Source organism: Alosa pseudoharengus, unplaced genomic scaffold (genome assembly GCF_046254945.1).
Source record: "Alosa pseudoharengus isolate Yale_2024_CS ecotype anadromous, Long Island Sound unplaced genomic scaffold, YU_APseudo_1.1 YU_APseudo_1.1_scf_3, whole genome shotgun sequence".
Lineage (NCBI taxonomy): Eukaryota > Metazoa > Chordata > Actinopteri > Clupeiformes > Clupeidae > Alosa > Alosa pseudoharengus.
In genome coordinates, this window is record NW_027468718.1 from 2,363,060 (window position 1) to 2,435,148 (window position 72,089).

At 39.7% G+C, this 72,089-nt stretch overlaps 3 long non-coding RNA genes across 3 annotated transcripts; 2 read left to right on the forward strand and 1 right to left on the reverse strand.

Annotated features, from left to right (window-relative positions):
* Positions 1 to 31,494: 31,494 nt before the first annotated feature.
* LOC143100028 (uncharacterized) lies at positions 31,495 to 32,189 on the reverse strand. Its single transcript, XR_012981802.1, has 3 exons — positions 32,120 to 32,189; positions 31,586 to 31,716; positions 31,495 to 31,528 (listed from the first exon to the last, which is right to left on the reverse strand). It is a non-coding gene; the product is annotated as an uncharacterized LOC143100028 (long non-coding RNA).
* A 1,690-nt stretch (positions 32,190 to 33,879) lies between these two features.
* Positions 33,880 to 38,057, forward strand: LOC143100024 (uncharacterized). The gene is made up of 4 exons (XR_012981797.1): positions 33,880 to 34,102; positions 36,551 to 37,460; positions 37,714 to 37,810; positions 37,913 to 38,057. It is a non-coding gene; the product is annotated as an uncharacterized LOC143100024 (long non-coding RNA).
* A 16,886-nt stretch (positions 38,058 to 54,943) lies between these two features.
* On the forward strand, positions 54,944 to 55,683 carry LOC143100025 (uncharacterized). Its single transcript, XR_012981798.1, has 3 exons — positions 54,944 to 55,011; positions 55,169 to 55,337; positions 55,421 to 55,683. It is a non-coding gene; the product is annotated as an uncharacterized LOC143100025 (long non-coding RNA).
* The last annotated feature ends 16,406 nt before the right edge of the window (positions 55,684 to 72,089 follow it).

A 72,089-nucleotide genomic window follows, 5' to 3' on the forward strand; every position in this document is an offset into this window, starting at 1 on the left:
ACCTCACTTCCTGTGGGCGTGGCTAATGGCATGTTAATACAAAAGTTGTTTGTTTTTGGAAGTTACATACACCCACCAAATTTGGTGTGTGTATCTAAAACTATATGCCAACCACAAGTCACAGTGACATAAGGGGGCGCTATGGAGTTCCTGGGCAACGCCCGGTGCCAAGCTTTTATCCCTGTCTATTCACTGTATCACTTGATGTGTGTGCCAAATTTCATGCGTTTTCACCCATGGGAAGCACCTCCTTTGGCATCATGATTCATCACATATTTCATCACATATTAGTCTGCACAAAATCCCAAATACCTCACTTCCTGTTGGGCGTGGCTAATGCATTGTACATTCGAAAGTTGTTCATCTTGGGGAGATACAAACACCTACCAAATTTGGTGTGTGTAGCTGAAAGTATATGCCCACCACGGGATCAGTCATCTAAGGGGGCGTAAGGGGGCGCTAGCGAGTCTCTGGGCCATGCGCGGGGCCAAGCTTTTTTACCTAGCTGCTTTGTGTGACACCTGATGTGTGTGCCAAATTTCAAGACTTTTCGATTACGTTAACCACCTGAAAATATTTGCCAAACACGGGATCAGTCACCTAAGGGGGCGCTAGCGAGTCCCTGGGCCACGCCCGGGGTCAAGCTCTTGTACCTAACTGCGTTGCGTGACACCTGACGTGTGTGCCAAATTTCAAGAATTTTCGACCATGTTAACTCCCTCAAAAACAGGAAAGCAAAAAAGTAGAATAACAATAATAAATAATAAATATAGCCGCAAGCGGCAATGGCGGGCCCGAGCACCTGCGGAATCCAACAAAGCACCGACGTGGTGCGTTTGTGAAATGTACATATTTGATGCGTGTGATACTTGTTTTTGTATTTTATTTTCTGCCACATGTACTTGCTTGGCCAGGTGGGGGCGCAATGCAAGGCAGGCCCATTGGGTGTCATCATAATCATAATATATATTAACCTGAGAAATTTCAGACCATTCATTTTAAGCAAAGAACATTTCTGATACACTTTTTGGTTGGCCAGATGGTGGCGCTATGTTAGGCATTGAAATTACACATGTGAATATCATCACAATAATGATATCCAAAATGTTTGTACACTTTCAGATCAATCACTTAAGGCATTGTCCATTTCTGGCACATTTCCTGCTTGACCAGGTGGTGGCGCTATGCCAGGCAGGCCCATTGGGTGTCTGGATATCATCATAATCATAATATCTATTAACCTGAGAAGTTTCAGACCATTTATTCAAAGCATAGAGCATTTCTGGCACATTTCCTGCTTGGCCAGAAGGTGGCGCTATGCTAGGCCTGTGAATTACGCATGTGAATATCATCACAATAATGATATCCAATATTTTATAAAGTTTCAGATCAATCACTTAAGGCATTTTCCATTTCTGGCACATATCCTGCTTGGCCAGGTGGTGGCGCTATGCCAGGCAGGCCCATTGGGTGTCTGGATATCATCATAATCATAATATCTATTAACATGAGAAGTTTCAGACCATTTATTCAAAGCATAGAGCATTTCTGGCACATTTCCTGCTTGGCCAGGTGGTGGCGCTATGCCAGGCAGGCCCATTGGGTGTCTGGATATCATCATAATCATGATATCTATTAACCTGAGAAGTTTCAGACCATTCATTCAATGCACTGTGATTTATGACACATTTCCTGTTTATGTGGTGAGATATTAAAATCATATCAAATATATTACAACATTCAAAAATCCATTCACAATTTAACATCAGCGACATCTTGGCATAATGTTTGCCAAATTTCAAATGAATCTGGCAAACCGTCTAGGAGGAGTATGTTCAAATTGATCATGTGACATTAGTATAATTGTCATTCTTTCTGTTGCCAGTTGGTGGCGCTATGCCAAACATGCATTATGGGCATGTGAATATTATCATTAACATGGTCTTCAATGACCTGTGAAATTTAAAATATTTCAAGCCATGCATGGTGAATTATGACACATTTATTGTTTATGTGGAAGGGTATTAAAATTAATAATTTTGCCATTTCGTCAAATTACAACATATCGGAAAAAAACTTCACAATTTATAATCAGGAACATCTCGGCATCATGTATACCAACTTTGACATGAATCGGATCAACCGTCTAGGAGGAGTACGTTAAAATTGATCATGTCCACAACGCACAAAATCTCAATTACCTCACTTCCTGTGGGCGTGGCTAATGGCATGTTAATACAAAAGTTGTTTGTTTTTGGGAGTTACATACACCCACCAAATTTGGTGTGTGTATCTAAAACTATATGCCAACCACAAGTCACTGTGACGTAAGGGGGCGCTATGGAGTTCCTGGGCAACGCCCGGTGCCAAGCTTTTATCCCTGTCTATTCACTGTACCACTTGATGTGTGTGCTAAATTTCATGCGTTTTCGATTATGTTAACCACCTCAAAATATTTGCCAACCACGGGATCAGTCACCTAAGGGGGCGCTAGCGAGTCCCTGGGCCACGCCCGGGGTCAAGCTCTTGTACCTAACTGCGATGCATGACACCTGACGTGTGTGCCAAATTTCAAGAGGTTTCGACCATGTTAACCACCTCAAAAACAGGAAAGCAAAAAAGTGGAATAACAATAATAATAATAATAATAATCCTTACAAAAACAATAGGGCCTTGCGCCCTTCGGGTGCTCGGGCCCTAAATATAGCCGCAAGCGGCAATGGCGGGCCCGAGCACCTGCGGGCCGCAACCCGTGACATGTCGGAATCCAACAAAGCACCGACGTGGTGCGTTTGTGAAATGTACATATTTGATGCATGTGCTATTTGTTTTTGTATTTTATTTTCTGCCACATGTACTTGCTTGGCCAGGTGGGGGCGCAATGCAAGGCAGGCCCATTGGTTGTCATCATAATCATAATATATATTAACCTGAGAAATTTCAGACCATTCATTTTAAGCAAAGAACATTTCTGATACACTTTTTGGATGGCCAGATGGTGGCGCTATGTTAGGCATGGAAATTACACATGTGAATATCATCACAATAATGATATCCAACTTTTTTGTAAACTTTCAGATCAATCACTTAAGGCATTGTCCATTTCTGGCACATTTCCTGCTTGACCAGGTGGTGGCGCTATGTCAGGCAGGCCCATTGGGTGTCTGGATATCATCATAATCATAATATATATTAACATGAGAAGTTTCAGACCATTTATTCAAGGCATACATTTCTGGCACATTTCCTGCTTGGCCAGATGGTGGCGCTATGCTAGGCCTGTGAATTACGAATGTGAATATCATCACAATAATGATATCTGATATTTTATAAAGTTTCAGATCAATCACTTAAGGCATTGTCCATTTCTGGCACATTTCCTGCTTGGCCAGGTGGTGGCGCTATGCCAGGCAGGCCCATTGGGTGTCTGGATATCATCATAATCATTATATCTATTAACCTGAGAAGTTTCAGACCATTCATTCAATGCACTGTGATTTATGACACATTTTACTCTTTATGTGGTGAGATATTAAAATCATATCAAATATATAACATATCAAAAATCCCTTCACAATTTAACATCAGCAACATCTTGGCATCATATTTGCCAAATTTCACATGAATCTGACAAACCGTCTAGGAGGAGTATGTTAAAATTCATCATGTGACATCAGTGTAATTGCCATTCTTTCTGTTGCCAGGTGGTGGCGCTATGCCAAACATGCATTATGGGCATGTGAATATTATCATTAACATGGCCTTTAATGACCTGTGAAATTTAAAACATTTCAAGCCATGCATGGTGAATTATGACACATTTATTGTTCATGTGGAAGGGTAGTAAAATTAATAATTTTGCCATTTCGTCAAATTACAACATATCAAAAAAAGGCTTCACAATTTATAATCAGGAACATCTCAGCGTCATGTATACCAACTTTGACATGAATCGGAGCAATCGTCTAGGAGGAGTACGTTAAAATTGATCATGTCCACAATGCACAAAATCCCAATTACCTCACTTCCTGTGGGCGTGGCTAATGGCATGTTAATACAAAAGTTGATTGTTTTTGGGAGTTACACACACCCACCAAATTTGGTGTGTGAATCTAAAACTATATGCCAACCACAAGTCACAGTGACATAAGGGGGCGCTATGGAGTTCCTGGGCCAAGCCCAGTGCCAAGGCTTTTCCCCTGTGTATTCATGGTACCTCTTGACGTGTGTGCCAAATTTCATGCGTTTTCACCGATGGGAAGAACGTCTTCTGGCATCACAATTCATCACATTTTAGTCCGCACAAAATCCCAAATACCTCACTTCCTGTTGGGCGTGGCTAATGCATTGTACATACGAAAGTTGTTCATCTTGGGGAGATACACACACCTACCGAATTTAATGCCGCTAGCTGAAAGTATGTGCCAACCACTGCCTCAATCACCTAAGGGGGCGCTACTGAGTCCCTGGGCCACGCCCAGGGCCAAGCTCTTGTACCTAACTGCTTTGCGTGACACCTGATATGTGTGCCAAATTTCAAGAGTTTTCGACCATGTTAACCACCTCAAAAAAGGAAAACGCTCTGAGACAAAGTTAATATAATAATAATAATAATAATCCTTACAAAAACAATAGGGCCTTGCGCCCTTCGGTGCTCGGGCCCTAATAATAATAATAATAATAATAATAATAATAATAATAATAATAATCCTTACAAAAACAATAGGGCCTTGCGCCCTTCGGTGCTCGGGCCCTAATAATAATAATCCTTACAAAAACAATAGGGCCTTGCGCCCTTCGGTGCTCGGGCCCTAATAATCCTTACAAAAACAATAGGGCCTTGCGCCCTTCGGTGCTCGGGCCCTAATAATAATAATAATCCTTACAAAAACAATAGGGCCTTGCGCCCTTCGGTGCTCGGGCCCTAAAAATAATAATAATAATAATAATAATAATAATAATAATAATAATAATAATAATAATAATCCTTACAAAAACAATAGGGCCTTGCGCCCTTCGGTGCTCGGGCCCTAATAATAATAATAATCCTTACAAAAACAATAGGGCCTTGCGCCCTTCGGTGCTCGGGCCCTAACAAGGTCCCAATTGTGGATCCGGATCCGGATCAACTACAAACTTTTGATTGATTTTCAACAATAAACAGTTAGTTCAGTGTAATATGTCCAGCTCTCTCCCCCATCTTAATAAGTCAACATTATATGATATGACCCTATTTTTACATTATAGCCTACATATGTTATAGCCTAACCCTTATCTATAGGTGACTGATGAGATTCATGTTAGCATATATTTATTGGCGACACAATTCATATTGGAGCTATTTCACTGTCGCAGACCCAGACGTGCCTGGTAGCCTAGGCTACGTAGTCATAGGCCAACATGAGACTTAAGCCCTCGTGTCGTCATGACTTAGGTTAGCCTATGTTCTTACTGTTGTTATTATCTGTAGGACATATTGTCTGTGGAACACAATTGTAGGCTAGGCCTATATTTGATTTTCAGTAAGCTTATATATCAATGATAAAGCTTCTTTACTTTTTTGGTGTAATTATTTAGTTTTTTTTATCTATGTAGGCTATTTCTTTAATGTTACATTATTATTTTGTTAATACATGGAATAAATCACCACAAACACACGCGACTGTAGCCTATGGGCTTCTCCTGTAGCCTACCAGGCTTGCGCAGCGTGGCTAACAACGCCCCTAAAACAAGTGTAACCGTCGGCTCCTCGAGGCTTATTACTTAAACGAAGTTACAGCAGCTATTAGGCCCGAGGTGCAGTGAAATGGCGTCATCTGGTGGTCATACAATTCACCCACTATTAGACCCGAAGTGCAGGAGAAGTGGATATTCAACCACGCCATCCTTCAGGTCGCAGCGACACGTAGGTGTATTTTATGTGCTGTGTCATGCTGCCATCTAGTGGTTGTGGAATATTTAACACCCATTATAGTTCTGGGAATAGATGTGCCCTCGAATAAATGTTACATGCAACATTAGTCGACCATAAATTTGGGCAATGGGTACATTGTTAGGGGTTGACACTTTGCATAAGATTTCTCCACATTACTTGATCCAAATTCTGTGATTTTTGTTGTATAAATGTAGTACAATTATGTAGTTTCGTATCAAAGTGGAATGGTGGTTTTCATAAGTCAGCGGCGTTAGTTTGAGCACATAATTGACGTTTTGTTTACATGTGTTCAATGTAAGTCAATGGGAGCCGGAAATCCATAAATAGCGGCGTCCAAAGAATCTTTTGCCGGATAGCATGACGGCGGTCATCGCGCAGTGGTTCCCAAATGGGGGTACGTGAAGGCACTCCAGGGGGTACGTGAGATTTTAACCCTTTCGAAGCCGATTGACTCAAAGTGCGTAAAAAAACACACCCTTTCTTCTCTGTTACATTGCTCCGCAACTGTTCATAGCAGCAAGAAGCCTTTATTGCGTGACAGAGAAGAAGTGGGGCTTTCCAACGAGATCACACACTTGTCTGTACGTTAAAGTATGAAGATTAAAAAAATCATGAAATTAAATCAAATTGCATCATATTTACAGTCTCTGAGTTCACCTTCATTACTCACGTTTGAATTACTCACAAACCCGTGAACGCATAGATATGGCAAGCATATCAGATGAAAGAGGAGACACAGGGCTATCCATTGGTACCAAGTATTTCGATCCTTCTGGCTTGTGAAAACAGACGAAGTGACTGCAAAATAATAACGTCATGTACAAAAACCAACTGCACACCCATTACTCTAGTTTGAATTACTCGCGGACCTGTCATCGGATAGATATGCCACGCATGTCAGATGAAAGAGGAGACACAGAGTTATCATTTGATACCAAGTACATCCTTCTGGGTTATAAAACAGACGAAGTGACAGCAAAATAATAACTTCATATAGCTCGACTTACCTCATGTTTTTCTCTGTTTTTGTGGCAAAGCATATTTATAATCCAACGCTATATTGTGTGTTTCTCTATGGCAAAGAATGTTCATAATCCGGTTTTGAGATCCTAGCAAATGGCATTCAATTCAAGGCTCACATTGCATCCCAATTTGTTCGACAAAGATCACCTTTTTTGCCTTTACTTTGTTCATGGCAATGCAGTAAAAAGTTGGAGAATAGGCACAGTTGGGTAAATAATCCGTGTCGTTTTCTTACGGGGATAAACAGTGACAGGTTACCGGGGGACCTTTTACGCTAACCTTCAAAATGTAGCAAGTAGGTTACGTGCAGATCTTTTCATCACAGTCATTGACAAGGCTTGGCTGCGTGCACAGGACAGAAAATGGAGATTGTGATCATTATTATGACCGCCGCGCAGCGAAGCGGCGGTCATATAGGTTTAGTCAGAATTTTTTTTTTCTTTTTTTTTTTTTCTTTTTCGCATGCCCAAATTTCTGTCAATGATTCCCGGGACACTGAAAGACCAGGGTACACGAAACTTGGTGGGCATGTAACCCCACATGGATAGCATGGAACCATCGTTTTTCGTTTTGATCTGTAGCCCCCCCGCTGGACTGGACCCCCGAAAGGAGGGTAGGGCAGACACAGTTTTCTGTGAATATCTCGAGAACCGTAGGGTTTAGGAGGACCATTTTTTTTTGTATGTTGATCTCAAGGGGCCATGTCAACCCATTTCATAACCACTCATTTCATGTATAGCGCCACCTAGTTAAACACAAAAAAGTAAAAATGAGGTGTTGTAATCGCAGGTATCTGTGACCTAACATAGTCAAAACTGCACGAAATTGGAAGTGTAGGATCATTATGACACCCTCTGTATGCACGCCAAGTTTCGTGGAATTCCGTTCATGGGGGGCCACACAATAAATTCATTTATGTTACTATACACCAACTGGCCTGTAGGTGGCCGGAGACAGTTTTCTGTGAATATCTCGAGAACCGTAGGGCCTAGGAGGTCCAACTTTTTTATGTGTCTTGGTCTTAAGGGGGCATGTCAACCCATGCCATTACCACTTATTTCATGTATAGCGCCACCTAGTTAAAAATTAAAAAGCAAAAAATTAGGTGTTTTCATCACAATATCTCTGGCTGACAAGGTCAAAACTGCACGAAATTAAAAGTGTAGGATCATTATGACACCCTCCGAATGCATGCCACGTTTTGTGTACTTTCGTTCATGGGGGGCCTTACAATAAAATAATGTATGTGTACATTTAGTGACGTACACCAACAAGGATTCCCGGGACACTGAAAGACCGGGGTACACAAAACTTGGTGGGCATGTAACCCCACATGGATAGCATGGAACCGCCGTTTTTCGTTTTGATCTGTAGCCCCCCCGCTGGACTGGACCCCCCGAAAGGAGGGTAGGGCAGACACAGTTCTCTGTGAATATCTTGAGAACTGTAGGGACTAGGATGACCATTTTTTTCCGTATGTTTGCCTCCAGGGGTCATGTTAACCCATTTCATGTGCACATGTGCACAAACAGATACAAACACACACACATACATTCACAGTAATCATGCGTATGACACATACTCACACAGTAGACATATGTACGCTTGCATGCACAGGCACATACGCAGGCACACACACAAGCACGCACACACACACACACACACACACACACACACACACACACACATAAACATGTACATGCACACATGCACACAATTCAAGAATTTCTCAGAATTATGAACAGGCAAGATGGAGGTGGGGTTGTATAAAGTGAATTTTACATGTGAAATCTATGAACTAATCATGTTTTGGTACTTGTTGTCTAGCAGATATCAGTGAGAATTGAGTGTGGATAATGCAATTTAGTGAGACAGTTAGAATCATATAGGCATATCAGCGTGATTTATTTTTGTGGAAAAAATGTGCTGGACTGGGCGGCGGTCATATTTTGTACCGCTCTGCGGTACATCTAGTTATTGTAGGCTATGGACTACCTCCTTAATTCCTTGAATGGAAATTCAGGTTATGCTGGTGTGTCTGTCAATATCAGGCGCAGTTTATTTTAGCAGATTATTCATTTAGAACTTGTAGCCTAGACTAAATCACTCTGTGCGTAAAAAGACGCTACTTGCAGTCCAATCAGCTTGAATGAAACCACCCGAAATCACTACACAGCACCTAACATAATGACAATTTTTGACTATTTTTAAAATTATTATTAGACTATTTTATATCGTAATATCCCACGTGAAAACGTGCGTGAATAGTTGGCCTCTGGAATTTTCAAAATTGTCTCGGGGAACCCAGCCCGAAACCAGCTTTTTTTTTTTTTTGCACCCCCACTTTCAAACTCGTTCCGGCGCCGCTGCTTGGTACTTAATGCTTCTTTGCACTTCTGGTTGGATGTCAACTGCATTTCATTGGCTCTGTACCTGTACTCTGCTAAATGACAATAAAGTTGAATCTAATCTAATCTAATCTAATCTACTCTATGCCTAAAACACACATGCATGATCCGTCGGTTGACTCCTGAACATTACCTCACCTATTATCCAGACATCTGCATGACAACATGTAGCTTAACTCACAAAAGAAATGCACATGGCTACTGACAAACTACAAATAATAATTAAATAATTTCTTACAAAAACCAAGATGTATCCGACTCAATTTACAGTTTAGCGCATTAGGCGACAGTGAGTGGAAGCAGTGGTCTGTGTCATCGCATTGGGTATGAGCCAGGCATGTATTTGTGTTCGTATTATTTACATAGCCGTCACATTTTGTAAAAGTCTGCCAGGGAAAATCTTGTTTTCATACGTGGTAAACCTAAACCAAAAGCATAGAATCACTGACAATGTGTTCAAATAACTAGATGAAGCCCTCTCCCTCACCAACCTGTGAGCCTAGACGAGGCAGTCGCGTCAGTTGCACGCTGAAGTCCTCCTCATCTGCTGATACAGCAACCAGAATCCTCCACTGCGATCCCTGCTCCTCATTGCCTTAATCCTTTCCTTTTCAAAATGTTTCATAAATCTGTAACCATATATCTTTCTTTACTGAATTAGCAAGCTACCACCAGAAGCCAACAATCATAAAAGACCTGTGCGCGCTCTTTCTCCCGGCCGTGTGGATGAAAACTGAGTGCGTTTAAGAATTGTTTGAGTTCTTGAAATTTACTTTACTTTTGCGACCTCATCACTTCAATATGTTATTAGCGTTCTATAGAAAGGTTTAGAGAGATATCCATGTTTAGCTGCATCGCAAATCAATATAGGCTTTCTCAGTCTACTTTTAAAAATGATATTCCTGGCTACACTTAAAACATTCGGGGCTAAAGCTCTGCCAAAATGGCCTGGCGACGCCCATGTTTCAGGGAGACCGGTTGGAGCAGTTTAATTTCCCTAAAGGCATCACAGCGCCAAATATCTTGTTGGGGCCATTTTTAGTTTAGTACAGTTCAGCCTGAAGCTATTTGATCAAGACAGGGCATTTGTTTGTTGTTGATGCTAAGATCCATACACAAGACCTTATTTAGCTGAGGTGAACATAAATCAATAAATTATCCGTTCAGCTAGACACTAATTGAGTTTTTAAAGACAGACATCTGAACTGCTTTTATACCAATGTTGACCTTTTTTTAGTTTTTCTTAGTGGCTTTGGTGCATTTCTAAGATCAGATTTTGCACTTCTCAAAAATGCTTCAAACTCCATATCCTCATCTCACATGTGCACATCATAAAAGCCATTCTCATTGCTTCGAACAAACAGCAAATGCTTTAGTACATTAGTGCACTTGGTTGTGAACAAATGTCTGCCGCTTTTTGCCTTTTCAATTGCTAATGACATGTTGGTCAAAATGCACTATTGGATCCATGCTGAATAAGTCATATCCCATAAAATAAGTAGGCTGTATTTAATCACTTGTGTCGTTACATGCAAAATATTGAACTAGACATATTATGTGACTTGACAGACAGGAACACCAGGCAGGATGTATGGAAAGATTTACTTATACAGTAAAGCTGGCTTGCATTGGTCCACAGCTCTGAACACGGGGTGTTTTCATTTGTTATGTTTCCTTTGCACAATGTGTAAAAGCCTTTGTTTACTTTATACTGTCACAATGTCTAGTAAAAACCTTTAAACAAATCCACTCTCTTGTAATCAACTCCTCCACACACAATAATGTGTAACTTTGTAGTTTAGAGATAGCTATGGCACAGAGAAAATAGTGCTGCCTTGTGCATTGTTCATTAGAAAATACTTACATAGTAAACTGTCATATTAACAAGACAGAACAGTTTGTCATTTTGAGTGCACTAACAGTTTCGTTGGTATCATTTTTTTGCTTTTGAGACATAAACTAAGCATTTTGAGCAAGATATGTGTTTTTGCAGGTAATCCACTATGCCGTGCAGGTTGAGAAATGCACAAACTGTTGTGCGTACATTAATGATGATTGAAGAAATGCACCGATGCAACTGAGAAAACTATCTCCCACTAAAAAAAAAAAATTACAAGCTTTAAGCTTGCAACTAGTTTATGTCTGTTTCTGCATCTGTGCTGACAACCCCTGACATTTTGGAAAAAAGAAATTGTCTTCATTCAAATATTCTCTTAACGGACATAACACTGTAATCTGGAATAACCACATTCATAGTGTTTAGTCTTTCCTTGTTCAGATCAGAACAACAGATTTCATTGGAACATTCCGTTGTGTTTACCATCCCCACCCTGCACCTGTTCCTCAGGTATGCTCACCTGACCTCACACACTCACCTCATACCTCATCATGAAGGTGACAGGAACAAAAATGTCGTCGCTGTCACCATGTGCCAAGATGTACTGAATAGAACAGGTATATTGCTAAACACTGATTTACATTATATTAATATAATTAAAAAAAGACATAGCACCCCTTTAAAGGACAATTCCGGCGCAAAATGAACCTAGGGGTTAACCCTTTAGGCGCCGGGTTTTATTTTTAAAAATACTAGATTTTGATATCTAATTTTCAGAAGGCTCTGGCTGGAAAGTGGTTTGAGATAGAGACAAAGTGTAAATGAGACAAATATTGAGAATGACCTAAAGTTGATGGAGAGAGTAAATGTTCCCATCTAATTTGCATATTATGACGTCATATGGCGGCGGCCATTTTGGATTATGTGATTTTCAGGAAATACCTGATATTTTGAAAGAGAGTTGAACTTATTTCATCAGATTCAACCCCTCCATCCATTTATTATGTTGTCCACATATCAAATGAACAGGAGAAAAGTAAATTGTAAGCCAACAGATGTAAACTAGAACTATTACTATACTACAACACTCGAACACAAAATGTAAAATTTTTTTTTTTTTTTACCCACCACCACCCCTCCCTATTAGAGAACATTTTTATTGTCTTTTTTCTTCTCTTTTTCATTATTATTATCATTATAATCATTATAATATGATAATGATAATAACAGTAGGCGTTTTTTAGCTGCAGAGGCAATAAACATTTATAGTATAGATACAGATAAACATTTATAGTATAGAGTTTGGAACATCTCATTGCAAAGCAAAGTACGAACTATGAACAATAATTAGAACGAACAATGAACAATAATTAGAACCCACCCCCCCCTCCCAGAACTATTACCATACTGCAAAACTCATCTAAACAGTAGGCATCCCTTTTTTTGTTTTTGCTTTTATACTTTTTTTATACTTTTTTTTTATATACTGTGGCATATAGTAGCACACACACATGAACAGAAAGCTGGTGATTTGTGTACAGAGCCCTAATGTGTGTCTATCTATCCAGATGACACTGTTTATAGTTTGTCAGGGTGTGGAACCTCTCATTGCATGGCACAGCACACAGGCCTACCCCACACTGTTTGCACCTGTATTGTGTCTGATGACTACCTTTAGGGCGGCTACGATCGGAGCAAACAGCACAGTCTGGACGATCGTCAGCAGCACAGAGCCAGTGGCGTTCTGTAAGCCTCAGTGGCCTTTCTCCCCCCTCTGCTGAAGGCCTTCCCCGTATTTTTTTCTCTCTCTTGGAGAATCCCTCAAGCAGAGAAGTAATAACATCCTGCACAAAGCCCTTCAGTGTCTTGTGTGGACCGGCAGTCATGCTGCAGTAAATTATATGGGCATTGACCATCACAATCCGACTATACCACTTCTTTGACCGATGTGGAAAGAGGTAGGTTTTCATCCTCTGGTCAGCTGTGTCTACTCCCCCCATGAATGAATTGTACCTATCCACACACACTGGTTTATTTATGTTCCGAAAACCACCGTCTGTGTTTTTGGATCTGATCCGTTTCCGGACACACGAGTTCCCATGAAGAGTGGACAACAAATGGAAACGCTTTATGTCATGCCACGCACATGCCAACATTTTGCCATTCCTCATGAACACTGGGTCATCTCCTCTGGCCAAGGGCAACTCAGTTTTTCTCATAGCCTTTGGCATACCTCGCCTTTGGCTACTGACTGTCCCACACAAGCCAGTGGCATTATTGGCCAATTCATTTGCTACAGCTGGTGACGTGTAGTAGCTATCCATAAATAGCTCATGCCCTTTCCCTATGTGCTGGGCCATCAGCTGCCGAACTAGAAGATGGGTGGCACCTACATCAGTGGCCTCATCACCATGCTGTCCAGTGTACAGGGACCACTCCAGAACATACCCTGACTTGGCGTCACTCAAAACAAATGCCTTGAAACCATATTTATCCGGTTTGTTCGGATTGTACAATTTCAATGTGGACTTGCCCTTGAAAGCTATTGTCATCTCATCCAATGAAAGTTCTTTGCGTGGGCCATATACAGCTGAAAAGCGTGGGATGATGAGGTCAATGATTGGGCGCACCTTGAACAGCCTATCATAACCTGGCTGGCCCCTCTCGACATAGTCATCGTTATTGGCAAAGTGGAAGAAAGACAGGATGATTTCAAATCTGTTCCTACACATCACTTTCCCAAATCCAGGTGTATGAGTGGGCCAAAATTCTGGCCAATAATCCTCAATCTCTGATTTCTGCACCAGCCCCATGCTCAAATGGAGTGACAGGAAGGCATTCATTTCAGAGACAGTGACATCATACCATTCATGAAAACGTGAACTTGGCATTAGTTCATGAGAGCCTAGGTACTGATGAGCATATCTATTTGTCTCCACTGTAATGTGATTCCAAAAATCATCGGTCAGAAAGAGGGACAAAAAATCTATAGGCCTTGAATCAGTGCTAAGCTCTCTGTCACCACGATATCCAACTTGCTCATCAAATGGCTTTATCCATTCCTCATACACTTCCTCATCTCTCAAGTAAACCCAGCCATCATTACTATTATCATCATCATCATTTCCTGCCCTGTTCTGCCTTCCCCTGTTGCCTCTACCATGTCCACCTCTCCTATAGACACTGCGACTTCGTGTGGTTCTGCCCCCCCTTCCATTTTGCAACGGGTTATTATCGCTACATTCATCCCTATTTAGACCACCCATGCTGCCTCTACGACACCCACCAGCCCTTCTACGAACACTTCGCCCACGTCTCCCCCTGCGATCACCACTAGAATTGGACTCGTGTGTGCTTTGTGCTTGAACACTGCCGCGCATGGAGGCACTGTGGCCGGCTTGATAAAACGAGTGAACACTAACGCTGGTCCCAGCGCTAATCTCACCCATCTCGCTACGTCCAACACATCCATCAGTTCCCCTACTGATACTACGAGTTCGAGTATAATTTCCTCTACCACCTACGTTGGGAAAAGGGTTGTGTGTTTGTGTATGTGTTTGTGCTTGTGCGTTTTCCACGCTTTGCCCGGCAGCGCCAGACACAACGTGGCTATCACGCTCACTAAACGACCGACCATCATCTTCCGGAGTCAGATTTTCTCCTTCAGAATCAGAATTGGCGAATAGGAGACCTATCACTTCAGTACGGGTCAACTTTTTGCTTGCCATTTTCGACTAAAATCCTGCTAAAATACTGCTAAACCAAGTAACACCGCTTCAGCTCAATAGCTCCGTGGCTCACTATCTCCGGTTTTTCACCCAACAGCTTGAATGGCACTTCCTCGAAACTTTTTGCATTGACACCATAATGCAATGCTGTGCTTGCGTAAGTATGGGATGTCTGCCATCTAGTGGAGGGGAGTATAGACGAGATTTAACACTCTACTCGTAGAAAACTGCTGTTTTATTCAGTACCGCGCGGTGTCGCAAATATGCGACTTTTCGAGTTCGACCGTTCGCTGGGATTTGTTTTCATGCTAGTCGAATGTGACCAGTTTTATTGCAAACCGCTTATTAGCGTTTAACACTAGCCTTCAGGGCACACGTACAGTAGAAAGAAATCGCTATTTCTATACCACTAACAAGGCTCAAAATAGCACCACACTTACACAGTAGCATAATGAGGGTCTCTACATGTAAACCGAAGCATTGAGAACTTTGTAAGTGTACAGGCAGTTTATTAAAAAGAAACACATTACCGTTCACGTCTGGTTCACATACAGGCAGGCGCCTTGGTTAAACAGAACTCTGGGATGTGAAGTGCATCTCGGGTGAAACGTTGTTGCAGAAGGACTGTGCAAAAGAGAAGCACTGAACGCAACAGGAGATGGCAGGTTATTTGAACGAATTTGAAGACATCGAGGATGAACCCTTATTGGACGTCCTTATCTTTTTGAGTCGGAATATACCAATGAAGAGCTGCGGGAGCTCCGTGAAAGGGCTATGAGAGAGAGAGCTAGAAGCTACCTGTAGTCAATACCACACAGGCAGCGGCGATCCATACCAGTGGGACCAGATGGATCCACTAAGTAAGTACACTATACAAGTTATGTTACATCGGAGCTATTACAGGGTTGCCAACTTTGGGTGTTTGGCTGGAGTGAGATTTTGTGAAGTCATAGTGCGTGTGCGTTAAATTTTTCCCTAAACCTAATTTTAAAAATGTCTGTCCCCTGACTTTTTTGCTATGTACAATATAATCCCTGATTTAAGTTTCTTCAAAATGTACAATTAAATTATTGATTGCACTTGAAAACAAGACCAGTGTTTTAACCCTGTGGCATGGAAGGATTATGAGCCACTGGGCCCCTGGGCACAGATATGAAGAGGGCCCACCTGAAAAAAGGTAGTAGCTCAGTAGAAAAAATTGAAAATAACCCCTTAAATGATGACTTCTGGCGAGTTTTGTGGAAAGAAATGGACAGATTGAGACTTATGAATGTGTGTATGAGTGTACGTATGCACTGTATTCCCCAACAGTGTTCTAAACTCAATAAAATTGCAGAGCTGTACTCAAAGTTGCCATATTGTTCAGGCACCACAAAAGTTTTAAGTTCACTCAACTAGTTTCCCAGTTATTGATTATTTTGACAAGATTAGCTCTTAGTATATGAGTAGAACTGACCCCCAAACTTAATTCTTTCAAGAGTTGATTGAAATTACGTCTGACGTAATAAAGACGTGCAACTTTATTGGTTAGGTTCATATCAGCATGGCAAATAACCTAATAACCTACACAAACCTACACATGGCACATAACCTAATAACCTACACAAAATCCCAATGAATGGTGAATGAACTAGTCTACGATCGATTGTGGCAGTTGTAAATTGATACACTTTGACATCGTAGGCCTAAGACTAATTGTTTACAAGGACTGCTGCGCACCCGGATGTAGGCAGGCAAGCTGCAAGCAATCAGTGAAATGATCCATCAATCATCATTAGACTGCAAAGGTAAGAACGCGCCTTAATGTAGGTGTACTTTGTTTATTTATTTGTGTACCGTCTTCCAGCGGGCAGACCTCAGCTAAAGTGTAGCTATGCAAGAGAGACCTTTTGCGGGCTAGCTGCATGTTTTAGCGAGTTAACTAAAGTTTGTTGTCTGAGCTGTCAGCCAGCCAGCCTGTTGTTGCACTACTACTTTAGTGACAAACAGTATGGTTTAGCATTACCAAAGATCCTTTATCAACCGTTTCTGGTGTGGCCTACTTTGGTCGCGCAGGTTAGACACCAAAGCAACGTTTCATAAGTTGGAAATCAAACACATGACACGCAATAACAGGCAGCTCACTTTTAAACATTTTATTAGCAGCCTACCCTACCGCTGCCATAAGATATATGGTTCGCATTAGCTGCTAGATGTAATGCAAAGTAACACTGCAGGTAATTCTTCAACTATGATACTTTTCTTGTCCTTGGAAGAAATAAGAAAAACTAAATAATATTTACTACTTTTTTGTTTTTGGTGGTGGAAATGACATGGTGACGTGGTGGAAATGACATTGCCCTAAAAACACAGTTTATTTGCTTCATAGTAGGCCTACTAAAGAATCTAGTATAAAAAACATCATAATTACATAACATATGGCAGGGACACATTTTTTGTTTTAAGTCTTACAGTAATGCTTTTAAATCTTAAATTTGTCTATGTATGTCATTGTCATCTCCACCACACTTTGCCATTTCCATCACAACACATATTTTAAGTTAAACATGTAAAAATAATACTACATACTAAAAATTAATACATTTAATATTTTGGCTGATATGTAGCCTGGGTTTTCCCATGATGCCTTACGCGCACGATTTTATTCACGCTGCTAGGCAGCCTTAACCTGACTCTCGCCAGATGAATTTCGTTCCGCCTAGCTCCACTCATCCATCTGGAACCTATCCATTGGAATGGTGTTTCAGAAGGCTGGGCCTATTCAAAAAATGCTTGCATATGATTGAATAAGCCACTTGTCCGTCATCTATTGACGTGCTACTTCAACCACTCACATCAAAGCCAACCCGTGACGCTGATAACAGTCTCACAGTCGCTTCTACGCTATGTCACATCTATGAAACTCCCGCCCTGCGTCCTGATTGGCTCAACCATACAATCTCGTGCTGAAATCACTCTAAATGGAAGAGGTCCCAGATGGATGTGAGTGAAGCTAGCTAAGCGGAACAAAATTCATCTGGCGAGAGTCAGGTTAAGGCAGCCTGGATACCATGGAGCAAATGTTTGCCTCGGTTAGGGGACCAATCACAGAACGGAGGGAGGGCAGCAAGACGATGACGACATACCGAAGCCGTTATGAGCTACGTACAGACGCATTTGATAGACATTCGTAGCGCCCAATAAACGGCTCTGGGCATTCGTAAACCACGTTTGAAATACGAGAAAATGAATGCCTAGTTCCCAGACTCCATCTCAATAAGATGAGGTCTGACGTTAGCCAGACTAGCTGATATGTGTAATATTTAATAAAATACATTTGGAACAGTAGATGTTATTTTTGCTTGAAAACACACGTTTTGTTGTGTTTTGGAAACGTGTGATTGGACAGTCGTGGCCTACTGGTTAGGGCTTCGGACTTGTAACTGGAGGGTTGCTGGTTCAAACCCCGACCAGTAGGAACGGCTGAAGTGCCCTTGAGCAAGGCACCTAACCCCTCACTGCTCCCCGAGCGTGGCTGTAGCAGGCAGCTCACTGCATCGGGATTAGTGTGTGCTTCACCTCACTGTGTGTTCACTGTGTACTGAGTGTGTTTCACTAATTCACGGATTGGGATAAATGCAGAGGCCAAATTTCCCTCACGGGATCAAAAGAGTATATATACTTATATACTTATACTGGAAATGACAGTTAGACTTAAATAAAATGTCAAAAATATATATTATTCAAGTGAAATCTTTACAGCCACTTTTAGGGCAAGTTTCTAGAAAGAGTAAATAATTAAACCATGCAAAAAGATTTTTACTGAAAGATGTTACATTTTCTGAAAATTACCAGGTCAAAGAGTACCATAGTTGAAGAATAACCCTGCAGCAATAGCATATGTCTTATACGTCAATTCCAGTTTTGTTAATACGGATAGGAAGCCAAGTTGTAGCTCCGAACTTACTGACAATAGCCTAAGCATGATCATTGGCAACGTCTGACTCTGATAGGCCTGCCTATACAGAGAGATGAAGAGACTGTCTGACTGACTTTTGTTCAAAAAAGTGAAATAATACTGTTCATATTATTTTTCCCCTCAGGACCAGATGGCTGTGTGACATGTTTTCAGTTCTGTGCAGGGAACCACCATCACATCATGGTAAGTGATAACTTACTTGTCCTCCATTTACTAGTGTCACAACGTGTAGCCTATATTATTATAAGTTATAGTGATATTTTGTAAGCATTTATTTACCAATGAGAATAGCCTAGCCTAATGTTATCCCTTTGCTTCTCTCCAACAAAGGCTAGGGTTGAGACACAGACTCAGTTACTTTGCCATTATTAGTTAAATCAGTCAGTTTTCAAGGGTCAGCCCATTACCATGCATACACCACTCATGGATTTGCTCATTCCAGTCTATTAATGCACTGAACATTCATCTCTCACGATTTCATAAAAAGACAGAGCAGGAGGTTGCATATCAGGAGTGTGAAGGAGTTAATCTTGTATTTACCTGTCACCTGTACTATAGTCTTATTTAATATATGCATAGGATTAATATTCTGCTGATTTGTCTTCCCATTACCCCACAATCCCTCTGTCTTTCTAGGAAGATGTCAATGTCAACAGCAGAAGGAAAATTACTCTGCAGGCCCATTCCTATCTTCCTGTGGGAAGATGGATTTTTTAAGACCTGGAATGTAAGTTTTTGATTAAATTGTGTGTCCTCTTTCACTCTTTCTTCTTTTTTTACTTTGTCTTCTCTATATATCTCTATTTCTATTCAGCCCTCTCTGATACTACCTTGCAGCCAAAAGACAACAACCACAACCATCTTCCTAGCCACCAGAATAGCAATTAAATCATACTACAGTAATTCACCAAGAATGTCATATTTGGGAATTTTACCTGAACTTTTCATTCACTGGTATTTCATATTATATTAAATACACACGTAGTGTTTTTCATTGACTACTCTACTCATTAACTAATTACTGTGATGTTCTTCAGGCAGAAGAAATTGACCTGCCAGACTTCTCGGATGCAGCTGTAGCTATTCTCACTGTCTCAGGTGATACAGACTCCCTTGTGAAGTTTGATCCTGCTATCCATTCTATAGTTCTTGATGGAGATATTGTTGTGTGTGATACAGCAGAGTTGACAGAGACGTTAATTTTGCTATTTGGCTTAATTTATGCACTTCATCTCGATTATCCAAAGCAATTGTCCACACATTTAATTTCATTCAAAAAATTATAATGGGTTTGGAAGACCTGAAGCGGTTACCTCCTAGACTGCTGCTTAGCCTTGAAAATAAATTGCTGATGATGGATGAGTAGCACTCTGTTTTCCAAATCTCATGGTTGGTATTGCCAGCATGTTAATACTCAAGCAAGCAATGGAGCTTTTCGCTTTTATTTATGTTGGCCTATTATTTTGTTATTTGAGTATTATTACCTTTGTTGAAGTGGTAAAATAAATGGAATCTGCATTTGTGGTAAAATAAATGGAATCTGAAATTGTCTTTTGAGTAGTTTTTTATTTGAATCATACAAATACAATATTTTTGATTTTGAGGTAAAGTATTTAGTAAACCACAGTCAAAAAATGAGTTTCAATAGAGTGAAGTCAACTTAAAAATATAAGAGACTGAAGTGACAATGTTTAGGTCTGAGAAACTGAATGAGTCATGGTGATAACATGAATATATTATTAGGAGTGATAACTTAAAAACATCAACTCCATTTCCAGTGTCAATTTTGTTAGTTTTAACAATGGTTTTAAAATGATCAGGTTCATTGAACTTATCAACGATTTAAGTAGTGATTACTTAAAATGTTTGTTTGTCAAATTATTATGTTTCAGTTCATCAACTTCCTAAAAAAATGAGTGTGAATAACTTCTAGTTTAGAGTAGTAATTACTTAAAATGTTTGTTTGTTGAAATTATTTGTTTTAATGTTGTTCATTTTCTCAAAGATTTGGAGTCTTAAGAGCTTGTCTGACCAATGTAACAATAACTTAAAACATCTATTTCTCACATTATTCTTTTTAATTTTATCCTTGCCCTTAAAGATTTTGAGCATTAAAAAAGTCTCATTTTAAGTAGAAATTACTTAAAATATTTTTTAACATAGCTAAATATTTTGAGGTAATCAGCTTCATCAAATATTTTGAGTTCATTGAACCTGTTGGGGTTTACAGTGTGTATCAGGGATGGAAATAGCCTAAAATATTTTTTTCCACCTACCATTGTGGCTGGTGGATTCCAAAGTCTACCAGCCACTAGAGAGTATGAACATTTGATGAAAAATCATGACCAAAATGATCACGGTTATTTGTATTGCAGTATGATTAAAATGTGCTGACTTCTAAACCTACCATCAATGTTGGACAGAACTCATAATTGGCCTGCCCTTCATGCCCAGTAGCAACAAATCTAAAGGTCAACAGAACAGCTATAGTGTCATAAAAGTGGCGTGGCTCCTTTAAGACCCAAACCACTGGTGTGAGTTCTGAAGCCATCCAACTTTATCTAACTCTATACTATTGTAACGATTAACATTACACTCAAAACTAAGGAGAAATACAGACATAAACCCCAATTGTTCGCTCCCGTATCCCAGCATGCCCTGCGTAGGAGAACGCTAACAATGTCTTGTGCGCAGACATTACACTATCCTACATCATCTGATTTTTAATATTATGTCTAGGCTACAGTATATTTAACATTTAACATTTATTTTCTATTTGGCCTGTTATGAAATTATGCATTGACCAATATAAGCACACTTTTTTTAAGACACTTAAATACTACATGCATGCTTAGCATTTTGTGAAAACAAATCATTATGGCTACATCGACAAACTCTTAGCCATGAGCTATATCCTCTGGTTTTAATATTTACACATATGTAGTAGGTATTTAAGCACAGCTCAGTTTTAAGACACTTAAAGCCTAAAATTGGAGACCATATAGAAATTTGCTACCATTTCAAAACCGGATTACTCTAGAACGGCTTACAGGGGATTGCATTACACCTTTGTGTTCGGTAAGGTCTGCTGTTTTTTCTGGTTTACGGTTTGTCATGTGTGGAACGAAAAGTTTGTGAGATATTCCTCCTATAGGAATTGAAATGAGCGCAGAGCTATAGTAGCCTAATATGATTATTTCTTGAAAGTTTATTTATTTTTCTCGCAAACCGTTTATCGCAGCAAAAAGCGGCTTATAAAATATGAGAAAAAGTTATTTTATGTGATGTCTGTGAGGCTACTTCGCGAGCAGTTCCTAGAGAAGAATGGGCGGCCACACTTTATGTCGGTCTGCCTCATGTCTAAATAGCAGCGTGTTCCGTGAAGGTGTCGCGGACGGACCGGATTAAAATAGCATAGTCAGCGAATCAACAATCAGAGAAAACTGCGCTGAGAACGTTGCGTAGGCGGATATTAGACCTACCTGCTGTTGGTCTAGACATATGTATGCCTTAAACTCGTATCCTGTCATTTAGAAACAATGCTGTGGTATAGTCTAGTCATCAACAAAAAATGAACGGATTGCAAAAAAAAAGAATGGATTTGGCGTGACATTTCTTGAGTGTGCGTGAGAGCGTGAGATTGGTGCTGAAAGCGTGTCACGCCAGATGCGTGAGAGTTGGCAACCCTGCTATTATTTCTGATAGGCCTATATTGAGCAAATTACTTTTGATTTTAGTTCACATCGCCTGCCTGTATATGTGAACCAGACGTGAACGGTAATGTGTTTCTTTTTAATAAACTGCCTGTACACTTACAAAGTTCTCAATGCTTCGGTTTACAGAGACCCTCATTATGCTACTGTGTAAGTGTGGTGCTATTTTGAGCCTTGTTAGTGGTATAGAAATAGCGATTTCTTTCTACTGTACGTGTGCCCCGAAGGCTAGCGTTAAACGCTAATAAGCGGTTTGCAATAAAACTGGTCACCTTCGACTAGCATGAAAACAAATCCCAGCGAACGGTCGAACTCGGTACACATGTGTTATTAACCCCTAGGTTCATTTTGCGCCGGAATTGTCCTTTAACATATCTAACATATCTAAATAAAATAGATCATGCTGGTAAAACAGACATTTCTTTGATGATATGAAATGATTGCCCATTTATTAGGAAGAAATTATACAAAATAAAGAAACAACAAGAACACTAAATGCAACATGCATTGCTATTGAGGCTAGTGCCACCTATGGTGGTTTGTGTAGAGCTCAGAATATACAGCACCTGATAGTCACACAACTGAAGGGAATCTGTTTCCTCATGCAACATCACATGACACATAGTCGCATCTGATTTCTCAAAACAAGAGCACACTATGCAATGTTAGAAATCTGAGAGTGTCATAGACGTTTAGGAGAGTTTCAATTGCACGGGAGCAGCACAGGAGGGAGGGGGAGGAAGTAGAGAGCTAGCGCTCTGTTTTGTTTGAAAGTCAACAGAAGTGACGTTACCCAGCATCGCTTAGAGCAGGGGTTCCCAAACTTTTCCACGACAAGGCCCCCCAAATACCACTAGGTTCTGGCCAAGGACCCCGTGATGTGTTATTAAACCCATCGACAATACTACAGCAAATGTAAAAATACATTAAGCTAACCTAATTATTATTTTAGCCACAAACACTTTGCGATGGAGCATACAGTGTGTGTGTAAAAATTGTATTTGGGGCTCTCTGCTATATGAGAGCTATCACTCCACTATTATTCCCAGTCATTATCATGGAAAATATAATGTTAAGATATGCGACACATTATTAGAATGCAATTGTATAACAACCCTCATAGTAATAGGTATATTTTACATTTTTCAAATGTATTTATTTGTTGCTTTTATTTTTCCTTCCAACTTGCTGAGGCCCCCCTGACACCCCCTCACGGCCCCCCAGGGGGCCCCGGCCACCACTTTGAAAACCACTGGCTTAGAGGACCTTTACAGTTTTTTCTGAATGCTTAAACACATTTTTTGTAACTATGGCTTTTTTTGCAAAACTCTACACACAAATGGCAAAACCACTCACTGAGTTCGCAAAACTAAAAACACAAACACTGCTTTGCACTCAGTTTGCAATTTTGTAACACACACTTTGCACAACTGTAGGCACAATGGCTATTATTTACACTATTTTGCCAACTCTCTGGCACACTTTCTCATGTGAAAACTGTTTTAGATAATTAGTTCACTTTGCAATCAGCCTAAGCACTATGAATAAGCCACAGGTAATGTACAATGGAGTGAGCAGGAAGAGTGAGAAGAGAAAGAAATAGCCCTTTTACAGACAATTAAAACAGTCTACATGTGGGGATATTGTCATGTCAGGCCTGGATACGTCATTCCAGAATATATTTTTCCCAGTGGCTTGGACTAGGACATTGCATGTGATGTAGACAGAACTTTGAGAGAGACGACTCGATGTAGACTGATTTGTTTTGTCTCAGTGAAATGCTATTTTGTGTTTTGACTTGGAAAAACACACTTGTGTTTGTTTTGATGTGTGTAAATAAACACTAATACTTGAAGTTTGGATCCCTGTATGTTTACAGAACTATGACAAAAGTATAACCTCAAACTGACATAGTCTACCTTGTGCACAGAGAAAGCAAAAGCCAGATGTGTTTTTTATTCATACCATCAGTGTGTTGTTGGCACATTGTGTGCTTATTATTGTGATGGCTTGTGTTTACTGTTAGATACGAAAACACCATTTTTATGAAGGTGTGAAGAGTTAACCCTCTAACCGCCCATGTCGCAATATTGCGACAAGCGTCATTACTGAATGAAACAGACGATAGACGCGAGTACAGTGTAAAATCTCATTTGTACTCTTCACCACTAGTTGGCAGACACCCAGAGCTTCGATTCAAGCTCAACCTTTTTTTTCAAAGTTTTCAGGAAGCATGTGAAAACACGCGAGAAACACACGAAGAAGACGTGCATTTCCTCCATAACGCGGAAGCGATGCGGGCCATAGTTTTGCACAAATTGAAGCAGAAATACACCAAATGTTGAAAAAAAAATTCACGTGTGATGAAGTCTCGGGTCTTTTATTCATCTATTCTGATTCTAAAGGATAAAATCTGCATTTTGGAGGATATGATCGATCGTCTATTGGCAGTGATAGTCACGGAGCGTCAGTGAATGGAGGTGCGTCATTTGCGTCTTTCCGACAGTGTTCACTAAGCATACAATGCATATTTCGACCCTCTGCCCAACATAGCTGTAGGTGCCAGTGGTAATAGTGATGATAGTGTCCGTAATGGACGTGGTATTACACGCGATTACACACGAGAAACACATAAGAAGACGTGCATTTCCTCCATAACACGGAAGCAATGCAGGCCATAGTTTTGCACAAATTGAAGCAGAAATACACCAAATGTTGAAGAAAAAGTTAACATGTGATGAAGTCTTGGGTCTGTTATTTACCTAGTCTGATTCTGAAGGAGAATATCTGCCTTTTGGATAATATGAGCGATCGTCTAGTAACACTGCATCTGTGAATGGAGGTGCGTCATTTGCGTCTTTCCGACAGTGTTCACTAAGCATACCACGCTTATGTCGACCCTCTGGCCAACGTAGCTGAAGGTGCCAGTGGTAAAGGTGATGATAGTGTCCGTAATGGACGTAGTAAAGACAGCAGGGGTAGTAAAAATAGGGCTCTGAAGAACTACAAAGTCACCCGCGATAGGAACTGATTTGACCAGGCTACTTTATTGTATAGTAGAATAAGGTTTGTGGTAATAGTAATAGTTTACTATTGTTGGTTTACATGTTACTGTATTCCTGTTAATTTGTTATGTCGGTGAAATGACAAAAAAAGAAAGTAAAACTGCTCAAATATGTTCAACATCTAGTATTTACTGAAATGTGCATAATTCACGGTGGTTACCATCCAGTGACGTCATAATATGCAAATTAGATGAGTAAATTCACCCCCTTCATAAACTTCTGTTCATACTAAATGATTTTAACATTTACAGTAGGACTTTATCTCTGACCACTTGCAAGCCATGGCCTTTTGAAATTTTGATGTACAAATCCAATTTATTCTTTTTAAACCCTGGCGGCTAAAGGGTTAAGCAAGGTGTGTTAGCTTTTGCAAGAGAGCTACAATGTTTTGCTGATTGGGTGAGAGGTTTTGCCATTTGTGTGTAGAGTTTTGCAAAAAAAGCCATAGTTACAAAAAAAGTGCTTAAGCAATCAGAAAAAACTGTAAGTAAAGATACAGTCGGGTCTGCAGACTTTGGCTCCCTCTACAGGCTGACATGTGTCACTGCATATCCTGTCCTGAGGAAACCAGCAGACTGTTCTTAAACACACATCTTCACAGAATTTTTGACAGAAAGGGATAATAAGAAACGCTGCAAAGATAATGTAAGGCAGCTTCATTATTTTCAGTGATGAAATGATCATGAACAGGAAAGCACTAAGGCTCACTTTCTCTATCATGAAACTGTGTGTGTGTGTGTGTGTATTTGTGCGTGTGTATGTGTGTGTGTCTCTCTCTCTCTCTGTGTGTGTGTGTGTTTGTGTGTGTGTGAGTGTGCATGTCTGTGTGTACACAGGGCTTGAGTAATGTGTCAATGCAGTGGTACAGGGATAGTAGAGCAGTGCATAGTAGATGTGGGAAAGGGAAGAGCTCCCCTCAGAGCTCCGGCATCCCCATATTCAAGAAAGGGGACAAGGCTGAATGTGGAAACTACCGGGGCATCTCGCTCTTGTCAACAACAGGGGCAGTCGTGGCCTACTGGTTAGGGCTTCGGACTTGTAACCAGAGGGTTGCCGGTTCAAACCTCGACCAGTAGGCAAGGCTAAAGTGCCCTTGAGCAAGGCACCTAACCCTTCACTGCTCCCCGAGCGCCGCTGTTGCAGGCAGCTCACTGCTCCGGGTTAGTGTGCTTCACTAATTCACGGATTGGGATAAATGCAGAGACCAAATTTCCCTCACAGGATCAAAAGAGTGTATATACTTATACTTATATACTTTTACTTATACTTAACAGGCAAAGTCCTTTCTTGTGTCCTCGCTAACCGCCTGCTACCCCTAGCTGAGGAGGTACTCTCTGAATCACAGTGTGGCTTCCGCCCATCCAGGGGAACAACCGACATGATATTTTCTGTTCGCCAACTACAAGAAGTGTTGGGAACAAGGACTGCCTCTGTACATGGCCTTTGTAAGGGGCACTTATTGTAATAAAAGTGAAGTGCTGCCTTTCTAAGGAACTTTTCAAAAGAGGAGAGAAATATGAAAAACAAGGTGGTTTACTCAGAACATATAGCCGGCATTTATTTAAACATCAGTTATCAAACAGAAATAGAAAATAAAATGACCACAAAGCTCCGTTTAACCCCAAAATAATAAATTCAAGTCCATCTACCCGGGTAGTATGTTTTTTTTTAAAGTAGGTCGAGATCTCGTGCTTATCTGATTGATGAAAGGAAATGGTGAGTAGTTGGTGATGCAGGCATAGCAGGGCAACATTCAATTACTCTCTTTATACTCTCTACCAGATCTGGAAATAAAACTCATTCATTAACTGTAGTAGCTATTCTTATTTTTTGAACATTTGCATTCACTACATACAGGAAACTAGCATACCACGCAGTACACGTTACGGTCCGTGTAACGCTTTGCAGTGCTTTGTTCTATTTGCTTTATCCATCTGATCCAAATAAAAAATGTGTTCAATAATCCAATTTTCAATTTTTTTAACTGGTCAGCAAATAGATAATTGCTATTATTTTCTAAATGTGTCATTAGTCACGCAAGATAAAGAAAAAAACAGAAACTGGATTGGAAACAAAAGTAAAATTCAGTTAATATTGGATTTTTGCATTTTTTACCGTTTTTGTTGGGGTGAACCACAAGCGTAGGGGGGTGACCACAGGCGTACGGGATGACCTGGCGCGCGGTGTTGGTGATCACATTTTATCAGCGGATGTAGAGATAAAGGGCTATCAAACACAGTTCAGCTTGCATCAAGGTGCCAAGCGATAATGTCAGCTCGAGAGCAGAACTTCAGAGGCATCCTGACACGAGTATGTGTGTAGAATGTCATGTTCTGGGAGGCTTTGGAGACCTACATGATCCAATGGACTTGAGCCGTAGTAGCCTATAGCAATGTAGGCTATTTGCTGTTGAAATTAATAAATGGATAAACTGATAAATTAAGCATACTCACTGTTGTGTCTTCGTTTAGCCTAATGAAACCTATAGTCTAGCGTAAAGTGTTAAATAAGCAAAAATTACCCATTTTTAGCCTGTATAGCCTAGACTGACGTTGATGGCAAAGCATTCTGCTTTGGGGAATTATTTGCTATGGTATGGCATGGCCATGGTATTCAAATATACTGTAGATATGTTCAACATAGGCTGAAAATTATGTTTAACGTGCCATCTCCCAAAAATCGGCGAAGTTTTAGTTATTAATCTCTAAAGTAGGCTAATGAGTCAAAATCACGCACTTCAGGCGGCGCTCTCTACCACCATCTAGCCTGGCCCAGCTATAGATGGTGGTGTCTAGAAGGGATACAGCTAAGGGTTAGGGTTAGGTTACTTCCTGTCCTGATACTGTTTATTTCTATGGAGATTTCACTGGAGATTTCACTATCTGTTACGTGACTTCCGTTGTTAGCTGTATCCCATCTAGCCACAACCCAGCTAGATGGTGTTCTCCCCCCGGTGCTCGTGGTTCAGTCCAACCAAAAGCTCAAAAAAGGAAAATTAGAAAATTGACGCATCATTTCAATTTTTAACTTCTGAACAGAAAACCGTAACTGTGCTCAATTGAAAAGCAAAATATGCAACAATAACCCATTTACTGTGCCGTCCTAAAGAATGGATAATGGATTTTTAAGCCTATTTTTATATTTTTTCATGTGAATTCTGCAAATAGAACATAGCACTGCAAAGCGTTACACGGACCACGTTACACTTTCACATAGCATGGTACTTCAAATCATTCAAACTAATGTTGGTTTTTAGCTTACACACATCTCATCAATACATTTTCACTCAATATATCGAACAACTGAGTTATCAGCAAAAATACAAAGGGATAACTTTACATGCTTAAACTCATTAAACACGCTGTCTGCTAATAACACAAGAGAAACACGTGTAAAACTCACCGGAGAAAAGGAATGAAAGAAAGTAAATTCCTTGTTGTAACTTAGAATATTTTACTTAGACGTAAGCTTGATGGGAAAACTCGTAACTAGCTCTTAAATGCGATTATTAATTTAATTTTAACCAGTGTGGAATCTCTAATTCAGCTTCAGCTTACTAGCGTTCTGCTGTTCACGTAGTAGTGTGAAACTAGCGACAGTAAAGAAAATTCCAATATGGCCGCCATTCGCGAATCCTTCAAAATAAAAGTCAGAACATATTCATTACTTTTTCAATGAAAAAGTAATACATATGTTTAAAAAATATTAATTTAAAACTGTATTGTGTTACCAAAGGGAAAGTAAAGTTAGAAAATAATTAAATGAGACATTTAAGACATTTAAACCTTAGAATGCTATATTTTTTCTACACCAATATAATTAAACTGTGTGGCTGATAAAAAAAGTTGTGCATTTTTAAAAGGGGAATGAAATTGAATTCTTATAACATGTACTTTCAGAATATATATAGATGTTTATACCAAATTCGCCTTTGTAGGTACCAGGCCATACTAAGTGTGTACCGAGTCATATACTATATGTCTGCCATTGACATACACTGTTGAACTTCAAATTGTGTGGCTGTGAAAACAATAAGTTGTGCATATGTAAAAGGGGGGTGAAATGGAATCCTTATAACATGTACTTTCAGAATATATATAGATATTTATACCAAGTTCACCTTTGTAGGTACCAGGCCATACTAACTCTGTACCGAGTCATATACTATGTCTGCCATTGACATACACTGTTGAACTTCAAATTGTGTGACTGTGAAAAAATAATAAGTTGTGCATATGTAAAAGGGGGGTGAAATGGAATCCTTATAACCTTATACTACATGGTTATCTTCCTTAGACTTCGTAGATGTAGTTACTACAGTTTGGAAGCGAAATTCGAAGTGCAAATATGGTCTAAATGTGTAAACAAGACGCCTGATGTTTAATATATGTTAATGAATGGGCACAGTATTATTGTGTACAGTAATGGGCTATCAGTAGTATGTAAACAGTTCATGTGTTATGTGATTTACATAAACTAGTAAACAACAGCAATGTTAAAAGCTGGTATTGTGTTTCCTGAATTCTTACATTCAGGCATTCAAATGAAATGTAATGTAATTAAATAGCATATCAATCATGCAACAATGCAAAAACAATGAAACTAGTGTAGGCCTAATTATATTTTACATTAGTAAAGCAGTACTCTGATGTGCATGCTTTCACAAACTTTTGTGAACAATCTTAGCACTTTAAACATTGACTGTTTTGAAGTGCATGTAGGCAATATAGTATAAAAATAATAATAATAATTGTGATATCGTTACAATTTGATGGGGGGGTGGGAGGAGGGGTGGGTTCATGTAGGTGGGCCCTATGACCCCAAAGTATGCCTTGACTGGGCCTCAGGTCAAAGAAGTTTGAGAAAGGCTGATGTAGACGACAAAGCAGCAAGGAGGCGTCGTGTGATCATTTAAACAAGTTTTATGACAAGGTCGATGAGGGTGGGAAAAATCGTACATTTCTGTGCAAACTTTGCCCGCACTTCAGTCACATTGTCTTTTAAGAAAATGCAGTCCATTTTTCGGTTCCAGCAGCCAACAACCTCAGAACTGACCCTTCAGGCCTCTCAGGAGGCCTGGCCTTCTAACCTAGTGACCACCATAGCAACCAGCATGATTGCCCTAGCAACCAGCATAGCAACCACTATATTTATGCGTTTTAGCTTATTGGATGTTGCGTTAATGCAGATAACTTTTGATCCGTGTGCCCGATTTTCATAAATGAGGTACCGTTGGAATCCTTGGATGAGGCCGAGTTCCGTGCCCCAGATCAAACCCACTCTTGCAGTTCCTCGGAACCGCAATTCTAGGTCTACCAAAGGTAAAAGTCAACCCAAAACCTAGTAATATGGGTTTATTCTAGTCACCACATGGTTACTGAAAACACACAGAGTCATTATTTTAATATTTGACTCTTGCATCAACTCACCAGTCACAGACGGTCTCTGAAAACACCCTTGACAGAGCACTTTGGCTGCTTTTCACATGCAGTGAAGGTACCTTGAAGTTCACCAAAGGTAAAAGTCAACCCAAAACCTAGTAATATGGGTTTATTCTAGTCACTTGGTTACTGAAGACACACAAAGTTTTTTTTAAAACTTTTATTCAATGATGTATTTTGTTTTTATTGTAATTGTAACAAATTGTTAAAATTGTAACAATGTAACACGCGCAAACAACCAAATCAATTTCAGATGGTTAACACTGCCCCATCTTGATAGTCTTTGCTTGTGACGGACTATCAATATGTTAATACTTATGGGCTCAGACGATCTCCTAATTAATAACATTCTTCATCGTTATTGTCATCACTGTCTCCACCGCTTTCATCTTCGTCTGTGTCATTTGTCATCCATTGTTCCTCATTATCATTGGGGTCCACTACTGCTGCGTTTGACATGTATGCCTGGCAGACCACCTCATTATCATTGGGGTCCACTACTGCTGCGTTTGACATGTATGCCTGGCAGACCACCTCTAAATGTTTTTGGAGTTGGGCCAACTTTGACCTTAACAGACAGAGATGGCTACATGTTTCATCTGGGGAGTCTGTAAAAGTTCAGTTGAATGCACACATTTACACACATAGTCACAGCCATTGAAAACATGGTGCAATTATTTTACTAATGAGATATTAGTCTTTGTAATACCCTACAAAACCAAAGTGCAGTATCTGTTTTGTCAAATTCCCTTCTTTGCACCAATATAACATGCCATATCCTCTGATCAATCTATTAAAACACATTTATCTATATGGCAACATTTCCTGGAGACAAAGGGGTTTTCATGTCACAGTCTTTACTACAATAGAGTGTAAAAGACAAAGAAAAAGCTTTTTTCCCCAGAAACTTTAGCAGATACTGCACTTTGGCCTTAAACAGTGTACATACATCCTCCTAATGACCAAGCATTTGATTATAAACAATTGTCTGTGATAGTGGTTTGGATTCACCTCTACATCTATGGTCATGTATTTTCCTCCTCACTGCTTCTGCCTCTGCTTTGAGTGAGGCTGAGTGTTGGGCCATCTCTCCCTCCAAAATGGCTTTCTCCTCTTCCAAGCGCAGTCTTGCCATGGCCACATCAAAGACTTTCTTTTTCTCAAGAAGGTTGCATGTATCTGTACCATTTACAATGTCTTTCATCAGTACTACAGTATAAACAAAATGTAATTGACCTCCATATCAATAATATTAAAAGAAAAAAAGCAATATTTTGGTATGGTGTTATTCATTATACCTCCTCCACTCCATGGCCATAGCTGCACTGTAAAAAAAGTCAGTAGAAATTACGGCAAAAAACTGTCAAATCGCAACAGTCGATGGCCGTAAAATGTAAAATAGTATATCACCGTAGTAAATACAGTAAATGGCTATAAATGAAGAAACATTACATAACTTTAATTTTTATGGTTGTAGTATGTAGAAAACACTGGATTTTTCTTTGAAAATAAAGAAAATATTGGGAAAATACCCTTAAGTAAAAAAAAAGTAATTACTGTCAAATTAACAGCATTATTTAGCATAAAATAAAGTCCTTGCTGATGTGTACTTTTTCAATTTAAATTTAACTTTAATTTAATAAATAAATAAAATAATGTGTTTTATGTATTTTTAACTAAAATTAATTAAAACATGAATCTGTAGTTAGGCCTGCAGTAGGGTATTTGTCCCTTTCAGTTTATATGAGAAAGAAACACTTCAATGATTTTAAAAACATCTGATTGCTCTGCTACATTTAAACGCATCTAAACTCATGATAATGATTAAAGCATATTAAAACTTCTTTTTTCATTTCACCCCAAGGCTACTGTTTGGAGATTGTGCATTTTTTGACATTAACGCGCTTAATTTCAAATAGGCCAATCAGCGTACTGTATGACTCCCGCCGGTTAACCAGAGCCTTTCCTTCAAGCTCAAGTCAGCACCAGCACAGCTCTTCCCTAACCTCCAACGAACTGATATGGTTGAGTCGGTCTTCACCGGAGGAGCTTAATCAGCGGTGTGGATTTTTAGGAATTTGCCTCAGCCAGAAGAGGAAATTGTGTTCACTTACCTAGGTAAGTCTCGTAAATCAAAGCTTTAGTTGAACTGGGTTATTGAGAGGGTTGCACAGTGCAGGGTTGTAACTTGCACTGCAGACAGCTAGCGTGAACATTGTTAATATACCCCGATAGCTTTACGGCTAACTTGCCTGCATTAGACTTTTTCTGTAGCCTGGAAACATGCAATACACATTTAGATGTGTTTAGGACGACAGACACGCAATTGTTTCATTTACCCTGTTTGACTATTTTTGGAAGCAGCAGGTAAAAGCAGTAATGTTAGCATGTTAGTCTATGAGCTGAATGAAACCTGTGGTTAGCTAGCTGCTAATCGCGCTGTTCGCGTGTGTTTATACATGGTTCACCTCGGTGTATTTTAAAATTGAAGATGTATTCTTGTAACATATGTCGAGAAAACGTTAGGTCTGTGAAAGCATATGTTTTGCATTGCAAATTGCACCGCAATGAACCCAGAATTATTTTTAAATGTGTTGGTACAAGCTGTAAGCAAGTGTTTTCAGGCTACACTGCTCTAAAGTCGCACTTCTATCGCCACCACAACAGAACACCAACCGTTAACGTTATTCAGGATGTGACCTTAGCGCCATTAAAATGCACCGTCTCACTTTGTGACCGCCAGTGTGAGGGAACCAAACCGCAGGATCTGATATCACCAAGTAACTAACAGTCCAGGATCAATAACGAAGTTATTTGCCCTGGATTAACATTACAACCAACCAATCAGTGGCAAGTTTGGATTGTGATGTCATTAAAAGTGCGACGTGAAGGTGAAAAAAACAGGCTCCCGCCAATTTCAAATTTCAGAGCTACTTAGCCATCGCAGACAAGTGGATTCTTCACTGTGTGATTCTTTACAATCGTGCCTTACAGGTAAGATAGCCTATTTCCAAGAGTTTTAAGCACTAATTTGGGGGGCATGGGTTGCATTTGTAATGGGGGGAAGTGTAATGTCTGACATTAGGTTATATGATGTCAAAACGATTATTTGCCTCTTGAACGTTTTCAAAACCATTATAGAGTTAATGTGTCTAAAAACAATCTAATAATGATATCTAGCATAACTAGGTAGTGTGCTAGCTGTTATACAATTGGAAAAAATTGAGTTACCAAGTCTGATATTGATAAGAAATAAAATATTAGTGCCCAGTTATATCTCTTAACATGATGGAATGTCTGTCATTAGGCTGTAAGCACTTTGATCCTATGAAAAACAGGCTACCTAGCATGACCAGCTAGTGCAGTAGCAGACTTGTGGTGGTATGAACTAGCCTAAAGGTAGCTTACTACTAAAATGTTCAAGCTAAGCCAGTGTGAGTCTGTAGACATGTTTGCATAAATAACATTACAGACAAAACTCCTTAGCAATGTGTGTTTTAATCAAACGTTATGGCATTAGCAACGCATATATGCATATGCGATGCTACAATTAGCTGCAAGTCTCCTGCCTCACATGAAAGTGGTGGTGTTGGGGGGCAATTTATTTCTGACAGACAGAAATGCCACACCTTCATTGATAGCAGTGGAGGTGATGAAAGTGAATTTGAATTGAAACAGATAAGCAATTAAAAATAAAGCGTTAGTCCAGGGGGCATCACAGAATCACATTTATCCTGTGGTATCGCAAAATGTTAGCCCAGGACCATCACAGAGTGACATTGATCCTGGACTGTTGTTTATTGTTAGTCCTGGACAATCACAGCCACAGTCATTCTATGCTGTCATTAAGTGTTGATCCAGGACCATCACAGCATTACATTGATCCTGGACTGTTGTTTATTGTTAGTCCTGGACAATCACAGCCACAGTTATTCTATGCTGTCATTACGTGTTGATCCAGGGCCATCTCAGAGTGACATTAATCCTGGACTGTTGTTTATTGTTAGTCCTGGACAATTACAGCCACAGTTATTCTATGCTGTCATTAAGTGTTGATCCAGGACCATCACAGAGTGACATTCATCCTGGACTGTTGTTTATTGTTAGTCCTGGACAATCACAGCCACAGTTATTCTATGCTGTCATTAAGTGTTGATCCAGGACCATCACAGAGTGACATTCATCCTGGACTATTGTTTATTGTTAGTCCTGGACAATTACAGCCACAGTTATTCTATGCTGTCATTAAGTGTTGATCCAGGACCATCACAGCATTACATTGATCCTGGACTGTTGTTTATTGTTAGTCCTGGACAATCACAGCCACAGTTATTCTATGCTGTCATTACGTGTTGATCCAGGGCCATCTCAGAGTGACATTAATCCTGGACTGTTGTTTATTGTTAGTCCTGGACAATTACAGCCACAGTTATTCTATGCTGTCATTAAGTGTTGATCCAGGACCATCACAGAGTGACATTCATCCTGGACTGTTGTTTATTGTTAGTCCTGGACAATCACAGCCACAGTTATTCTATGCTGTCATTAAGTGTTGATCCAGGACCATCACAGAGTGACATTCATCCTGGACTGTTGTTTATTGTTAGTCCTGGACAATCACACCCACAGTTAATCTTTGCTGTCATTAAGTGTTGATCCAGGACCACCAGCATTACATTTATCCTGGACTGTCATAGAGCGTTTGTAAAGTCAAGGTCATTTTTATTCTTGACCTTCGTGCAAGATTATGCACCGTTATGCCATATTTTTACCTTCATGAAGGCAATTTGATGGTAAACAAACTTGTCATAGGCGAATTGTTCACCTAGCATAGCTGTACAGCATAGGCCTAGTGGGTCCCTACCGAGAAACCAGCTGTGCAACTTCCAAAACCAGTGCCCCGCCAAATCTAGCAAGAATCGTAAAACATACCTTGTCAGTATATAAAGCTCTTTGGAGATAGTTTTTGCCTGTAGTTAATCCTTCACCTCCACAACAAAAGCATTTGCATTGTGTAGGGAGGGATATATGTCGGAAGAACTTTGCTATTTACAGTAGCAGAGTAACATATAAATGCATTGTGACTCTAGAGGGAACTATACAGTCTGTAAAGATACCTAAACCTGAATAGTGTACATTTAAGTGGTAGCCCAGGACAATCACAGCATTACAGTCCCAGAGTAATTGCTGCCATTAAATCATAACTCTGGCATTATGCGATCTATAGCCCTGTTGTTCAAGGTCACAAGTGCTGTCTATATAGCAAAAACTACATTTTTCCAGCACCTAAAGCTAACCTATCAGGGCACTTGGCTTAAGTTTGGTTAATTTCAAATGCCCAGTTAGGTTAGTTTTAGCTGCTGGGTTATTTATTAACTGTGTAATGGAAAGTATTGTGAGTAAAGTCTGTGGAGGTTAAAAGCATGTGTTATTTTCTTTCAGAGATGGAGGATATTATTAAAAAAGCAGTTATCAATGAAGAGAAAGGAAAAGGTGGATCCAGGAAAGCTAAACTAGATGTTTGTGTCATACCACGTCAACAGAAAGATATTCATACCATTGTAATGGGCAAACTGAAAAACCTGGATGGACAATACAGCACATTCAATTGCACCTCAAAGAAAGACCAGGAAAAAAATTATTTCAAATTTAATTGTCTTCGGTTTGGACATCCAAAGCCGAAAAGTTACCGATCTGTAGGCTGCAAGGCTTATGTCTCATTCAAAGTCAGCACTGATTGGGAAGGTTACACAGTAATTGTACAGCGTGTATATGACCACCATACTAACCATAGCACCAGCGATCCTGGGGATGTACACTCAAACTGTATGGCCCCTGAGCTGAAAATTAAAATAGAAGAGCTCCTTTCCCTTGGAACAAAACCAGACATAATATTAACCGAGTGTCACAAGTGGGCCAGAAATCAAGGACACAGTAACGTTCATGATAGAATGTACTTTGTCACTCCACGTGATATTGACAATGTGAGAACAACTGTCACGAGAAGGAAACACTTCAATTCTAATGACAACCAGAGTGTTGAATGTTTATTGACTGGGGCAATGCAAGAGCATGTGTTATTTTACCAGCCATACACGTCATATCAGGAGCTGATTATTCTTCTTCAGACACCGATGATGAAGTCAAACTTAGATAAATATGGAAAGCAGCTTGTGTTTGTGGACACCACTCACTGTGTCAATCAGTATGACTTTCCTCTGCTCACACTCCTTGTAAGGGATGATCATGGACGAGGAGTTCCGGTGGCATATGCCATTGTTAGCAACGAATGCCAAAACACTCTGGAGAAAGCTCTTGCACAACTGAGGAAGCAGTTCTTGTGCCCTCCAAGGTAAACCGAAATCAGTGTTTTGTTTTATGTGTGCATGTTGCAATTGTGTGACGGTTCTCGTGTCAATGACCTGGCTCATGCCTCTCTAGTATCTTTACTAATCTAAAAACGTAAGCCTGTTGGGCACATCTTTACATTGGCTGTGTATGGTGTCCAAGTTCATTTTTTTTTAAATTTATACTGTATTGGAACCTACACCCCCACCATGCACTGAGTTTTGGTCACACCCATTTTGCCATAACCTTCCTTTTAGGGCATTCATGGTTGACAAGGACTATGCTGAAATCAATGCATTATCAAGTACTTTCCCAGAGTCTGCCATCCTTTTGTGCTGGTATCACGTCTTGCAGGTAGATCATTTTTAAGTCCACTGCATATTGCAATAGCTTTTCTTTACACTCTCAGATTTAGTCAGTGTCCTCCATTGTTTAATTGTTTCCCTTAATCAACAGGCAGTTGAAAGATGGCTATCCAAAACGGACTCTAGTGTGCATGGACCCTCCAATGTTAAGATCAGAGATTGCATAATATCTTTTTTTTGCAAACTCAAGGCTTGTAAAACTGTAAGTGTATTGTAAGTAGGTCTGTGCATGCGTGGACTTGATAATATATAGGCATTACTATGGTGAAGTAGGCTATAGCGATATGTTGTGAGTTGAAATTCTAGGCATGTTTTAGGTGTACTGTACATAGCTTATTTGTAGTATTTTGACATATCTTCATCATGTTACAGCATACTACATCCACTAATGTATTTGAAAATGATGTGATTCATGTACCATGTAAACTTGTGTTTTTCATATTTTTTGGAGGTTGCTGAATACAAAGCAACATCAGAGAAGTTCTGTCATGAATTTAAACAGTACCCAGCTGTGTGCCATTACTTCAAAAGGCACTGGGAGGATATTGGGCACATGTGGTCAAATTATGGACGTTGCTTCAACCACTTGGATTCGGAAACGAATAATGTGATTGAACGGTAAAAATGTCATTTTTGCCCAACCTTACATGCTATACATACTAAGTTATTAGCCATACATATCCTACTGTGTATTTAACAGGTGTCTAGCATTGATAGCAATCAGTATAATTATTGTTTTATGAATATTGTTCTTCAGATTTTTCCACAGGCTGAAGTACCAGTTTCTCGGCGGCTCCAGAAACAGGCGCATCGATGACCTCATTCAAGTGCTTCTGGGAAAAGCTGAGGATTACTTTACAATCATCCAAAATTTGCAATTTGCTGGACGTATAAAGAATAAATGCACATTCATTCATTGTACTTCACCAGAAAAAAACAGAGGATTTGATCAAAGTAATTCTGACACTCTGTATGTCCCATTGCCAACCACTGGAAGCACTACAATTGGCAATCTAATCACAGAGAAATCAGTGCAAAGTCATTCAGACAGTGCAGATGTCCCTGGGCCAACCATATGTAGCACTAGTACTATGGATAATCTAAACACAGATAAATTGGTGCAAAGCAATTCAGACAGTGCAGGAGTTTCTGTGCCAACCATGGGGAGCAGTACTACTGAGTTGACAAGTGTTGAAAAATTAATGAATGTCACGCGGATTGTTAGCTGTTGGACAAACATTCCCAATCGCATTGAAGATATGATAGACAGACTACATAGCCATGTTGTACAGGCAGAGAGACAAGGTCACATCAATGTCCCATATCCCATTAATGTTGTTGACAGAACCCTTAAAATCAGACCATTATTTCCAAGTCGAAAAGGTACTATGGGTTCAGGCACTTTGTCTTGCAAAGCTGAAACACCAGCGAAGACAGTGGAAACCCCTGATTACCCTCTCAAAAAGCGATTGAGAAGCTCAACATTTAAACATAAACGCCTCAGATTCTCTAAGCAGTAATGGGGGTCAGGGCAATTCTAAACCAAACCCTTGTAGTGCAACAGGCAAAAGATACTGTCTAATGCTCTTACAGTATAATCATGTGTGCATATTGATGATGATATGTGATGAAAGACTGTCTCCGCTGTTACTTGTAGCGGATGTTGCCCAGATCCGGGCCTGATCTGACCTCAGGGGTGTATAATAAAACAAGAGTTGGTTAAGCTATGAACTCTGTTATGACGGTGAAGTTGGTTCTGATTCTGTATGAGATTAAAAATTGTTTGATTCAGTATAACATGAATGAGAGTACTAATAAAGCATGTGTCTAGAACACAAATTATCGTGCGTGTTCTGTGTCATCTTTACACCCCCCAACACACACACCATTACACCCCACACAACCAGTAGGCGTAAGTCATTTAGAGAATGTCAGAAGGAAGTAGGTACATAATTGACTAATCTTTATGGAGAATACGGGGGGGGGGGGGGGGGGGCTTTTTTCCTTTCAGTCTATGGAAAAAAGTGACTGCATGTAGAACGCACATTATTAAATAATAGATTGCGCCTGCGCCAGCTGACATGACTCACAGCAGATATGGAATTTTGTCTGCATTGGCTATGGTGCAAATTCCCTTACTATTCATTAAATTGAACATTATGACTGACCATATAAATCACTATATGTTTCCTTAATAAACCATTGTAGGCATACATTTAAAAACTCATTATATCACACAATTTGGTTAATTAGATTTTCTGTAGGCTAGCCTAACCATTATACCATACCCCCTCCCTACACACACTATTTCATCACACCCCATTATTATTACTTATACCGGTAATTCCGTTGGAGTAGCACGACAATGAACTACTTGAACTGATTAGACAGTGTTATTGTGTGTTCAATTTGCCCATACATGTAAATGTATGAAATTATTTAAAAAAAAGAAACTCAGAATGAAGAATATGTTTTTATTTAGAAACTAAAAAGTCTGCATCATGAACAACAACGACATCATTCTGTTTAGTATTTTTTTTTTTTTACATTTTGGGACTAAACATTCAATTGATCCAATTTCGCGCATAGCACGGAAAGAACATGGACCAGTGCAGCTGGTCCGAACGAATGGATCTCTAAACTAAAAGCAGAGTCGCAATCGTACATTTTGGCGTTTTGGATCATCTTCATCAGAGTCTGTCTGTGAAAAAAAAACATCAATCACAGCAAAACAACAAATTATTATAAGACCTATGGTATGGCATATGGTTTAAAACTAGGGCTGTGAATCGATTAAAAAATAAACTAAATCACATGCATCCATTTTTGGCTATTACATATTTTACATATTTAGACATATTTTAAAAACAATTTTGGCAGACGAGTGAATCAATGAAAAGCCAAACTAACATTATACACTTTTCTACAACTCAATGACTGAACTGAAGTGATATTAATTTGGCTACCCCAGCATCATTAACAGCTCAATCAGCACACTAGGCCTCCTTTCTGCATATCTGCAAACTGTAGTTAAAAATATTGGTGTCCTAGTTGATAGTTCTTTAAATTTTAGTAAACTAGTGAGCAGTGTGGTGAAGGGCCGCTTTTATCATCTAAGAACTTTAGCTAAGCTCAAACCTTTTTTTTTAATATCACAACAATCACAAAAAACAATTATCCATGCTTTTATCACATCCCGCCTTGTAAATGTAAATCAGGTTTGGCATCAGTGTAGTGCCTAGAATCAGATTTTTAGCATGATAAATGCAAATGACTGAAGTTTCCATTCACTGTCAAAGATTAGTTTAGGTTAGATTCAACTTCATTGCCATTGATTGTGAAGAGTACAAGTACAAAGACAACAAAATGCAGTTTGCGTCTAACCAGAGGTGCAAATAAGCAGAAAAGTGCAATGTGATGATATACAGTACAGACAGGTGCATTGAGGTGATACTTCAGACTTGACGAACTATAATACTGTGATTGGATCATAATACTTACTTTGTTTTGTCTGCCATGTCTTCAGTGACACCCTGACAGATGTCAGCTGAATTGACATTGTGGACCAGGCTCCCTGCAAACCCATCCGCCAAGTCCATGGCCTCTCCCTCTGTAAGACAGCTGAAAATTGTCGTTTTTGTTTTCTTTTTTGGTGGCTGCTGCAGTACCACTGGAGGCAGGTTTGCCCTTCTTCCCTAGAAAGAGAATGAAATTGAAAATTGTAAGGACTCTATTTCTTTTTGAATCTATAGCTTAAAAGTAAAAAAAGAGTCCCTATCTTTGTAGGATTTGGCAGCACAGTGGTAATTTGAAGAAGCTTGTTGGAGCCATTTTGGGTTGAATTTAGTTAAACCACATCTTGTTTTATATAGTGCGGTCTAAATTGGGTCAGGTACACTGTTTCTTGAAAAAAAAAAATTAGTTAAACAATATCAAGAGGGGGTTGAATAATTTCACTGGCAACTGTATAGTGGGTTGAGGCAGCCGTGGCCTACTGGTTAGCGCTTCGGACTTGGAACCGGAGGGTTGCCTGTTCGAACCCCGATCAGTAGGCACGGCTGAAGTGCCCTTGGGGGCACCTGCAAGGCACCTAACCCCTCACTGTTCCACGAGCCACTGTTGTTGCAGGCAGCTCACTGCACCGGGATTAGTGTGTGGTTCACGGTGTGCGGAGAGTGTTTCACTAATTCACAGATTGGGATAAATGCAGAGACCAAATTTCCCTCACAGGATCACAAGAGTATATATACTTATACTTACTTATCCTCAATGTGATTAGGAATATAAATTGGCACTACAGACATTTCATGAAAACCTACCCCAATAAGACTCCTGAAGACATTGGCCGACATGTTTTCACCTTTAATTCTTCGCTGTATTTCCGCCGGAGTCATTTTGTACATTTTTTTTTTGGCCCCCGTGACCGCTAGGCGACCAGGGACTGCAATACTGCCTTGCTCCTCCTTTTCCTGGGCCAGTCTCTGGCCGTCCTCCTTTTCCTGGGCCAGTCCCTGTTCTTCTTCCTCCTTTTCCTGGACCTGTCCCTGTTCTTCTTCCTCCTTTTCCTGGACCTGTCCCTGTTCTTCTTCCTCCTTTTCCTGGACCTGTCCCTGTTCTTCTTCCTCCATTTCCTGGACCCTGCCCTGGTCTTCGTCCTTGCTGTCACTGCCCTCAAGGTTTCCCTTTCCCTGATCTTCTCCCCCTTCATCTCCTAACATATCTTCCTTCCTCCTTCCTTTCCTTCCTTCTTCTTCCATGTCTTCTCCCCATATACTCCCAAAAATCTGTCCCTTGTCTGCTAAATTTTTTCTGATCTCTGAAGTATAAAGATGAATGTAAGTGCTCTGTAGCATTTTAGAATCATGAATTCAAGTTCAGTACAACTAAGTTCACAATCAGTTCACATGCAGTTATCAATCATCTGTTAATGTTAAAAAAGTTTTATACTAAGTAAAATTAGAGTGATAAATTGTTGAACAGAATATGTACTCACCTTTACAATAGGCGCAAATAGGACACACTTTTGTTGCACAGCGTGCATGCCTGTAGGCAGCACAGCCATCACACTTGACCTTAAATGGAAAGAAAGTTGTCAAATACTAATAAAGTTACACTTTAAGGATTAAGGTTTTTAAATTTAGGAAGGTGTGTTAATTGTCATTCCTACATGGTGTACATCAGGGGTCTTCAATTGGCGGGCCGCGGTCTGGGTCCGGACCCGGACCCTGACGTGATCCTATCCGGACCCGGACCATATTGAGATTTTCACTACAGATTTTCACAGCTGCGCTAAATGTTTCGTAGGCTATAACACAGTGGTCTCCAACACAGTGCCCGCGGGCACCAGGTAGCCCGCAGAACGGCTATGAGGCGCCCCCAGCGCACCTTCTAAAAATAGCCATCAGGTCCCCTGCAGATCACGCTCTAAAAACACATTGTGAAGTTTTCAATAGATATTCTAGACCAGAACCATTTTAAGAATGTACAGTATGTAGCCACACATCTGTAACATTAAATTGATATTGGTGATAACTTACAAAAAACATTTAAAGTTGTTGATGGATGGGTTCAAGGAACCAGCTGTGGAATATCCCTCCTTGTCTCAGCTTAAATCTTATTTCAAGTTCACGTTAAGATCTTAAAATAGCTCAGGCTACTCTGTTTTACTCCCAATAGCCGGATATATAGACAGAGACTTTCTAATAAAGAGACACAGCACTCAGAAAATCCTCTATAGAAATGCATTGGGTTAGTCTGTCTACACATATCCCACCCCTTCCGCGGCAAAACGTGGACATGTGAATACATTGAGCCAATCATGTGGTGTGTTGTGAAGACATTGTGCCAATCATGTGTTGTGATCTCGCAGCTGGAGCAAAGTTGGTGTTGTGAAGCCATGCGCATTTCTGCCGAATAGATGCCCGATAAGTCCCCAAAAAGCATTGAGATATCGCCGCCGAGTGGAGGGACTTGCCTAAAAGGACTTTGATATAGATAGATAAATAAAAAAGATAGATAGATAGATAGATAGATAGACAGATAGCCTATACAGGCATGTTAATCATTCAAATATTATGATGCTCCGGGCCATTGCTTGAGGAGGGCTTAAGTAATTGAATACCCCTGGTGTACATGAAGGGACGAAATAAGGGTACTCGAAGCAAAGTGAGGACGGAGAATAGGTCAAACAAATGATAGTTACACTCAAACATGATTTTTAAACTGCCCCAATAAAGATTATTCCCATAAATGGTTACATGGTATACTTCACCTTTGTTTCAGATCGCATTATCCGCCGGCAGTCGCTGCACTTTTGTGTCCTGTCTACAGATGAAATTAATTTAAAGTTAATACATAGAAACCATGCTGATGGTTAACCAATTTCATGTATACCATAAATTAACATGATTTGTATTCAGGGTTTCTTCCTCATCCTGTGTGTACTCACATCATCAGAATGTGTTGGTGGTAAAGCATAGTGGGCATTACAAAAAAAAAGGTTATTTTTAGGCCTTTATAGTCCTAAAAGCGAAGGTGGAAGTCAAAGGTGGAAGTAAATAGCCTATAGCAAACTTATTTGGTGTCATTTGAATCATCTTTTTATGCACATTAAGAATATCAGGTGTCAGTGCCCAAATATTCGACAGAGCTACATAGAACAGAACAGATGTGGAATACAGTTACAAACTCGACTTTTGCCGCAGTGGGACTTTAAGTAAAAGCATAAACAAATCTATCCCATTTACTATGTATACTATGTATAATGTTAGATAACTGAAATACTTTACCTAATGACCTGAAAAGATCATGGCACAGCTGTGCTCGTATTTCGGACATCTCCCATCCAAAGTCCTTCACAATGCCCTGCTCAACTGCCCCACCATGTAAGAGCGCTTGTGCATACTGGGGAATGAAGAACAAAGTGGCCTAAAGATTAGAGAAATAAGCTTGTGACCAAAACCTTCTCCAGCAGACATGCTAAATGTTCCGGAAGATTGAACTGTACTTATAAGTAGCTTCCAGGTTTGAATATGTACAGTATGTGATGAGGGCACTGAAGAAATATAGTGAGTGCTATGTTGACAAAAATAATCACTGATTTAGTGCAACAATGCAATGCAATATCAACAAAAATTACCAGAATGACATGGACACCACAAGAGTGTCCATCTGTCTGCATTGGATGCTGGACATTAACAATCTCCCAGGGCCCATCACAGCCCCTCGCTGCAGCAAATGAGCTGGTCAGAATGGAGAAAAGATAATGAGGTAGTTATTTTGTATAGATTCAAGGAGTTATAACTGTAACTCGGCTACCACAGAAGGTGCATCATAGTTAGGAACTATGCATTAGGGAAATGGACCCCAGTATAGTGTTAATCAGGTAAAAAATAGGTTGCCACTGTTTGCGGATATCACCTCCAGTTGTTCAGGATATCCTGTTCCTTGGCTTTGGACTCTCCAAGGGAGTTCATATAAACTACAATTCTCCATTCTATGCCTGCATACTAGAGCAGAGAACATTGTGAGTTTTACAGATTCCAAATTTCAACAGTTTTTATGCACGGAAAGCATGTGAAAAAGAGCAAGCAGCAGAGCACTTACAAAAAGAGTCCAATGGTTGCTGTTCTCCAGCATGGCTCCCACGACATACTTCTGGAAGATGTTCATCTAACAGGAGAGAAAGAAGAAGTTAAAAACGTCAAAATTTAAATGACCACAATAGGTATAGTAAGCCCAAGTCTGCTGACCTACTGCACATTAAGAAAATACACACACACACCTTCAAAAAGTAGGAGTTTCTGGCTCTAGAAGAACCCTCCGAGATTTTGGTCATTATGTGGCTTGGTACATTAATGGTACCTGGAGAGTCCTGCGTCAAACAAAAACACAGAAATAGTGAGATTACATTTAAAAACTTAGCCAAAGTATATTATCACATCCTGCATCTGCCTCATGAGTACTGATAATTAAATGCTCAGTATTAATAATAATACCTTGCAGAGCAGAAAAAGGAAAGAATCGATCACCTGTTGAAGAAACATAGTTAGATCAATTCAAATTCCTGCATGCATTCCAATGATTTTCTTTCAAATTACTCTTTGAACCCAAAATTTGCTGTACATTGTTTGCTGAACAGCACTAGTAGGTTAATAGGCAAATTCTACCATGCCCCCCCCTCCAGCTTTTAATGTTGTATTTACATATTTTTTCAAATAGTAAAAGTAGCAATTTATCTGGTTTTAAAACTTAAAATCATATGTGACATAATTTCCATGCATCTACATTAACATATAGACACATGGCTGAAAATTAGTTGGAACCTCATCTGAAATATATGCGTCCTCGAAAAGATTCTTCAGACTAGACACATAGATCGTGTGAGGTCCAACCGTTCCAACAAGGTTATCTAATAAAAAGGAAAAGGATATCTTTAATTTGACATAATTTGAAATAAACTAATGATGACACTTTTTATCACGCAGCCTTTCACACTTACCAGGCATCCTGAAAGGTTTCCCAGTTTTCTGAAACATAGATTCAAATGATTAAAATAAGGTGTGGACAAAGTAAGGATGAATGTCACTGTCATATGTGGGCCCAGGCTAAACATAATGCTGGTGGTCCTGGATCAACACTTAATGACAGCATAGAAAAACTGTGGCTGTGATTGTCCAGGACTAACAATAAACAACAGTCCAGGATGAATGTCACTCTGTGATGGTCCTGGGCTAACATTTTGCGATACCACAAGATAAATGTGATTCTGTGATGCTCCTGGACTAACGCTTTATTTTTTATTGCTTATCCGTTTCAATTCAAATTCACTTTCATCACCTCCACTGCTATCAATGAAGGTGTGATATTTCTGTCTGTCAGAAATAAATTGCCCCCCAACACCACCACTTTTATGTGAGGCGGGAGACTTGCAGCTAATTGTAGCATCGCGTGCATGCGTTGCTAATGCCATAAAGTTTGATTAAAACACACATTGCTAAGGAGTTTTGTCTGTAATGTTATTTATGCAAACATGTCTACAGACTCACACTGGCTATTAGCTTGAACATTTTAGTAGTAAGCTACCTTTAGGCTAGTTCATACCACCACAAGTCTGCTATTGCACTAGCTGGTCATGCTAGGTAGCCTGTTTTTCATAGGATCAAAGTGCTTAGCCTACAGCCTAATGACAGGCATTCCATCATGTTAAGAGATATAACTGGGCACTAATATTTTTTTTCGTATCAATATCAGACTTGGTAGCTCAACCTTTTCCAAATTTAGAACAGCTAACACAGTTATGCTAGATATCATTATTAGATTGTTTTTAGACACATTAACTCTATAATGGTTTTGAAAACGTTCAAGAGGCAAATAATCGTTTTGAGTGCTTAAAACTCTTGGAAATAGGCTCTTACCTACTAAGGCACGATTGTAAAGAATCAAGAATCACACAGTGAAGAATCCACTTGTCTGCGATGCACGGCTAGTAGCTCTGAAATGTGAAATTGGCGGGATCCTGTTTTTTTCACCTTCACGTCGCACTTTTAATCACATCACAATCCAAACTTGCCACTTATTGGTTGGTTGTAATGTTAATCCAGGGCAAATAACTTCGTTATTGATCCTGGACTGTTAGTTACTTGGTGATATCAGATCGTGCGAACCAAACCGTTGATTGCTCACTTAAAGGAACACATCTAAGAAGGGCGTCAGGTAGCTTGCCCAGTGAGAGGATGCAAGAGTGTGTTCACAGGAAAATCGTCTTTTACCTCTCACATGTCCAGAAAACACAGACATTGGTCAGAAAATGTGATTTGTACGTCAGTCCACGATACACAATGTGACAGTCCTACTGATACAACACAGGAACCTGCTAGTGTGCCTGATGCTGAAGACACTGTAGGGGATGAGTCTAATTTCAGTGACCTGTATCTGAGAAATATGTGTATGTTTTACATGAAACTACAGGGACAGCATCTCCTTCCAGTGTCTACCATTCAAAACATTGTTGAGGAAATACAAAATATACATGAGTTAGGACAGACCTATACATTGAATCAAATAAATTTGCTTCTAAAAGATATGTCAGTTTCAGATGATGACATTGTAAAAATCAGTGATGCAATTAAACAATCTGACCTGTTTACAGCTTACCACAAAGGGCCTATGAGAACTGCTTACTCACGAACTCAGTGCTTTAAAGAGATGTTCAAATATGTGGAACCCAAAAAAATTTTGTTGGGCAGAGATGAGAACAGGACAGAGAGGTTTGCCCATTATGTTCCTGTGCTAAAAACCTTAGAAGGTATGCAGGAGTCCGGTTTTTGGCAGGGCCTTATGGCAGTCGATCATTTTAATGTTTCCAAAACAGATGTTCTCTCTGACTGTTGTGATGGTAAACTGTTCATGTCGAACACATTTTTTCAGGAAAATCCAGGTTGTCTGAAGATGGTTTTATACCAGGATGCATTCGAAGTTGTGAACCCGTTGGGCTCTGCTAAAAAGAAGCACAAGGTTTTGGCTGTGTACTTCTCTCTACTTAACATGCCACCCCATGTACGATCAAATGTTGACCACATGCAGTTGGTTTTGTTGTGTAGAGAGAAGGATTTTAAGGACTTTGGCCATGCAAAGGTTTTTTCTGAACTGCTTACTGATCTAAAAGAACTGGAGGTAAATGGGATAACAATGAGAGATGAACTTGTTTTAAAGGGAGCTCTCTATTGCATTGTTGGAGACAACCTGGGCTCTCACACCATTGGTGGTTTCACAGAAAATTTCAGTTCATCTCAGTACTTCTGCAGATTTACTTTACTTCTGTTTGATTTCTCGAACTGAATTTCAGGGTGCTGATCCTAACATCTGTGGACTGCAGCGGACTCCAGAAAATTACAGATCTGCCATTGAACAGCTGGAGAGAGAGGATACTCCACAAGTTCAAGGGATAAAGTTTAGGTCAGTATTTAATTCTCTGCAAAACTTTGATGTTTGTTCACCTGGCATGCCCCCCTGTCTTGGTCATGATATTTTCGAGGGTGTCCTCTCATGATGTTGCTCTCTTCCTCAAGTATTTCATCAAAAAGAAGAAATGGTTCACGTGCACAATTTTGAACAGGAGAATCAAGCAGTTCAAATATAAAGCAACAGACGCTTGCTCCAAACCTTGTGAGGTAAGTCCTCAAATTCTGAAACTGAGTGGACATGCTGTCCAAAATTGGAACTTCTTGAAACTGCTGCCTCTGATAATTGGTGACAAAGTGCAGGACCCCCAAGATAATGTCTGGCAGTTAATTTTGCAGCTTAAGGACATTGTTGACCTGATTTGTGCTCAGCAAATTTCCAAGGCTCAGGTCGCTTACCTGGATATTCTCATTCAAGAATATTTGGAAAACCGGAAGGCACTATTTCCAGATATCAATTTGAGACCTAAACACCATTATTTGCGGCATTATCCAGGATTGATCCTAAAATTTGGCCCACTTATGCGGCTATGGACTATGCGTTTTGAGAGCAAACATAGTTATTTTAAAAGATGTACAAGACATCTTAAGAATTTCAAAAATCTGTGTTTGACTCTTTCAGAGAGACATCAGATGTTTCAGGCCTTTCTTTCTGCTGGGTCAGTGAGTCCTCCAACCCTGGAAATTAAAGATGGCTCACCATTTTACTCAGAGCTTTACAGTCAGCAAGTTAAAGACACAATCCGAGAATTTGGCTTCACTGAAAGAAATACACAAATTCCTGTTGATGTGCAGTATAATGGGATAATTTGCAGGAAGGGACAATTTGTTGTCACAAAGAATGATGATTCAGTGGAGTTTGGTGAAATCATTCTCATTCTCATTAAAGATGATTGTGCACTTCATTTTCTGATGAGAGTGTATGATGGGGAATTTCTTTCACACTATCACATGTACTCTGTAAAAAACAGCAGTGGAAGATTAGAGTGCAAACATGTGAAAGTAATTGTAGGTGAATAATTACTTAATATTAATCTTAGACTGGCGAACTTCAGGAAAAACTCAGGAATCAGGTTTATTATGTTACAAGCTGAGAGGGTACAAAAAAGGTCTACGGTCTATGTAGGCCTATCCCAGGCCTGAAAGGCCTAGGTTGGCCTGTAGCCAACTCCTCTCTTCCGCTCTACATCCTTAGTCTGACAATCCAAAATCTGATCTGACAAACATTGCAGTTTAGTTACTTTTAAATGTTTTAAACAAAGAACAAAATGGCGCCAAGAACAATCCCACTTGGTTGGCTCTTCACTTGGTATCAGACACACCTACTCACACCCACTTCACACCTATGAATTCTTGTCAGAATAGCATGAGGAGAGATATCTTATATATCAGAAATATCACTTATAGAATGTTCCAAACATTCTCACAATCACATCATTACAATCCTTGTAATGAGACTATCAAAATGATACCAGACATGAATACATTTACATTTCATGATACATGGATACATTATATCAAGGTAGCATCCTTTGTCTTGTGTAAGTGATAGGCCTTAAACCAGCACATTAGCATTCCATTGGGGGAGGGGATGGGGTCTTTGTTTAAAACCATGAAGGGTTACATGGCTAACTAAAAGTAGTCTTGAAGTTAAATTATTATCCATTTTAACCATACATTTTATTGCTATCAATTCCCCCTTTTCAAGTCTGAATGACTTGAATTTTAACATAAGATTCCATAAACATGAGCATTCTTGAACAATTTTACAAATGTTTCTTTGTTGTTTTTTTTTAATTTTTTTTATAAAGTCCATAATCAGTCCATAATCAATGTAAGTGTGTGCGTGAGCAAGGAAAGCAGCGTTCAGCATACATCCTTTCTTGCGTTACTCTTCCGTTGAAGAAGTGTCCTCTTATGAAACTTGAATGTGTCTGCATTGTTTCAGTGTAAGTGTATGCGAGTGCAAAGGGTGTGCATGCAGGCCGCGTTCGGCGTGCACCCTTGTGTCAGTCCAAATATGTCCACATGTATTGCGGGCAGTGAACAATGTGCGATGAGTGTCTTTGATGATGCGGAGTGCGATGCTGCTTTCGGCACCCCCTTTCGTTGCTTTCAGTCAGTCCAGTTTTGTTGCTTTCATGGCAGTTGGTTCTGCCACAGGTTCCGTTGGACCTGTGGTTCCTGAGCCTCGTCCAGTTTCGTCTCATGACATGGCCTAGCCCCGACCGCTGCTGCTGGCTGTACCTGAGCCCAGGGCAGAGTTGTCTGGTCCATCAATCTCGTCCAGTGGCATGGCCTGGTCTCCACGGCTGCTGCTCTGGCGTGGTAGCTGAGCCTGGTTGGTGGAGCCATTTGCCATCTTGAAAGGATCTTCTGATATGTTTGCTTAGTGGTAGTCGAAGACAAAGGCATGTCACACCTCCCTTTGTCCCTTTTGGCATGAAAGAGATTCTGGAGAGTGGATTCACAACAACTTTGAGAGACATTAGCATGAGTGTAAACAGAGTCAAACAGTGTCTCGTGAATGCAGATTCACAAGTCAACAACAGTATGCTAATGTATTCAGTTTCTCAATTGGAGACAGTCACACCTACAGTATGGGTCTTCTAACATAGCAGGGCTATTTATCTCCAAACAGAGACTACACATTTGCATCTATTGGCAAAAGGCCAATATAAAGAAAATAAATAAACTTTGGTTAAGTTTAGATGTTTAAAAGAAAAATAATCCACAGACTCACGTGGGTAGGGTACCCCTGCATGTCTTTTAAAGAGATTTTGCATTAGAAGTGAGGGTCAGTAAAACAAAACAGTAGGCATTTAAAAAATGACCATTTGAGCAATAAAACCAGTAAACTTAGATGGTATTTCAAGTCAATACCATCTATCTCCCCCTTTTTATAGTTTCTTAACTATAACAGATTGTGATCCCAATATGAATGAAGAAAAGAAAATACACCACTAAAAACAAATAAAAAGTAATTTCAAACATAAAGAAACTCAAGTTGTGGGTATGAATCCATTCAATTGAACATTTGCCCACATCAAACAAGGCGTAAACATGTAGCAAACATTTCCCATTGGCATACAAGCAAAAATAAAAAAAAATATGTCTTAACATGTTAAACCCCAAAATGTGTCCCTTAAAAGATAAATTAAATGAAAGAAAGAAAATGGTTGAAATCAACAATGGTTTCCCATTATCACTCCTCTTAGGTTCATATCTCCCCAGTGAAGTTCCTTTTGTGTCCATGGGGGAGAAGCTGGGGGGTTGGTTATAGAATACAGTGATGCTAGGAACAAAGGCAGTGAGATAAGATAGCAAAAGGTGTGAAAACTTTTGACCCAAGAAAACAAAGAAGGACTTGAAACAAAAAATGGAAACAAACACATATAAAGGAATAAACAAATTTCACACACACAGGGCCGGCCCACACGCTCATTCATTCATACTGGACACACAGACACACACAGCTCCATGGAGCTGGAGGACAACTTTAAACGGGCTGCAGGAAGAATTTCCTGCTTAAAAGAACAAAAGAAGTTTAGTCAAGCCTTTTCAGTTAGCTCATATTAGCTCACAAGACATCTAGACGCCCCTAGCGGCAGCTAGTTAGCTCAGGCGTACTTAAAAGAGGCCTAACCATGCTCTCTTGAGCTTAGGCCTATGCTGTTTGAGCTTATGCTGTTTTCACACTTGAAAAAGATTACGACATGAATCCTGGATTCATCATCTGAGTGTAGATGTAGCCTAAAACAAAACACCACATCTACTCAAAAACAAAACAAGACTAGTGTTAGCTTAACACTTTGGATTCTAGCCGCTCATACGCTCTTGGTGATAAAAACAAAAAACAGCAGTGCCAAGTTCTGTCTAATATTCTGTTTTGGTAGTGAAGGAATAACAATGTTCTGTAAACAAAGAGGGGCATAAGCTACGTAACTTCTTAGGACCTGTCGTCCCTAAAACCGCGAAAAATAGGTCGCTCACTATACCACAGTGATTAATATTGAGTTGCCTAGCACACTCGCGAACCTATTTACTCTTTATATCCAATAAAGAGGCACTCTTATCTGGATTGGGTTTCAATCCAACACATATGTTAGACGCTTTACAAAATATGGATTAATTCGTCTTGTGCGACGTTTTGCCAAAATCGGGGAAGCACAAATTTATGTCCACTATTAAATTACGGTTTTGCCAAAATATTGCCAAAATCGGGGAAGCACAATTTTGTGTCCACTATTAAGTTACGGTTTTGCCAAAATGTCTACTCACTCAGAATGCCTTTTCCGATATCTTAACGCCCGTTCCAAACTGTGGTTAGCAGGAACCGCCCGGGTTTACAGATCCACCTTTGTTCATCACCAAAGAAGAAATGCAGATAAAAAGCGTCCTTACCTGGGAGCTGACACCAAAGCGATGAGAAAAAGAAAAAAAGAAAAAACTGCGGCATCTTAGAATCAGCGACAAAAGTATATTATCTCTGCGGTTGGAACCTCCATGAAAGTAATTGTAGGTGAATAATTACTTAATATTAATCTTAGACTGGCGAACTTCAGGAAAAACTCAGGAATCAGGTTTATTATGTTACAAGCTGAGAGGGTACAAAAAAGGTCTACGGTCTATGTAGGCCTATCCCAGGCCTGAAAGGCCTAGGTTGGCCTGTAGCCAACTCCTCTCTTCCGCTCTACATCCTTAGTCTGACAATCCAAAATCTGATCTGACAAACATTGCAGTTTAGTTACTTTTAAATGTTTTAAACAAAGAACAAAATGGCGCCAAGAACAATCCCACTTGGTTGGCTCTTCACTTGGTATCAGACACACCTACTCACACCCACTTCACACCTATGAATTCTTGTCAGAATAGCATGAGGAGAGATATCTTATATATCAGAAATATCACTTATAGAATGTTCCAAACATTCTCACAATCACATCATTACAATCCTTGTAATGAGACTATCAAAATGATACCAGACATGAATACATTTACATTTCATGATACATGGATACATTATATCAAGGTAGCATCCTTTGTCTTGTGTAAGTGATAGGCCTTAAACCAGCACATTAGCATTCCATTGGGGGAGGGGATGGGGTCTTTGTTTAAAACCATGAAGGGTTACATGGCTAACTAAAAGTAGTCTTGAAGTTAAATTATTATCCATTTTAACCATACATTTTATTGCTATCACATGTTAGTGAACTGATTGACATGTGGCCCTTATCATATTACATGAACAATGGATTCCAGATTGTCCCACTGAAGCACAGTCTCTTGTCAGACTGAATCATAAGGCCAGATGCTAAACTGTTTCTCTTGTGTGTTTTAACAGATATGGCTGAATCACAGAGGATACGCAATGCTGTAACAGCAGTGCTTCCTGAACTTCCTGATGAAGTTGTCGGGTCAGTTGAAGATACTTTGAAGGCACTTGGTGCAGTAACGACAGATGATTTACAGTACATTACCGAGGGAGACTTGCTGCCAGTATTAAAGCCCATACAAGCCAGAAGATTAGTTGCTGCCTGGGCCCCAAACCGTGAGTGTAAAACATAAAACATTGCCACAACATTGCACACTTCTCTTATAGCAAGCACTTACATATTTTTTTAATATACATAATAATTTCTGATATTTTGCTGCTCTATTTACACATTTATCAATATGCTACATTCTGTTACAGAGTACAAAAACATTGAGTTTAAAGGACAATTCCGTTAGTTCCGTTAGAGTTTCCTTTAGTTTAAAGGACAATTCCGGCGCAAAATGAACCTAGGGGTTAATAACACATGTGTACCGAGTTCTTCCGTTCTCTGGGATATGTTTTCATGCTAATCGAACGTAACCAGTTTTACCATAAACCGCTAATAAACGTTTAACGCTGGTCTTCGGGGCACACGCAAAGTAAAAAGAAATCGCTATTTCTATATCAAAATAGCACCACACTTCCACGGTAGCATAATGAGGGGCCCTACATTTAAACCGAAGCATTGAGAACTTTGTAAGTGTACAGACAGTTTATGAAAAAGATAGTTTAGAAACAGTACTGTTCATGTATACAAGCGGGCACCATCTTGGAAAAACAGTCACATGACAGTTCAGCTTGCGTTGCTCCAGTCGTGCACAGAGAATCGAGCACAGTCCATCGAGAAGACCAGCCTTGCTGAGGACGTCCAGATGGAGAATGTGCCACCAACACCCTGCCTTATTGTGTGTGGTAAGTAACCTGAACTAAACCTGCTTTCTCTACCGGTATACTAACTCTCATTTGTAGCTGGCTAACATTTTACCTGATAATAAGTCCTATAAATTCAATAGGTTGTATGATTCATCCTTTATTAAAATTGTTTCTTTTTATTCATGTTTATTATAAGGGTCCTCCTGTTTTGCTGCTGAGACATTTATGTTGAGCATTGACAGAGAGATTGTCAACAACCACATCACTTCCTTCACATCTGCAATCTCCCTGATGTTTGGCAGTTACTACTGCTTTAACATACACTACACAGTGGAACTACGGTCTACACTGGAGTTCCTCCAAAGGTAAAAATTCTTTCTTTTTAGAGTATCACAAAATGCAAGGCATGTGATATCCATCCTGAGGTTATTCTCTTTCTTTCATAAAGGTGCTTCTTTTCAATCAATCCTGAGAAAGGCACGAAAGTCGAGTGGAAGAAGAAGAAAAAAGTGTACTCCGTCAATCCCAGAGTCTTCACTCTGATCTCAGACCTTGCTAACCATGAGTGGACCTTCCAGTGATGTTGAGGGATGGTATGGAAAGGTAAACTGGACATTATACACCACAGCTGTTGTGTTAGTTGGAAGAAATTTGTCTGGTACAGTTTGTACATGTTCTAGTTTATTGAACTGTTTTTTGTACTTTAACCAAGTCAAGGCAAACCTGATAGTTCCATGTATATCTTTAGATTAAAATGGCTTAACTGGAGGTGTACAATTCATATAAATAAACAAATAATTCACTTTAAAGTTACATTCAGAAGTCCCATAGGTTTTCAATCCATGATTGGTGGATGTCATTTATGTTGCAGGATTTGACACTTTTGCTTCCTTTTATGGATGATTTTATTTTGATAATATGAAAATGATACACTGTATGTGCACTAATACCACAGTGTGGTAAGATTTGTTACTAACAGTAGACTTAAATGGTCTCAAATAAAACATAGAGGTTTCCTGACACATTGTTACAGTTTGTAAGTTTAAAACTATGCTTACTGAATAATAAATAGTTTCAATATTCTATGTTTTGTGTTTTTTTTTTAATGTAAAACAAATTTTAATAGTTTTTTTCCCACTGTATAATATCCACATTAAGTAATGTTTTTTAACGGTAGTATCTGGATTAATTCAGTATTTTACCGTACAAGTAAAAGTAAGTTTTTACTTTAAAAAAAATGTTTTACCATTAAAAATAACAAATTTCCATGTACATTTTCAGGTTAAACAATGTTTTTTTAAAATGAATTTTTTTTATTTTTTATGGTAAAATACTGTAAAAAGCACATTATTTAACTGGGCAATCAACAATATCAATACATTTTTTTGCCGTAAATGAAGGAAATGTTTTACCGTAGTTTAACGGTAGAGTTTTGGCAACCACAGCTGCCAGTATTTTACCGTAAAAATAACAAATTATTTTTTACAGTGTGTACAGCAGGAGCATTGCTGGCTAAGTTGGCCATAACACCTCCTATATCCAACTGTTCCACCAGAGGTGTGGAATTGTACTGCAGAATCAGTCTTTTTAAGGTCATTCTATCTCCTTCAATTTTTTTCCGGATTCTGTTCCTGAATTTGTTGGTATCTGTTAAATATACGGGGTGAAGTAGTGATAAATGAGCTGGGCTAGCAAGCAGAAGCCACACAAAAAACCCAGAGTTGCACTGGGGACAATGACCCTTGTAATATAATTGACAGATAAAAGTGTCTAGCTTTGTGAGACCATCCTGATCTCGCAAGCTTCAGGTTTTCACTCGCAGATCAGTCTGGCAACTTCCTGATAGAGAAAATTTGGAGCAGTTCACCAAACGAACGGCCCGTCAATAACCAACAGGTGGTGATAGACAGATGGTTTATCCAATCAGCTAACCAGTATTTCCGCCCCTTCACAAAAGTTTTCCAACAGAAAGTTCACAGATGGACATGCAGAGCAAATGGGAAGCACCCATCTAGCGGAGTCAGGTTAAAAAGTGTCTACTAAATGAATAAATATAAATGTGAAGGCCTTAAGTCAGTTTGTGTGATTAGTGTGAATTGATAGACACACAACAGAGTTATCATACCATATATCATAGAGTTATCATACCAACTATGTCATATATAGTTTTTTCAAATACTGTACTGTGAAGAGATCAGGGGACAGTTACCATTGTGTCGGTACAGGTCCATTTTCCTTTGTTTAATGGAGAGGAAGAGGCTCTCAATTTTGTCCTGAAGAGGACTGTTTGCTACAGACGCTACAAATGCACAGACAAATGTGTTCATATTGTTATTTTAATCTGAATCACGTACTGAAGAAGTCTGTTTATGCCATTACGTGTGGGTTGTCTTACCCTTCTCTGCCCATTGGTGAACATCCTCAACCACCTTGTTTATGTGTCCCTCACCAAGGGACTGTTTTAGGCCCTCGAACTGTATGTTTATCTCTGTTTTTTTCTGTAAGGTCTTTTGAAATGCACAGTATGATATACAGCAGGAGAAATCAATATTGAACACATATTTTTTGCAGCAGCAACTATACTTCCAGTGAGGCTATATTAGCATTTCACCAGACAAGTCAGGTAATCCACACATGTAAAACAATCCAAATATTTATATTAATTTGCACAGATAGGAGGGATAATTAATTAACTAATACAGATTCCAGCTTGTTCCTTGCCTTGGTGTACCACTTTTCAATACTTTTTTCTTTATTCTTTATTACACATAACTCTGTTTATGGACTTTAATGTTCAGATTCTTTATACGTCTGGACGTATGTATGTATCAGGTACATCATGTCTCAATAACTATTGCTCAGATGTGAATTTCTGTATGGTGATATACCTTCCTGTAACGTTGTGAGAGATACCGGTGGAGATGATCTCTTTTCCTTCGGTTCCACTCCAAAGCCTGGACAGTGATCATATCCACCCGTGCTAGATACAGTATAGCAATGTTAAAAACTGTGTTGGTCAGTTTATAACCACTCTGTAACTTAACACAGCTGTGATTACTAACCTGCTTTAGTCATGTGTTTGCTGGTAGAACCAACCCTTGACATGTAGGAATTAACCTGCTCTACCTCCTCTCCCAGAGTCTTTCCTGCACCAGTCTGATTCATTCCTCCCCACTTGATCTGCAACAACATTTTTTTTGCTTGTTTTTTTAATGAAAAATACTACTTTTACAGAATTTTCAAAAACTTCATATGGACTTTAAAGGAGCTACAGTATTGTAATCAAGACAGGAATAAAATATATGTACCAACATACTGCCCACATAGAAATGACATATGGTATAGAAAGGAACACAGTGAAATTACCTCACATTTGAGGGAGTGTGCCTTGGCATGCATTACGGAGAGGAATGGCTTGGTGTCCCAGGTAAAAAAAAAAAACTATTAAAAGTATACTTTTTGTATACCGTTTGTACTTTTTTCGTCAAATCCAAGTGTAATTAAGTGTATTGAATTATGTATTAAGTTCAACTTAATACCAACTTGACTATACTTTGAGTGTAACTAGTGTGCTAAAATGGAACAACTTTTTTCAAACTTTAAGTGTTCTTAACCCTTTAGGTGCCAGGTTTTAAAAAAAAACATCATTCGATTTTTACATCAAAATTTCAAAAGGCCATGGCTTGAAAGTGGTCAGAGATAAAGTCCTACTGTAAATGTGAAAATCATTTAGTATGAACAAAAGTTTATGAAAGGGGTAAATTTACACATCTAATTTGCATATTATGACGTCACTGGATGACAACCACCTCGAATTATGCACATTTCAGTAAATACTGGATGTTGAACATATATTTGAGCAGTTTTGCTTACTTTTTTGTCATTTCACCCACATAACACCTGAACAGGAAAGCAGTCACATGTAAACCAACAATAGTAAACTATTACTATTACCACAAACCTTATTCTACTATACAATAAAGTAGCCTGGTCAAATCAGTTTCTATCGCGGGTGACTTTGTAGTTCTTCAGAGCCCTATCTTTACTACCCCTGCTGTCTTTACTACGTCCATTACGGACACTATCATCACCTTTACCACTGGCACCTTCAGCTACGTTGGGCAGAGGGTCGACATGTGCGTGGTATGCTTAGTGAACACTGTCGGAAAGACGCAAATGACACACCTCCATTCACAGACGCAACGTGACTAGACGATCGCTCATATTCTCCAAAAGGCAGATATTCTCCTTCAGAATCAGACTAGGTAAATAACAGACCCAAGACTTCATCACATGTTAACTTTTTCTTCAACATTTGGTGTATTTCTGCTTCAATTTGTGCAAAACTATGGCCTGCATTGCTTCCTTGTTATGGAGGAAATGCACGTCTTCTTATGTGTTTCTCGTGTGTAATCGCGTGTAATACCACGTCCATTACGGACACTATCATCACTATTACCACTGGCACCTACAGCTATGTTGGGCAGGGTCGAAATAAGCATTGTATGCTTAGTGAACACTGTCGGAAAGACGCAAATGACGCACCTCCATTCACAGACGCTCCGTGACTATCACTGCCAATAGACGATTGATCATATCCTCCAAAATGCAGATTTTATCCTTTAGAATCAGAATAGATGAATAAAAGACCCGAGACTTCATCACACGTGAATTTTTTTTTTCAACATTTGGTGTATTTCTGCTTCAATTTGTGCAAAACTATGGCCCGCATCGCTTCCGCGTTATGGAGGAAATGCACGTCTTCTTCGTGTGTTTCTCGCGTGTTTTCACATGCTTCCTGAAAACTTTGAAAAAAAAGGTTGAGCTTGAATCGAAGCTCTGGGTGTCTGCCAACTAGTGGTCAAGAGTACAAATGAGATTTTACACTGTACTCGCGTCTATCGTCTGTTTTAATCAGTGACGTTGTTTGTCGCAATTTTGCGACTTTGGCGGGTAAAGGGTTAAGTACATTATACAAAAAGAGATTTTATGAGCATTCGAAACACAGTCGCAGTACAATTTTGAAACATCCCAAGTGTATTGGAAATGTACTTAAAAGACATTACAGTATAACTAATAATAGTGTAGTAGTGTATTTTGAATGCACTCTTATCCTCCTCATTTCTATTCATTTGGCATGCTTCTGTAATATTTTAAATTAACTTCAAATGTACTTCCTGACTACAATAAGTGCCTTGAAAGTTTGCAGTTATGTTAATAAAAGTATAGTCTTAAGATACTTTAAGCATTATAAAGGCATACAATTTAAGTATAATATTAGTGTGATTTAAAATTGTACTATTAGTACTCTCTACACTTTGATTATGAGAAAAACATTTTATTGACATGAATGAAAACAAAACATAATATTCATCCATAACAAAAGTAAAACATTTTTCTGAAAGTTATGGATCTCTTGAGCATATCTTTTCAAGTTGGATGTGGTAACGCTATAAAACATGCATTTGGGCGTATTATATTTTTTCACATGCATAGATTTTTCGAGTGGCTGTTTGGAGCGCTGGTCAGATTCCTCCTCGCTCGCAGCATTTTCTTCCATGCTTGGGGAGCAGTTTCCTCTGAGTGCGCACGCGCAGAGAGAATTTGTGCGCACACATTTAATATCTACGTGTGTGAAATAATATATAATATAATACACCCGAATGCATGTTTCATCGCGCAAGTGCTTTTTGCCACTATTGTGTCGCGATACTCTACACCCTCATTGGTAGACCATCAATTCAAAATGCAGATTTCATGAAAAACAAAAGTTGTTTACCCTCCTAGGTGAGAGAATTTGCCCTCTAAGCTTGAAATTGTTTACTGGAGACCCAGCCTACAAGCCAACAACTTAACAGTCTAACATGGCTAAATTTGTAATGCATGATCATTTATTGCTTATTTGTTTGCAAAGTGTTCTGGCCCAGAAAGAAAACCATGGTGGTTACGGATCATGGCTGAGGAGGAAAGGTACAGCTGGTAGAGTTGTGCAGTGAGTGAACTTCCCTCCCAACACTGAGATGTGGTGGCAAAGGCTGTGGTAGCTAGCTTCCTTACTAGCACACCATCTTTCAGTCCAAGATGCATAAAGTTTTCGGTGGCAACCCGGGGCTGGACAGCAGTCAAATGCATTGACCTTGGTATTAGAGAATTTGTCTCTGTTGTCTGTGAACAGAAAGAAGATCATCATCATGTATCAAAATAGTTCTGCCCCTACGACTCCCATTCAAAATGGCATTTGACCCAGAAACGACAATAGTCAAGCTTAATGGTGGCGCTTCTGACTTAATTATGCTTTCAAACGAAAGTTTGACTCAGGTACATTCACAAAAAGACCCTAGGTTGCATTTTGGCTTGAGTTATGCTTTAAGAGTAATGGGACAAGGTCCTGGATGAAGAATATTTACCTTTACTGCTGATTATTTGAGGCGTTCAGACATCTCGGTTTCAAAACTGTCCAGGAACACCTGTAAAAACATAGTTAAGCTACAGATTAAAACTAGGTAAATTACAAACACTACCATGAAATGAACTTGAATGCTCTGTCAAACACAAATAATTTAAAAAAAATCTAAATCTATCACATAAACCAAGGCATAATATCAATCATGTAGCCTAAGCTTCATAGCACTAACTTAGTAGAACACCAGGTTTAATTCCCCCTCTAATATCAATGGTGGAAAAAAACGTTCTACTTCATAAAATGCATGTAATTTGTCCTGTAGACTCATTTTAAAAGATGCCTCCACGATTAAAGAAAAAAAGCTACAATGTCATTAGCATGCCTAATGAATGTGAAGTGTGACTAGCCTAGCACCATCCTTCTTTCTGTGAGTTAACTTAGCCTACACTATAATATTAAATAACATTGGTGAACTTTAGGCAAACGTTGCTTAATAAAGAACACACTTTCTTTCATCATAGTTTGTCTAACGTTAGTGCTAGCCAACGCTTGTCAATAATCCCACCAACACAAAGCAGGCTAATGTAGTTTTCTTCTTGATAGAGATCTGGTCGACGTTTATGACGTTAACGTTAGCTAAATTAGCTAACGTGATCTGGCATTGCTAGCTTGTACTAACAAGGATAAAAACAAACTCTTGAAAGATTGCTAAGCCATCAATTTAACTTCTCCAAAGACTACCGAAGGTCATAAAGAGTAAGCTACATCAGAATAATTTAACAATATGCTTTGGGACTCACCTGATAACGAATTTCATTGGCACTTTAGATCCAACTGGCTTCAGCCCTTGTTATCTCATATGACGAGTCCTTCTGGCTCTGTAGGACCAACGTCTCTGGCATGACTAGAATTTATGGTATCTTTAATTTGGACAAACCTGTAACCTTATACGGACCGTAAACGTATGCATTTTCTGGTCTCTACAGTCCATCTGTCTTGCAAATAAAGTTACAAGCATAGACTGTATAAAATAATGTTAATGTTTGCTCACACCACGTTTTGCTCGAAAGCTGCACAGATCCGCCCACTCCATTTCAAATTCAAACAACCATGTTATTGGTCAACTGGACTGCCTACATTTAACTGTGTTGCCTATAAATTTAACAAAATGCCACATTCATCCTCTCACAACCTCTACTACATCACAAACGTATAGGCTACTACTACCTTGCTAAGACACAAAATCAACAAAAGAAAAAATATTATTTGATGACCAAAACTGATAGATCAGTGTGTCTAGGCTAGGTTATTGCACATTGCCATGCGGCTGACATATCAGGCCTAAAAGCTACACACATTAGTATTTTATTAAAGGTGAGATGACTATGAAACTATGCAAACAATGTATTAGGCTTACCAAAAAATATACTTTCCATAAGTAGACTATATTACAACTCTAAGTATTAGCAATTTAATACACTTAAACTAAATAAACTTCTTTACCATTTAAAATACACTAACAACAAAGTACACTTTTAAAAAGTACATTACAAAAACACTTTGAATATTGCACAATAAGTATATTTAATTTTAGTACACTGAAGTTAAACTTAATAACATATACTTTGAAGTATACTTTCTAAAAGTACACATTAAACATACTTTACATAAAGTACAAAAAGTGTAAGCATACTTGCTTTATACTTCATGTACTTTAATCATATTTCTAACACACTAAAGTATACTACTTTTTTACCTGGGGTGAAGGATTAGCTCCTTCACATCCGCCCGTGCCTCCGCAACTCTTTCCAGGTATGGCCAGTATGTGCACACCATATCTGTACATACAAATTCGGCCCTAAATTGACTGTGGAGGTACAGGGGGTAGGCAAATATTTCCCCCCTGGTCATATTTAATGACCCTAGGAGAAAGCCGTGTCTACACACGGCAATCTCCAGGCCTTCCTCATCAAGGCGGGAGTCTGATTTCTGGGAGGTTTCGCGAGCTGCTCCCCATGAGGAGTCCCCACACTTTCCCTTGCCTGCTTTCTGGACCAGACAAAAAAAAACCAGTAAGAAATTAATGTACATGTTCTCACATGTAATCAATGCAATTTATAGACGGATGGGAATTACATGAGTGGTGGCGGATCTTATGCCATCCACAAAACTGGCCACCTCATCATCTGCCGCCACAAACATCCCACTGAAAATGGGCTTGTCGTTGTTCCTGTAATAATGACATGAAATGATAATGTCCAAAGTCAAGCTATTTAATAACAAGGCAATATTTATTTACTAATGTAATACTATGAGCAAGATCCTAAGCACAAACATTAGTGGAACAGCTCAATGGTCCTACGCACCACATTCAATTAAATTTCAATTTTTTTTCTTATAGAGCGCCAAAACATTAGACATGTCTCATGGCGCTTTACAGAGTGTTAGACAATCAGAGAAAAGAAAAGAAGAGAAGGCCCATGGGTAATCGGGGCGAGGAAAAACTCCCTAGAATTGGAGATACATATAGGAAGAAACCCCGAGCAGATCCACGACTCAAGGGCCTGACCCATCTGCCTGAGGTCAGTTACAGAACAGTAAGGTCTGTATACATGATAAATGCATAAGTTAGTCGGATGTGGAGAATAGAACATGGTGTTTGTATGTTACAAGAGGTGGGATGGTTACATATCCGGTCTGATAATGCATTAATCCTATTTAGTGTCAGAAAGTTCAAATAGTCCAGTGTAGGAAATGGAATTGTCAAATAGTCCAGTGTAGGAAATGGGATTAGGAGTTGTCATAGGGCAAGTGGTGGATCGCTAGGCAGTAAGGGCCAGGAATCCGGGCAGAGTTGTCATAGGGCAGGTGGTGGGTTGCTATGATGTACGGGCCAGGAATTCAGGTGGGGGGGGGGGGGGGGCAGTAATAGGCGATGATAGGGGTGGGACTTCAGGTGAGATGAGTGAGATGAGGGCCAAACACATGGATGGCTGATGACTGGTGATTGTATACCTCACAAGTCAGGTAAGGGGGAAGAGGGGATGTTGCACTTTGCCCATCATTGAAATTATGTGATAAAGATTAAACTTACCCTTCTTGTTTTCGGAAACGGTACAACTTCCTGTTTCCATCAATTGCAACAGCCGTCATATGAGGACTGCAGGCAGGGCACTGGAAGGAGTTAAACCCTGCCATCCTCTCCAGCGAGTGGTTAACAAAAGCCCACTGCAAGAAGCTCCGCTGAAACATATCCCCGTTGATTTTTCCCTCCTTTGAAATACATATCATGTATTTTGCTAAGTGTTTTTGGAATGTCACAATACTCTTAGCTATGTTACAAATTGTTAATATCACCTATGTTAACATCTTTGTTGCAGCTGCGCACCACCCCGGGTTCGAACCGGGATACAAGAATAGGGGTCTTGCATGGAGCCACTCCACCAGTAGTGCTTAGTTTGCAAACATTTTCACATTGTCAATGTTTATCTACAATCTAAGCTATGCTACTTTTGTATGGATCCAAATGTGTTTATACTTACACGACCAAACCGGACACTCCTACGCTCAAGCATTGTGAGAAATGCTTGGCGAGAGAAACCTGTGGCTGTCCCTTTAATTTCTTCAAAACTTTGCATCACATCTGTCTGAAACAATGTGTTGCAGCTAAGGCTTCCGGGCCAGTACCCTAGATCTACCATGTCCCTTAGGGAGGGTGTCCATGATATTGGACATTCACAGTCCACAACCGGAAGGTGAACATCAAACCGACCTGCAAAAACAATGCATAACATTAATGTCACACAAAAGGTACTACTTATTTACAAACAATATTTACAAAGGTAAACAGTCAAAAAATGTAATATATATATATCAGTCAACAATACCAAATTAGCAGTGATCTACTGCTTAACACTGTGGTGTGCTTTGTTTATGAGGTCAAACAAGGGTTGATAGTATTGTAGTGAGCTGTACTCGCATTCAATAGCCAGAAAAGTTGTGAGTTCAGAGTTGCTCTAGGGAGATTGACCCTGGCAGTGATTGACATATGTAAGTCGCATTGGATAAAAGTGAATCAGTAAGAAACCGAATGAAAAAAAAACAGAAATGTTTTTGAGTTAGGGAAAAATTTTACTGGTCAGTTACCATTCATGGTGACAAGAATAATGGCCTGGCCTGCCTGTTGCTGTCTAGCCAGAGGTCCACACTTACATCCTCTCTCCACCGGCAGCACACAGGCTATGAAATCATACACTCAAAATTTCATAAAACATTTACATGTTCTATAACATCTTCATGTATGATAGAGAACCAAAACAGAGCTGACAACTTACACTTATTAACCACTGCCAGGCTTCCTGTGCTGTCTTCTATCAGTGTCTCTGATGGCGCAATATGCTTATAAAACCCATCCAACATGGATTCTCTATTGTGCAGGACATGGGACTCATGCACAGCCCTATCACACGCACAACAGAGATGCATGGCATGCATACAATCCCTGCATCGTATGCAGGCCTCCTTTAGCTGACAGCGCTGACACGGCATCTTTTTTGATCTTTTTGGATGTCAAAACTCCCTCGGTGAGGTCTGTGTTTGCTTCTTTCCACCTCTGCTGGGAATGGTCTTGACGTTGCCTCCAGGTCATGCAATGACTGGACCTCTCTGGACCCACTACACAATCAAAACTTGGCAAAGCTTGTAGCCATTCTCCTTAGATGGTGAGTAATAAGAGACACTACATAACTATCACCTGACATTACATAAATGTATTAATGTAACTTGCATGATGTATTACATTCGTAGCAGTTGTGTCCTATACTAAGTGATTGTTCATTGATATAACTGAATATTAAATATCAATTAACAAACCTGTATCCTCCTGTTGTGCCACTGAAGATGTAGATTCTGGACGAATGGGACAGTAATGTTTTGCACATAGAACATACATACAGAAAGTGAAATGGAAATTAGGAATGGAAAGCAGAAACATGGAGTAATAACTTGGAAAAGAAGTGTCCATGTTAACGTGGCAACTGTAGCGCTAAACTCACCCTGGGGCTCAGTCAGGGGTTTATTTCTAGATCCTGCCGGGGATAATAGAGACAATTTAGATCACAAGTGTGTTGACATGCTTTAAATGTAACACTTGCAATATCATGCACAGGCAAACACAAGCATACTTTTCCGGGGTTGTAGGCCTGGTGGATGAATCAAGCGTCCCCACTCATCCCTCTCCTCCCAAGTGATTTTACAATCAACCTGTGACACATGAAAATATGTATCTCTATGCAATCTATGTAGTTTACTTACATTTACTCCTTAAAAAAAAACCAACAGACTGATTGATCAAGCTACCTTGTTCGGTTTCGCCTTTTTTGGAATAAGGTGCTGTGTCGCTCTATCAAAAGCTGCCATGTCCTCAAGCAACTTGGCATATTCCTCCTCTCTGCTAGGACATGCCATTGAGAGAGAGAGAGAGAAAGAAAGAAAGAAAGAAAGAAGAGAGAGAGAGTACTGGCTCTTAAAAGAGCCGTTGGCTTCTAAATTGATGTGAAGTGTATGTGTGTGCTTGTGTGTGTGTGTGTGTGTGAGTGTGTTTGTATGTGTGCGTAGGTAAAGGAAGCAGAAAATGTAAGACGTTGTATTTGTAAAATTTAATTAATTCTCTGAAAGAAAGAAAGAAAGAAAGAAAGAAAGAAAGAAAGAAAGAAAATGTTGTGATGCCTTAACAATACATTCTGGTTAACCAAGCTCCATTTCAGTGCTGTAATACAACTTTCATGTAATTCAAAGTATTGAAAATACTCACTCACACTTAATCACTTTGAGTGATCTGTAAACTGTAGTGGGATACATTTTAAAAGTAACCTTCCCAACACTGTCTATGAGATACAGTCTCAACTGCATCCATGAAGCAACCAACTCATACAAGTAGCCCTACAGTTGCAAAGACATAAATAGTGGTGTAGTAACACCACTACATACACCGCTGTATTAAAACAACAACAGCAAACACCAAAACAGCAACAACACAACCACAAAAAATCAACAGCATCAATGTAAACATAAACAACGAAACAACGAAACCACAACACAGCACTAGAACAACAAGTACAGCGCCATCGCCACACCCACCAAAACCACCACCAAAAACAACAACATCACCACCAAAAACAACAACAACATAACAACAACAACAGAGCAACAACAACAACACTATAACCATAATAACAACAACAACAGTATCAGCAACAACACTGTACTACTACAACATCGAAAACACAGCAACTAATGTCAACCTAACATCATCAACAACAAAACCGATACACTAAAACAACAACAACACAAACACCAAAATAACAACCATAATAACAACAAGTGTCAACTTAACATCATCAACAACAACACTCCTGTGGGGTATACTACGAATCTCGATTAGTGGGTTAGCGAGGTATGTTGCGCTTAAAGCCAGGGTATGCTGTGACACGAAAGTGGATCTGTTTTAGTGTCGCTATATCACCATGGTATCTTATGCTGTCAACCGAACCTGGTCGTGAGGAGGTTATGTGCTAAGTTATATCTCAAATTGTGTAATATACCGCCCACTGACCAATCAATTGTCTTAAAAACGAAGTTATCTCCCATGTAGGATTCTGTCATAGATCTTACAGGTGGAGCTCCGCCTCTACTAACATTTTGGATCTCGAATGCCCTTTAATAGTGCTGTGCGTGCAAATATCCCACTATGGACGTGCTACCATACAACAACTGATGACAATTGATTTCTTTGATGTTATAGGTTAGACACAAAAAATGACCGCAGTGTAGATTAAGCTATTGCTCATGAATGCGGAAGTAATTGTTTTTAAATAGGTCTTCACGTCTCCACGTTTCACGATTGGCCAACGTCATCCCAACACCGAGAACGCACACAGATCTGAGCTGAAAGCCTAGTTTGACAAATATATCACATAACTGCTATCGTAGTATCACTTAACGTATACCCCTGAGTCAAGGCTTTGTGAAGCCTTGATATGTCTACATAGCCTAGATATGTCTAACCTGCTTCGTAGTATACCCCACCGCACTACTACAACATCAAAAACACAACAACTAAAACAACAAGGCTGCCCTAGAACAACCTCAACACAAACATTAAAACAACAACACAACAACCATAAGATAAACAACAGTGTCAACTTAACTTCATCAACAACAGCACTGCACTGCTACTACTACAACAACATCAAAAACTCATACAAGTAGTCCTACAGTTGCAAAGATATTTATAGTGGTGTAGCGACACCACTACATACACCGCTGCTCTAAAACAATAACAGAAAACACCAAATCAACAACAACACAACCACATCAAATCAACAGCATCAACGTAAACATAAACAACGAAACACAGCACTAGAACAACAAGCACAACACCACCGGCACAAAAACAACCACCACAAAAAATATCACAACAACAACAACAAGACAATAACCATAATAACAACAACAGTAGTATCAGCCTTACACCATCAAAAACAACACTGATCCAGACTAGATCTCCCTGAAAGAAGGTGGGTGGGTTGCAAGCTTTTTTCAATTAATTTGCACAAGATCTACTGTAGGTTATGATTAGTAACAATATAGCAATATAGAATATTATATATTCATATATATATATATATATATATATATATATATATATATATATATATATATATAATATATATAACAGATTGCAACTAATTCCAACAATACAACAACCATAGTAACAACAACAGTGTCAACAACAACAACAACAACAACAACACAAACACTGAGCAACATCTAATAACAGACAGGTGGCTAAGCTAAGCTAACCGTACAGCACATTCCTTTCAATTAGCTTAAGTTACAAGGATCGTTTTTTCAAAACGAAGCCAATCAAAATTCAAGTCAATAATCAATATCTACAATATCCCTTTCAATTACCTTACGAGGATTGTTTTTTCAAAACGAAGCCAATCAAAATGCAAGTCAATAATCAATATCAACTATATTATATTTTTGAATGTACACTACTTACCGCGTTTTTCTTTGCTAACAAACTGACCAAACTGACCAATACAGGACGAGACCATGGACGAGCAAGTGCAATGCAATATGGGTAATAGCCGAGAGCTACTTGCCTGTCGCACGTTTTGAGGAACCTGGTTCTACGTGCAACCTGCACGTCTGACGGATGAGACCGGGCTGCCACGGAATGGTTGTGGCTAGATGGGATACAGCTAACAACGGAAGTCACGTAACAGATAGTGAAATCTCCAGCGAAATCTCCATAGAAATAAACAATAGGGGAGTTCGACTTGCGGCAGATCTGTGCAGATCTGACTTGATGTGATGCATGCTGGGTTGAACACAATGCATACTGGGATGGACGCAATGCATACTGGTTAGATATTCTGTCCGACTTCTGTCAGCCGGGGAGGGACTTACCACCGTGACACCATGTCACATGGCCTTAAAATATCGCGGGAGTCTTAGCCTGCAGACACCTAGCGTTCATGGGCTTCGTAAAAACCTTTCTCCGAGTGAAAACATCATCATTCCGCGTCATTCACGTCACTTAATGTGTGAGTCAGAGGTCGGAAACTGGGGCTAGATTTTGCTAACAGAGTTGCCCAGTTAGGGGCTCGTCATCACTTTTGTCGTCACGTTGTAGTTCGTTTGTAGTCCATGTGGCCTTTCATGTCCAACAGTTTTAATGTGAACTTGGGAATTTGCCCTTTTTATCACTTGAAAAGCTGCATATATTTCTTTCACGAGCATCTTACACTATATTTTAAGCAAATACAGTTGTTTGTTTAGGATTAGTGAGTGTATGTTTTAACCTTTGTTGTGGCATCCGTGTTTGTCACACATTCGATGGCTAAGCACTTGAACACTTGCTGTCGGAAAAACAAAGTAGCCATGGGGGCGGTCCTTGTCATTCCGAGGTGCTCTGAATGCACCCACAGATCTTGCAGTTGCCTTCCACGAGCTGCACGAGCTGAAACACGCCCTCATGACGTCAGTTCAAAGACGTGATAGGGCCATTTGGGAGGAATGTCCTCATGACGATTATGACTAGAGGCTCATGCTGCTTCCTTATGTTGGAATATGCGAAAATAAACAGAAATCGAAGGGATACCTTCTTATACGTGATTTCTGCAACAATGGTAGGCTAGCCTACTGAAAACGTTTGGATATTCTGTTATTTTCTGCTGTTGGCTAAATAGATAGACACACATATAGGGAAAACACTTGATATTGAATTTATGTGCTACAATGCAGGCCTGTTAACTGTATGACAACAGTGGTTTATTTAAACTACATCATAAGAATTTATTTCGTCAGTCATCATGCTCATTTTAATGAGTAAGAATGAAAGTTCTGCTGTGTTTATTGCAAACAACATTCCGCGATATCTCCCGCGAGTCACGTCAGGCAGACTGTAGCCTTTCTGTCCGGGATGAGCTGCCCTCTGTTGTAGCTCCTCCCGGCTAGCCTCTGAAGATCACGTTTACGTAGAAAGCCAGACGAAAGTCAGACTCAGACAAGACGAACAAGCCTAGTATCAGGACAGGAAGTAACCTAACCCTAATCCTAACCCTAACCAAAGATTGTTAAGGCGGAGCAAGATACTTCGTCGTAGTTCATGTCTATGGGCGCGAAATGGGGATCGAATCCTGTCTGCATAAAGAGGCGTGTCGATGACGTATTGATGAGCGTACGTTGCAAACCGCCAACAGCAGCGGCATAAATAACCGGCGCACACCTGATATAAAGTCGATTTTCTCCAGACTGGAATGCTCAAAAATGCTAAAAATGTACCTGAAATGTTCACAAGGGTTTGAGGATCATGAAAACGTGTCCGAAATTCACATTCCTAACTCTATAGAACTAAGACCTTAGCATATGTGGTAAAATTCTGAGCTATGCCCATAGACTTCAATGGAGCAGTCGCTGCCTCTGCTCTGCATAAAGGGGGATTTTGACCCCCCCCTCGTGCGATCCGGGTTCCCGGAAGTGGCTCCTGATGAAGTATCTTGCTCCGCCTTAACAATCCCTTCTAGACACCACCCCACGGCCCCACGGAACTTGTTCACGTTGTCTGTGTCTTCTTCTCTAACAAAGTATAGCAGTTAGCAATTAGATTGGCCGATACTTAATTACAAATTCAGTAGGATTAAAGAAAAGCCAAATATTCATCATCATCATCATGGCTGCATTTCTAGTATTGGCGAAACGTAGTCGTTTGTCCACTAGATGGCGCATCGTTGCAGTGAGACGTAATTTTGTTGGAAGTTAAAAGTGGGTTGGAAAAACAATGGACGCTTCCTACAAGGGCTATAGTTTACCGCAGAGAACGTCTAATAAGGATAGGCTCCTGATGAAGTATCTTGCTCCGCCTTAACAATCTTTGCCCTAACCCTTAGCTGTATCCCTTCTAGACACCACCCCACGGCCCCACGGAACTTGTTCACGTTGTCTGTGTCTTCTTCTCTAACAAAGTATAGCAGTTTCCCCTCTATGCAGCGCCACCACTGTCACCTACTGGACAAATGTGATGTGCAGGGAAAAAATAACTAAAAGAAATCAAGAAGTTGGATGTAGTACTAAAAATAACCAAATCCTGTATGAATGCTATTTTTGAGTGGGTTACACCTTCATAGACTTGACAAAGGCCTTT